Source organism: Phyllobates terribilis, unplaced genomic scaffold, assembly GCF_046119375.1.
Source record: "Phyllobates terribilis strain yellow unplaced genomic scaffold, ASM4611937v1 Scaffold_5__5_contigs__length_657084704, whole genome shotgun sequence".
Taxonomy (NCBI): domain Eukaryota; kingdom Metazoa; phylum Chordata; class Amphibia; order Anura; family Dendrobatidae; genus Phyllobates; species Phyllobates terribilis.
In genome coordinates this window covers 593,788,171-593,855,822 of record NW_027362765.1, presented here as the reverse complement: position 1 = coordinate 593,855,822, position 67,652 = coordinate 593,788,171, and the positions used below count along the sequence as shown (strand labels likewise).

At 41.8% G+C, this 67,652-nt stretch overlaps 2 protein-coding genes across 4 annotated transcripts in view; both read left to right on the top strand.

The window, feature by feature from the left end:
• Positions 1–7,495: 7,495 nt before the first annotated feature.
• On the top strand, positions 7,496–37,423 carry LOC141273716 (uncharacterized). 3 transcript variants are annotated; one of them, XM_073685986.1, is made up of 10 exons: positions 7,496–7,745; positions 9,172–9,394; positions 15,987–16,103; positions 21,641–21,802; positions 22,050–22,172; positions 23,236–23,397; positions 24,206–24,367; positions 26,661–26,804; positions 28,407–28,487; positions 35,841–37,419. In XM_073685986.1, the coding sequence occupies exons 2-10, from the start codon at positions 9,199–9,201 to the stop codon at positions 36,215–36,217; spliced, it is 1,524 nt and encodes a 507-aa protein (XP_073542087.1). In that variant the 5' UTR covers positions 7,496–7,745; positions 9,172–9,198; the 3' UTR covers positions 36,218–37,419. The 3 variants fall into 3 exon arrangements, with proteins under 3 accessions (XP_073542087.1, XP_073542086.1, XP_073542089.1); XM_073685985.1 differs by having other exon boundaries at positions 7,498–7,745; positions 9,199–9,394; positions 35,841–37,417; XM_073685988.1 differs by lacking the exons at positions 7,496–7,745; positions 9,172–9,394 and adding an exon at positions 9,871–10,051 and having other exon boundaries at positions 35,841–37,423.
• Positions 37,424–56,716: 19,293 nt separating this feature from the next.
• The window catches only part of LOC141273717 (pulmonary surfactant-associated protein A-like), a 14,504-nt gene continuing 3,568 nt past the window's right edge, over positions 56,717–67,652 (top strand). Inside the window, exons 1-3 of the mRNA XM_073685989.1 lie at positions 56,717–56,816; positions 58,212–58,390; positions 64,566–64,685. Of these exons, the coding sequence (XP_073542090.1) occupies positions 58,219–58,390; positions 64,566–64,685 (292 nt within the window). The 5' untranslated portion in view covers positions 56,717–56,816; positions 58,212–58,218. The remainder of the gene's footprint in view (positions 56,817–58,211; positions 58,391–64,565; positions 64,686–67,652) is intronic.

The window sequence follows — 67,652 nt, the reverse complement described above, 5'->3', positions numbered from 1 at the left end:
AATAACACCGCAGCAAGTGTTGACTGTGCAGACGGCACTTCCGAGCGCCAACTGGCGGTGCTGGAGCCCAGGGATAAGAATGAAAACAGAGGAGCCAGAGGTGTAATTGGAGCAACTTTAAAATCTGTAGTAGTGAGAATGTGGACAGAGCAGGAGAAATTGCCGTCCGCACAGCAGGGGAACAGCTGACGTTACTGAACCCCAATAACATGGTAGCAAGTGTTGACTGTGCAGACAGCACTTCCGAGCGCCAACTGGCGGTGCTGGAGCCCAGGGATAAGAATGAAAACAGAGGAGCCAGAGGTGTAATTGGAGCAACTTTAAAATCTGTAGTAGTGAGAATGTGGACAGAGCAGGAGAAATTGCCGTCCGCACAGCAGGGGAACAGCTGACGTTACTGAACCCCAATAACACGGCAGCAAGTGTTGACTGTGCAGACAGCACTTCCGAGCGCCAACTGGCGGTGTTGGAGCCCAGGGTAAATACTAAAAACGGAGGAGCCAGAGGTGTAATTGGAGCAACTTTAAAATCTGTAGTAGTGAGAATGTGGACAGAGCAGGAGAAATTGCCGTCCGCACAGCAGGGGAACAGCTGACGTTACTGAACCCCAATAACATGGTAGCAAGTGTTGACTGTGCAGACAGCACTTCCGAGCGCCAACTGGCGGTGCTGGAGCCCAGGGATAAGAATGAAAACAGAGGAGCCAGAGGTGTAATTGGAGCAACTTTAAAATCTGTAGTAGTGAGAATGTGGACAGAGCAGGAGAAATTGCCGTCCGCACAGCAGGGGAACAGCTGACGTTACTGAACCCCAATAACATGGTAGCAAGTGTTGACTGTGCAGACAGCACTTCCGAGCGCCAACTGGCGGTGCTGGAGCCCAGGGATAAGAATGAAAACAGAGGAGCCAGAGGAGTAATTGGAGCAACTTTAAAATGTGTAGTACAGTGGATGTGGACAAATCAGGAGAAATTGCCGTCCGCACAGCAGGAGAACAGCTGACGTTACTGAACCCCAATAACACGGCAGCAAGTGTTGACTGTGCAGACGGCACTTCCGAGTGCCAACTGGCGGTGTTGGAGCTCAGGGATTACAGTTCAGGTGGTAGAAACATGAACAGAACAGGAGACCTGGATACTGTTGCCAACCAATTATTTATTCTGGAAGAGGACTGGCAAATTCATGAGAGATCCAGGCCTTGTTCATTTTGAGAAAAGTAAGCCGGTCAACGTTATCGGAGGATAGTCGCATGCGACGGTCTGTTAGTACACCACCTGCGGCACTAAAGACGCGTTCCGATAATACACTAGCAGCAGGGCAAGCTAGCACCTCCAGTGCATACTGACTAAGCTCTGGCCATGTATCCAGCTTACAGACCCAAAACTTGAAGGGAGAAGAGCCGTCTGGGAGTACACTAAGAGGGCAAGACATGTAGTCTGTCACCATCTGACGGAAACGTTGCCTCCTGCTGACTGGAGCTGTCTGTGATGGTGTAGACATTTGTGGCGGCGGGGACACAAAACTTTGCCACATTTCGGCCATACTGGTCTTGCCTTGTGCTGAGGCGCTGCTTCTGCTCCCTCTTTGTGCAGAGCTTCCTCCACTGCCTCGACGCACTGAGCTGCTTTGTAAAGCACTAGCAGCACTGCTCTCGGTTGGAATGGAGAACATGATGGAATGCACCAGTGCGTCTTGGTACTCCCGCATTTTACGCTCCCGGTTCAATGGTGTTATGAGGCTTTGTAAGTTGTCCCGGTAGCGAGGATCTAGGAGGGTGGACACCCAATAATCAGCCGTGTTGAGAATGTGGGCGATGCGGCGGTCGTTTCTGAGGCACTGCAGCATGAAATCAACCATGTGCTGCAGACTGCCAACTGGCCAAGAAACGCTGTCCCCTGCTTGAGGCGTGATCTCTGCCTGCTCTGCATCACCCCACCCTCGCTCTAGATACTGACTACTAGAGCATTGTGTACCTCCCTCCTCTGGACAGATGTCTTCCTCATCCATTGACTCCTCCTCATCCTCCTCACAAAGTGTCCCCTGCCTAGGCCTTTGTGAGGAACCACGTTGCGCAGACTGTAGAGAAGCAGATGGCATTTGTGACTCCTCATCCTCCACCTCTTCCAAAACCTCGTCCCTTAGTGCTTGCAGTGTTTTTTCAAGCAGGCAGATAAGGGGGATAGTCATGCTGACTAGTGCATCATCTGCACTCGCCATCCGCGTGGAATAATCGAAGGCACGCAAAACGTGGCAAATGTCCTTCATAGAGGCCCACTCAGTGGTGGTGAAGTGTGAACGGCGCGCACTGCGACTTGTTTGCGCCTGCTGCAGCTGGTACTCCATTACTGCTGCCTGCTGCTCACACAACCTCTCCAACATATGTAACGTTGAATTCCACCTGGTGGGTAGGTCACATATGATGCGATGTTCCGGAAGACATAATCGGCGCTGCAGAGCTGCAATGCGTGATCTTGCATTGCTGGAACGCCGCAAGTGAGCGCACTCTATGCGGACCTTGTGAAGCAGTGCATCAAGATCCGGATAGTCCCTCAAAAAACTCTGCACGACCAAGTTGAGCACATGTGCCAGACATGGGATGTGAGTGAGGTTGCCTAGGCCCAGAGCTGCCACCAGATTTCGGCCATTGTCACACACTACCATGCCTGGCTGGAGATTCGCTGGCACAAACCACACGTCACTCTGCTGCTTGATGGCATTCCAGAGCTCCTGCGCTGTGTGGCTTCGATTCCCCAAAGAAATTAATTTTAATACGGCCTGTTGACGTTTGGCCACGGCTGTGCTCATATCGGTCATCATAACAGGTAACCGTTCACGGGTCGATGTGGAGGTAGACCGTGACGGCTCCTGCAGCGCTGATTCAGAGGAACTGGAGTATGAGGAGGAGTCAATGTGTACAGACTGGATTCCTGCAATCCTTGGAGTTGGCAGAACACGTACAGCGCCACTCTCAAGATCTGTACCCGGCTCCACAACATTTACCCAATGGGCAGTGAGGGAAAGGTATCGTCCCTGTCCATGCTTACTGGTCCACGCATCAGTGGTCAGGTGGACCTTGCTACTGACGGAGTTTTGTAGCGCATGTTTAATTTTTCCCTCCACATGATGTTGCAGGGCAGGGACGGCTTGCCTCCTGAAATAAAAGCGGCTGGGCACGTTGTATTGTGGGACTGCCAATGCCATAAAGTTACGGAATGTGTCAGTCTCCACCAGCCTGAATGATAGCATTTCAAGGGCCAGTAGTTTAGCAATGCCAGCATTCAGAGCCTGTGCTCGGGGGTGGTTTGCCGAGTATGGGCGCCTTTTCTCCCATGCCTGTGCTAACGATGGCTGTAGACTGGCCTGGGAGTGTGAGGATGACTGGGAAAGTGGTGCTGTGGGTGGAATTACACTGTGTCTCTGTACAACAGTGCCAGAGATTCTTCCATGGCGATCCTGTGAGGAAGCCGAACCAGCTGTGTGTGAGCTGGAGGAAGAGGCTACAACACGAGCTGAAGAGGTGGTAGGTGGCGCTGTAGGTTGGCCTAGGTCTTCAGTGTGTTTGTGTAACTCCACCACGTGCTTGGTCCGCACATGTTTCCACATATTTGTGGTATTGAGGTTGCTGACACTTTTCCCTCTTTTCACCTTCTGATTACACAGCTTGCATTTGACAAAGCAAATGTCATCTGCAACTGTGTCAAAAAAGGACCAGGCACTGCAAGTCTTGGGAGCGCCCGCTTTGGATTTTGGAAGAGCCATGCTCCTAATGGGTGCCGAAGTGGAGGCTACAGGCAACCAAGTCTGCCCCCTCCCTCTCCCTCCTTTTTGGGCCGTTCGGGGAATCTCTTCCTCAGAGCTGCTCCCACCACCTTCCTGTCCCTCACGCCATGATGGGTCAAGGACCTCATCATCTACACCACCCTCTTCAAACAACTGCTTCTCCTGGGTAGTCTCGACAGCACAGTACGCACCAGAAAGTGGCACCTGAGTCTCATCATCAGATGCGTACTGAGGTGTGCTGCTGACCATAGGCACTGGCCCACCCGCCTCTTCAGATTCAGAGAGACAAAACGGTTGCGCATCACTGCATACTACCTCTTCTTCAAATTCTCGAATTCTGCTTGGCTGGCCCCCTCTTTCCAAGCCAAGAGATTCAGAGAACAGAAGTAGAGATGGCTCCTGTCCAGGGCTCTCTGACTGCCTGGGCAATTTGGCAGGTGGTGAAGAGACAGATGGGTGCTCTTCAGTGCTCAGGACCTGAGAGGATCTGGAACTAATTGAAGTCGATGCGTTAGCTGCCATCCATCCGACAACGGCTTCAATTTGGTCCTCGCGCAGCAGTGGGGTACGGCTAGCTCCTACAAAGCTGCGCATAAAGGACTGTTCCCTGGTAAAACTGGGGGATGCTGAGTCACTGGTGCCCGCAGCAGGCACAGAATCCCCACGTCCTCTCCCTGCAGGCACAGAATCCTCACGTCCTCTCCCTGCAGAAACTCCACGCCCACGCCCACGACCACGACCACATGCCTTACTCCCTGCCTTCTTCATCTTGGTAGACTGATAAAGATAGGCAGAAAAGTACTAAGGGCTTAGTGTGCTTATTCCTGAACAGCTGCTAACAGGTATAAGAAACACTAATTTTATAAAGTGTGGACTAGACTTTAATATGAGCTAATGTGGCCTACACAACTGTAAAGTGGAGTGTTTGGTGAACTTTATTTAGGTTTTTTTTGTCACAAAAAGACACTGGATGTGCCTAAAGATGTAATAACGATAGTATCACAAACTTTTTGTAGCTATTACAATGTAGGAAGGTAACCTACAATGCAATAGATGAGGCTGCAAAAAATAGGCTAATACTAATCTGGCTGGGGCTGCAGGGCCCAATGCTGCAGAAAGGCTCCTCTATCTACTCCTATATAGTGTGTTTGGAATCAATTTAGCTGAATATGGATGGAACCACCACACTAATAGGAGATATCAGGAAAAATTATGAATTGGCAATAAAGGACAATGTATGAGGCAGTGACACACACTGAGTGCACTACAACCAGACGGGGTTGAAGCACACACTACAGGGTGAGCTGCACTCACACACCAGACCTTGCAGACAGCGGTGAACAGTACAGATGCAGAGCACTGTGCACTAGTGCTGCAAGACGGAAAAAAATTCTCTATCTACTCCTATATAGTGTGTTTGGAACCAATTTAGCTGAATACAGATGGAACCACCACACTAATAGGAGATATCAGGAAAAATTATGAATTGGCAATAAAGGACAATGTATGAGGCAGTGACACACACTGAGTGCACTACAACCAGACGGGGTTGAAGCACACACTACAGGGTGAGCTGCACTCACACACCAGACCTTGCAGACAGCGGTGAACAGTACAGATGCAGAGCACTGTGCACTAGTGCTGCAAGACGGAAAAAAATTTCTCTATCTACTCCTATATAGTGTGTTTGGAACCAATTTAGCTGAATACAGATGGAACCACCACACTAATAGGAGATATCAGGAAAAATTATGAATTGGCAAAAAAGGACAATGTATGAGGCAGTGACACACACTGAGTGCACTACAACCAGACTTGGCTGAAGCACACACTACAGGGTGAGCTGCACTCACACACACAGACCTTGCAGATAGCGGTGAACAGCACAGGGAACTGTGCACTAGCACTGCAAGGCACAGTGATTTAGAAAGTAGCTTGGGTAAAGCAGTATAGAGCAAATAGGTAGCTAAAACTGTCCCTCAGAACAACAGCGTCCTATCCCTAACTGAATTCACAGCAGAGTGAGCTCAAAATGGCGGCGGTGGCTTTTATAGTGCATCATGACATCATTTCAGCAGCCAATCACAGCCATGCCATTAGTTAAGATGCCTACATGCCTAACAGGATGTGCCCACACTTCTTAGGATCCTCATTGGCTGAATAAAATGAAAATGTCTCATTGCATTATGGGAACTTCCGATTCCGGTATACGATATTGCAATAGTATCGGAATTAAGTATCGGAATTCCGATACCGCGAATATCGGCCGATACCCGATATTTCAGTATCGGAATGCTCAACACTAGTTATGATACCTTTTAATGGCTAACAAAAATAAAAGAAATTATGTTACAAAGCAAGCTTTCAGGACTTCTTAGAACTTTTTAGGTAACCATGCCTGAGGAAAGGACCTAAGAAGTCCCAAAAGCTTGCTTTGTAACATCATTTATTTTCTTTTTGTTAGCCATTAAAAGGTATCATAGCTACAATATTATCTTGTTTTTCCCACTGAGAACAATCTTTTTTCAACTGGATAACACGGGTACTAAACTCTTTTTTTCTTTCCCTATTATATGTTATGTCTGTTTTATGATATTTGCTGAGGTGTTTATATACTTTTATTTATCAATCTACTCTTATTTTTTTCATAATGTATATTTATTGACTCTGCTGCTATATTTAAATTTAGACCTATAAACTTACTGTATTTATTAAGGAAAATTAAAATTATTATTATACTCGCTTTCTATATGTTTCCCTGTATTTTTTCATGATTTGATCCTTTCTGTTTATTATTCACTTTTTAAATACATCAACCACATACATAAAAATGCTAGTCCACAAGAGCCCTGACAAAGCTTCATGCGAAACACTTGTTAAAAGCGGGCTACATTGGTCAATTCCATTTTGTTACTTTTACTTCATTATTAGCTTTCATTTTTCATTGAAGGAATTGTCCATTACTTGGACAACCCCTTCTTAATTACGATATTCTCTCACTTTATCCTCACCCCCGATGCCCACCCAGTGAGAGCTCTGACTTCCCCCGAATGTCAGCTACATCTAAAGGAACTGAGAATGAAGTGATCCATTAGGGGGCCACTGATTAGATGTAGGGCTCACATAAGATAAAGTCAAGCTCTCTCCAGCACTGTTGTCACTGGAACAGCGCCGACACTAGAGGTAAGTATAAGGGGTTTTATTCTACATGATGGAAATGTTGTAATTGTGAAGGAGATGTCAAAGTAATGGACAACTCCTTTAATTCCTTGTTATATTACATATTCTTGTTATTCATTGTGTTTTGCTACTATTCACACAGTATTCTGTCAGTCTATGTTGTTGTCCTTTGTGGTTACATATTTTTTCTTCTTACTTGCTCATTTGGGCTGAATTAGTTTCCTCCTCCTTGTCTTTTATCCATCATTGTGCATTTTGTCCCTTATACGTTATTATTTTTTTCATTATGAAAGTAATGAAATAAATCTTATAGCATTTTTAATCAACTGCTTCCTTTAGATATTGTCTTTTGGTGTTCTCATAAGAGCATGTAGTAAAATAGCTTCATAACTTTTCTACTGAAAAGCTGACCCCTGACGAAACTATTGTTTAAATTTCCTGATGCTTTTCCTTCTAAAAAAAATTTGTCAATTCAGCATAAAAAGCATTACTGCTAGTTATCAGAATACCTGCTGTGACTTTCGTGAACTTTTGGCGGTTTCCTTAGTTATGCGAGGAATGATTGCAACACTGTTGTAACATCTGTGAAAGTCCAGCATTTGCAGATAGCATAATCCTAAGGATGTTTTGCAACCAAATTTTCCACAAAAAGGTTCACAAATACGTGCATTACATCTAGATATCTGCATATAAAAAGGGTCCAAGTTACAGTCCATAGTTTTCCTTAATACTGAAAGCACAAGACATCAAAATAAGGTGAATCCAATACATAGAATTCTCACTAAGGTAAGCTATTATTTTTTCTGTTAGCCTCTCATCATGAATGTATAAAAAGGCAGTGATCCAGAGATTAGCCATTTTATAGGGTTCACTTTTTTAAAAATGTGCTCTGAATTATTAGGTAACATTATGATGTTGCATTGAGGTGAATTAATCATATCGGATATGATATTATGTTGCATTGATTAAGTAATATTAAAAAGAATCTGTCAGTTAGTTAATTCCCCTCAAACCACATATATGGGCATGCCGTTATTTGAGTTATTTATTTTAAGTTCATTGACACCTTTATTTCTTTTTTTCTGTTGCTGCATTCTAAAGAAATCAGCATTGTAATTCATATACAAATGGGGAAGTAGGTGCTCTGGGCATGATAGAGTACTTAACAAGCCTCCATCTCCCGAGGTTGTTTTCCTGACCAACACAAGCCTCTTTTAAATGATTGATGGCTCACTGTCTGTGTAATGTCAGACATTAGGCAAGGAAATCAGACAATGAGCTATTAATCAAGCTAAAGAGTATAGTGCTGGATGAGGAAACAACCTAGGGAGGCAGTGGCTTGTCAAGTGTTCTGTCAAGTTCATCCATTTGCTAATTTCTCAGAAATGCAGAAACAGATAGAAGTTATAAAGATGTCAATGTATTTCCATTTCAAAGAGCTATATTCCTAGATATGTAGTTTGTGGGGGTTTATTCCTGACAGCTTTTCATTAAAGGCAAAGAAGCAAATTTGCAATATAGGGAGGAGATGTCATCTGTTCCTATTTTAAGGTATTGGTTCTTGGGACTTAAAAACAGAGTAAACTCCCTAATAATGGTGACTCTGTTAGCTCCAGATCAGCTCTACTTTTGCTATTCAACCTTAGACCCTCAAAAGTTATGCCGACAAGTTTTACCTGTTAACTCCTGCCACAATTATCAGAGGCTGAGGACCACAACAAAGAATCTCCACCTGCAGGCATAAAAGTATGAATGGTATAAAAGTGGAATAGAGCATGGTAGCAGGATCAGGGTACATGGAGTTAGGTTGTAGTCTGTAACCATGGACCCATACTAATTTGTAAAAGAGTCTTAGGCACAAAATGTTATGGCTAAGATCTCTTATTAGTACTACATGTAAAGTTGCTTAATCTTTTATTTTAACAAGAAAAAAATGGATCCAAAGGTGGGAATAGCCTATAACATAAAGAAATACATGTGAAAGTCTAGGGATACTGAGTCAGAGTGAGGGTTAAAGATCTCTTTACCACATGAAAAGACATCAGAATTAAATATTTTATGTGGTATAATGGGGGGCACTATTACCGATTTTTCGTTGAAGCCAGTAATAGGGAAAAGAGATAGAAGGGTAGATTGAAAAGTAAACCGTAGTTGCTGGCAGTCAAATGAATGGAATTAAGGATTAGAATGTCACGTAGTCTGTATCTTACAGAGATTTAACAGAAATATTCCTACACAGATGTGGGAAGTTTTCCATAAGGATATGGGGTTTTGCGTAAAAGTTACCATTCTCATGTTGACATCATTCCTCCTGGCATCATGTGAAGCTCCACAAAAACCTGTGGTATGTTCAGTTATTGAAGGATTTCAAAGTTATAATGGCAGAGATGGCAGAGACGGAAGAGATGGTCCTACTGGCAGCAAAGGTGAACCAGGTAAATTCTTTCATAAAAAAAACAATTAAATATGTAAGTGTAATCCTCCCAAATAGAAAAATAAACTGAAGCGCCTCACACTCTCTTTTATTTTATTTATTTATTTATTCCATTTTTTGCTTTTATGTCATTTAGAATGGTCATTTTAGACTGCATTGATTTAAATCAGGGCAGACTAGAGATGATCAAATTTATTGATGTGGAATTGAATTCTCCAATTTTACAAAAATCTGCATTCTCCAGAATATGGATTTTTTTACAATTTGCTTCACGTGAATTCAGCAAAATGGTAGCAGATGATTAAAAAAGATAAAAATAATAATATTTACTTGATCACTCATCTGTCCCACCGCCCCACACCTTGACGTCTGGTCCTCTGCACCTTTTCTTTTCCCCTTCCCCCATCGTATGTATCCTCTTCTGCTTCTTCACTTCAGACAGAGGCTTCCGGTTTGGGTGTCACTGTGCACTGTGCAGTTGTAATCGTGACATTATGACACATATCACCAGAGTGACAGTGATGGCGCACAGTGATGTGTGAGGTCTAGTGAGCCAGAAGCTATGGCCTGGAGTAAAGAGGCAGAATAAGATATGCAATGGGGAAAAAAAGAAGAGGCATGGATCACTAGACTGCAGGCTGCTAGTGAGTTGGGACAGGTAAGCTGTGAGGTTAATATTCTGTAAAGACGCCAGAGTTTAATCAGGGACATTCAACCTGCTTCGCATAGCTTTGAACTGAATTTAATTTTCTTGCAAAATTTGAGGGATTTGGCAGATTTGAGTCTTAGAAGATTCAATCATCTCTATTCTAAAATGTCACTGCATAGTAGATAGACTACATGATATCAAGCAGTTGCAGGATCGAGAAGCTGGCAGCCAGACTCTCTACAGAGAAGCAAGACATGGTTTGTTACAGTCCCTACCTTCTCAATACATTGCACTAAAAAAGTGCTAGTGTATGCAGTATAGGAAGAAATAACAGCGTTTCTTCCTCCATACCCAGCAGTCAAGTGATCACTGGGTGTAGGAAGGGAGCAGCAGCTGCTGGGTCATAATAGAATCATCTCTGCTATGCCGCCACATTTCCACTGTAACTGGGTCTAATATATCAGATCCAATTACAGGGAAAAATCAGATGTAAAAAAGTATTTAAATGTTGAAATGCCCACCAAAGGTCTTGTATGACCTTATAGGGAGCACAATATGGGAAATAAATGAAACAATAAATAAATGAATTTATAGATATATAAAAAGCAAGGAAATAAAATGTCCGATATATAAAAATAAATGTTAGTGAAAGGGAAACAAATTTGAAAATGTATTTCAGTGGTATTTTGCCTGATATTGGCAATGAAAATAAAACCCCTGAGTATAGAATTAACATAAAAATGAGGACCCATATAACACAAAAAAATCCCAAAAAACATTGAAAATCCAAAGAAGAAATATTTTTACAGCTCTTTAAACCACATGTATGAAACAAATCTTAAAATATGACTGGTCAGGAAAGGGGGTAAATGGTCTTGCCTTGATCTAGTTAATCTTCATGAAGTATTGTGGCATAGTGGGTTCCTTCTGACTATGGGCACTGCTGTAATGACCAAATGTTAAGTCCATACCCTCTATCGTTCAGAATGTGTTTGGCTCTTATAGCACAGATGTTGTGTTCATATAGTAGCTGGATACATTAACATCATGCCAGAATCTATCACTAGCATGCATAGCCAACTTTATCATTTATAAGCATATAGTAAAAACAAGAAAAGTGTTATTTTCACATTTTCAATCAAAATACTACTGTGCAATTACCAGCGGCATAACTAGAGTCTAATGGGTCCTGGTGCAAGATTTGTACTGGGGCCCCCCCATCCTGAATATTTATATATATACTCTGTATATACAGTATTTACAGCTCTGGCAAGAATTAAGAGACCACTGCAAAATGTTCATTTTCTCAGATTTTTCTTTTTATGGGTATATTTTTGAGTAAAATGTACATTGTTGTTTTATTCTATAAATTACTGACAACATGTCTCCGAAATTCAAAGCTAAAAATTTAGTATTTATTTGCAGCAAATGAGAAATCAGCAAAATAATAAAAAAGAAACAGTGCTTTCAGACCTCAAATAATGTAAAGAAAACAAGTTCTAATTAATTTAGAAACAACAATAGTCATGTTTTAACTCAGGAAGAGTTCAGAAATCAATATTTGGTGGAACAACCATGATTTTTAATCACAGCTTTCATCCGTCTTGGCATGCTTTCCACCAGTCTTTCACACTGTTTTTGGGTGACCTTATGCCACTCCTGGCCCAAAAATTTAATCAGTTCTTCTTTGTTTGATAGCTTGTGACTATCCATTTTCCTTTTGATTACATTCCAGAGGTTTTCAATGGGGTTCAGGTCTGGAGATTGGGTTGGCCATGACAGGGTCTTGATGTGGTACTCCTTTATCCACACATTGATTGACCTAGCTGTGTGGCATGGGGCATTGTCCTGCTGGAAAAAACAGTCCTCAGAGTTGGGGAACATTGCCTGAGCAGAAGGAAGCAAGTGTTTTTCAAGGATAAACTTGTATGCGGCTTGATTCATACGTCCTTTTCAAAGATTAACCTGCCCAATTCCAGCCTTGCTGAAGCATCCCCAGATCATCACCAATCCTCCACCAAATTTCACAGTGGGTGCAAGACACTGTGGCTTGTATGCCTCTCCAGGTCTCCGTCTAACCATTAGACAACCAGGTGTTGGCAAAGCTGAAAATTAGACTCATCAGAGAAGATTACCTTACTCCAGTCTTCTATGGTCCAATCTTTATGGCCTTTGGCAAACTTCAGCCTGGCTCTCCTTTGCTTCTCATTGATGAAAGGCTTTTTTCTAGCTTTACATGACTTGAGGCCTGCCTCTATGAGCCTGTTATGAACTGTTCTTGCCATACACTTCACCCCAGCTGCCATTTGCCATTCCTTTTGTAGGTCACTTGATGTCATCCTGCGGTTGCTGAGTGACATTCGAATAAGATGACGGTAATCCCGGTCAGTGGAGAGTCGCTTTCGCCCTCTGCCGGTCTGTAGCTTTGTTGTCCCCAATGTCTGCTGCTTGACCTTGTTGTAATATACTGCCTTCTTCGAAATTTTAAGGATGGAGGCAACATGATGCTCACTGTATCCCTCTGCTAGTAAAGCCAGGATTGAGCCCCTCTTTTCCTCACTCAGGACTTTTATTTTCAACTCCTTTGGCATGGTTAAAAGTTATTTTTCATTCAAATTACTTTTGGGCTATTCCTAGCACTTGTTTTGCCATCCAGCTTGTTCTATTGCAAGACGATTGTGAAGACCACAGCAGTGTTTTTTATACTTTCCCTCGTTGCATAAGATTTGGTTCAGGTGATCACCTAATCAGTAGCACATTAAGTAGAATGATGTGGACTTTGGTTTGAATTCAACTGACACTGGAATGGAATGGCTATCAGACAGGTAGAGATGGTGATTTTTAGAAAACTGTGCTGTAGAGCTGTATATACATACATACAAGTGTATATATATATATATATATATATATATATATATATCCTGTGACAAGACGACTCGCTCGGCTCTCCTGGAGGCTGACTCAGGACACAAGTTCCCAGGTTTCCTTTCTGATGGTTTATTATCAGCCATAAACTCATGCAGGTTTCGCAGGAAAAACAAACATGACCCCTCTGGGTTAAATGGAAAAAAACAAAACAAAGTATAACTCAGTCCATAGATGAGCGGGTTCCGCCCGCTCTCGGTAGCATAAACTGCACCGCTAAAGTCCTTGTGAAAAGCTCTGCAGCTTCCACAATACTGTCTGGAGACTTCCCTCTCCAGACCACACTCCACAGGAAAAAAAACAGGACTGAGCTTTTACACATTGCTCAGCCACACCCTGAGGGGAGGTAGGGGGAATGGCGTCCCGCCCTCTTTGCCATTCCCATAAAACCGCACACCCTTTAACAGAGTAAATCTACCAGCATATAACACGCTGGCAGAAAAATAAAGTAGGTCTTAGTTAACACAGGAGAGCATCCTGAGTGACACATACCTCCCCTCACATATAAAACCAGTGACACTGTCACATATTCCCCCCCTCTGCCCAAAGCCGGGGGTTTGGGCACCTTCTGACACCAGGTAGGGAATCCTAGAGAGGGCATCTGCATTCCCATGTAACTTCCCGGGCCTATGCTCCACATGAAAGTTAAACTCTTGAAGCCCTAGGAACCATCTAGTTACCCTGGCATTTTTACCCCTCTTCTCCCTCAACCATCTCAATGGGGCATGGTCTGATACTAATCTAAACTTCCGGCCTAGTAGGTAATATTTCAGTGTATCCACAGCCCATTTTATGGCTAAACACTCTTTCTCTACTATGGCGTAGTTCTTCTCGCAGGAGGACAGCTTTCGGCTTAGATAGAGAATGGGATGTTCTTCCCCATTTATCTCATGGGAGAGTACAGCCCCTAGACCAACCTCTGAAGCGTCCATCTGGACCACAAATTCTTTCTTGAAGTCTGGTGTGACCAGGACCGGCTGCTTGCACAGTGTAAGCTTCAACTGTTGAAACGCGGTCTCCGTTTCTTCCATCCATTTCACCATGGTTGATTTGGTGCCTTTTAGAAGATCCTTTAGTGGCGCGGCAATCATGGCGAAATTCGGGATAAACCACCGGTAGTATCCCACCATTCCTAGGAATGCTCTCACCTGCTTCTTCGAGAGTGGTTGCGGCCAGGTTTGAATTGCCTCCACTTTCTTGATTTGCGGCTTTATTTTGCCTCTCCCAACAACATAGAGAGGAGCAGCCATGAAGATTTCCCAAGAAAAGAGAAACAGCATCATCCAGCTCAGTGATAGTGGTCTCTTGGCCAAGAAAATTGCCAAATTGCATCATGTGAGAGCCATAACAGTTGGAAGAATACAAAATGAAGTCAATCCATTAATTGAAAAGCTAAAAGGTGGACGTCCAGGCAAATTATCTGAGGCAACAAATCGGCTCATCACAAGGTCTAATAGTTCTGGAGACAAACACGGCAGTGGAGGGCGCTCATATGATTCATAATAGTGAGATCACAGACATCCATACAAGCACCGTAGGATGCTCCTTGCACAAGTCTGGAATTGTGGCCTGAAAAAAAGGTGAAGAAGCCTTGACTTCAGTATTGTTATAAGAAGCGTCAGCTCGAGTTTGCACAAAAGTATGAAAAGTGGACAGTAGAAGATTGGAAACGGGTGATTTGGAGCAATGAAACGAAAGTCAATACACTAGGCTCTGATGGGTGCAAATGGGTCTGGATGAAACAAGGGAAAAAGGGGCTAATGGATCGAGAAAATGAAGGAACTGTCAAGTTCGATGGAGGAAGCCTGATGCTATGGAGTTGTTTCACAGCCAAAGGAATTGGATACTTAAAAAGGATCAATGGTAGTCTCAATGCTGAGTTATATGTGAGTATCCTACAAAACGAGCTTCTTTGTACAATCGAGTATTATGGATATGAAATGGACGAAATAGTGTTCCATCAGGACAACAACTCGAAGCATATGTCGAGATTGACGAAGAAATAGTTCAATGATAATGAAGTAGAGATGCTGAAATTGCCCTCCTTAGACCTCAACCCAATCAAACACTTAAAACTAGTTGAAGAAAAAGTGGTTTACATACCCAAGTTTAGGAACGTGTAAAGAGACCTGGGATCAGATTTCGGTCGTGAAATGCTTAAATCTAATCTTGAGCATGCTCAGAAGGACTCAGTCAGGGTTGAAAGCCAAAGGTGGATTTACAAAATACTAACAAAATAATAAAAATTAACATTTAGATTTTGAGGAGCAAAACAGTAACAATACAGTGACATGACAAGAATCTGCATAACTAATGGTATGCTAAATAGTTGCAAGTCAAATTTATGTATGAGATAGCCAAGATGATTGACTATAAAATGATGGTAGTCTCACGTTCGAAGCAGTAGTGGATGGTGACATATGTAGCCTGAAAGTCAAAAGTTTAAAACATTGTTACCCTTTTGTTAGTCATTGTATAATGCACAGCCCATAGTCCTCCATAAAGTATAATGCACAGCTCATAGTCCACCACAAAGTATAATGCACAGCCTATAGTCATTCAGAAAGTATAATGCAACTCATAGTCATCCATAAAGTATAATGCACGTCATTGTCATTCATAAAGTATAATACACAGCCCATAGTAATCCATGTAGTAGTATGGCCACCATGTCCTCACTGATTTTAAAAAAAAAATACTCACCTTCCCTCCACTCTAATGATGTGCGGCATCCCCTACTGAAGCCGGCAGCTGACTTCAGCGTGCAAGTGACAGGAACACATGACGTCAGCCGCTGGCCTCTGATTGGCCGACAGCGCGTATTGCCGCACACAGACCTAATGGTCTTTGAGCGGCAATACATTTCAACTGCATGTGCATCCGATGACACGCATCATGTTGAAGTTACTGCTGGCATCGGCGGTCCCCCACACTCACAGCCCAGTCACGACCTCTGCAACCGTGGTTATTACGCCCCTGGCAATTACTATTGTATTACTATTGTATTTTCTAATTTTAGGAATTCCTGGGGAAGAAGGGAAGCCAGGTTTAAAAGGAGATACAGGGATTCCAGGAAAAGCAGGTCCCCAAGGTTTGAAAGGAGATCGGGGTGATAAAGGGATGAATGGAACACCAGGTAATAAAAGGCACAATTGCAGAATGCTTGTCATGCAGATAGTGAAAAATATAAATACTAACTGCATGGGAAATATATGTGTAATAGGAGTAAAATGTACTAATGTCTCAGCAGTACTCAAAATTATTGTTTTCTTTTCTAAAATGTGAGTTTTCTTATGGCCCAGCATGAACTAGCATGGAACAGACATATTTTTATATATTTATGGTAAATGCATATCTCTGTGTGCAAAGTGGATCTAAAATTTACAAAATGATTGTAAAGACCCCGAACATGGACTTCTCCAGGAAAATCATGTTACTGTTTGAATTTGACACCCCGAACATCAGCTGTTTTTCACGCTGTCTTCTGTGTTACAGCGCGAGAAACACTGGCGGCTCTGATCGCCGGTAAGTTTGTTACCGCCAGTCAGAGAGCTGCGATTCCCACGCTGTCAGATGATAGCATGTGAGCCAGCAGCTGTGACCGGCAGTAAAAAGGTTACCTCCGGTCACAGGCATCCGTTGATAAGAGTACTACTTTCATAAGCGTACACTTGCTCTCTCTAATAGCAATGAGAACAGGCAAGGCTGATGACGGTATTCATCATCCGGCGTCTGTGCAATAAATAAATACATTTTTTTTTTAAAAAATGGCATGGGTTCCCCTCGATTTTTGATAACCAGTGCAGGTAAAGTTGACAGCTGCGGGCTGCAACCCCCAGCTGTCAGCTTTATATTCACTGGTTATCAAAAATAGAGAGGAACCCATTCTTTATTCTTTATTTAAACAAATAATAAAAAAAAATGCAGTGGGGTCCCCCACATTTTTGACAACCAGCCAAGCTAAAGCATACAGCTGGGGGCTGGTATTCTCAGACTGGGAAGGGGCCATGGATATTGGCCCTCCCCAGCCTAAAAATAGCAGCTCGCAGCTGCCCCAGAAAAGGCGCATGTATTAGATGCGCCAATTCTGGCACTTTGCCCGGCGCTTCCCACTTGCCCTGGTGTGGTGGCAAGTGGGGTAATTTTTGTGGGGTTGATGTCAGCTGTTTTATGGTCGCTGACATCAAGCCCACAGGTTAGTAATGAAGAGGCATCTATAATACGCCCCTATTACTAAGCCCATAGTAATATTGTAATAAAGACACAGAAAGAATAAAGTGTGTTAATTGAAAGAAAAACAGACTCCTTTATTTGAAATAAAATTCCTCTCTCTCTTTTACCCATTTATTTTCAAAAATAAAAAAACACCATATTCCTGACCTGTCCGACTAGAAGATAATCCATATCTGTCCCACGATGATCCGGATGATTTGGAGAGCAGTCACATCAATGAGGTGACTGATCTCCATGCCAGCCATCACTGCTCGCTGCATGAGAAAGTTCTTACGCAGTGAGCGGTGCCATAAGTGAAGTGACCGGGGTTTATCAGCTATGAACTCCGGTGACCTTTCTCATGTCAGCACTACACACTGCAGGAGGCTTCTCACTCTTCTGTCTCATTGTGTTCTGGCTGGCTTGTTAAGTGATCGCATCACGTCACTGCTCAACAAACCACTCAGATGTAGCAGAGCTGGAGTTTGTTCATGGGAGGAATATGGTGTTTTTTAATTTTAATTTTTTTTTTAAATAAATGGGTAAAAGAGGGTGGGGAGTTTTATTTCAAATAAAGGACTTTATTTTTGCTGTGTCTTCAATAAGACTATGGGGTTAGTAAATAAAGATGTCTGTGTCTTTCAATCAAAGACTTTATTCTGGCTGTGTCTTTATTATAATATGACTATGGGGTTAATAATGAGGCGTCTTATAGATGCCTCTCCATTACTAACCTGTGGGCTTGATGTCAGCTGACATTACAAAGCTGACATCAGCTTCACAACAATTAACCAACTTGCCACAACACCAGGGCAAGTGGGAAGAGTAAAGCTAGGCGCCAAAATTGGCACATCTAATAGATGAGCCATTTCTGGGGTGGCTGAGAGCTGATGTTTTTAGTCTGGCAGGGGGCCAATATTAATGGCTCTTTTCTAGGCTATTCATGTCAACCCGCAGCTGTCTGTTTAGCCTTTGCTAGTTATTGATTATAGGGAGACCCCACATCATTTTTTTTGGGGGGTCTCTCCTATAATAACAAGTAAAGTCCACAGGTTAGTAATGGAGAGAAGTCTCTGCTATCCATTTATTTTCAAAAATAAAAAAACACCATATTCCTCATCTGTCAGACGAGAAGATAATCCATATCTGTCCCACGACGATCCAGATGGTTTGGACAGAAGTCACATCAGTGAGGCAACCGCTCCCGACGCCAGCCAGAACACACTGAGCATAGCTTGAGACCCGCTGCGTGTGACTGGCGGTAACCTTAAGGACGTCACCTCTGGTCACAGGCAGGCAGAGCTTCTTACGCTCTGCTCAGTGTGAGCCGGCTGGCATGGAGTGCAGTAGCATCACTAAAGTGACTGCTCTCCAACCATCCGGATCATCGCGTGACAGATATGGATTATCTTCTCATCGGACAGGTGAAGAATATGGTGTTTTTTTATTTTTATATTTTTGAAAATAAATGGGTAAAAGAGGCTGGGGAGTATTATTTCAAATAAAGGAGTCTGTCTTTCTTTCCATTAAAGGGCTTTATTCTTGCTGTGTCTTTATTACAATATGACTAAGGGGTTAGAAATGGGGGCATCTTATAGATGCATCTCCATTACTAACCTGTGAGCTTGATATTAGCAGCCCGTAAAACGTCTGAAATCAACTGCAAACCTATTACCCAACTTGCCACCGCACCAAGGCAAGTGGGAAGAGCCGGGCAAAGCACCAGAATTGGCGCATCTAATAGATGTGCCTTTTCTTGAGTGGCTGCGGGCTGCTATTTTTAGGCTGGGAAGGGCCAATATCCTTGACCTCTTACCAGTCTGAGAATACCAGCCCCCAGGTGTCTGCTTTAGTTTGGCTGTATTTTTTAATTACTGTATTTATTTAAATAATTAAAAAATATGTCATCGGGACCCCTCTATTTTTGATAGCCAGCTGAATATTTTTGATATAAAGCTGACAGCTGGTTATCAAAAATAGAGGGTAAGCCACGCCATTTTTTTAAATTTATTTATTCATTGCACAGGCACCAGCTGATGAATACTCTCATCAGCCTCGCCTGCTCCTGCTGCTATCAGTGCCTGTGTTTCAGAGATCAGAGCCTGTGTTTGCCGCACTGTCACGCAGATGACAGAGTGGGAAACAACAGATGTTCGGGCCCCCCATTCATCTGAATGTGGTCTGGGTTCGGGTACCGGTCTAGTACCCAAATTTAACTTTTTTAAATGTTCGGTCGAACCCGCCCGACCCGAACATCCACTGTTCGCCCATCACTAGTTAATGGTGCGTCAACGTGGGCATGATATTCAGCAAATTTTCCTTTTGGCTTATCACAAATTTTCCTTTTTGCGTATCACCACGTAGCATTGTTGACAACAGTTTACAAAGTCTTATCCACAAACGGCAGAGAATATTTTCAGCATAAATTGAGCGACACTTCACACTGAACATCTGTAGTTTGTCAATTTAATCATTGAAGAATGAAATATGTGGTAAATCTGAAATATTTCGTCTGTAAGTTTACTGCGGAATTGCATTTAGAAAAATGTATACATATTACAGTAACAGCAAATCAAATCTCATCCATGTATTGCGGACATGCATGGATAGAGGGAGAAGAACTTACCGATGGCCGTGGGTTTTTCAGCTTTTTGTCGTCTTTTTGGACATTCTGTAAATTCTTTTTGCGACATCTTTGGCCTCCAGAATTTTTTTTACTAGTATTGTATAATCTAAGCAGCAGCTTCCAAGTGGAAGACGCCTGAAGAATGGGTCTGGTCACTTATTTTAACTGCTTCGAATCTTTGAAAACCTGAAGAGGATAAATTAAGCTCAAAATGCTAAACACATGATGAGTTGTTTTTGAAGCAGCAATTCCAAGAATTGTTTTACTCGCTAAACCTGTCTAAATATGTTTGTTGTGTAATGTAAATGCAATAAAATACTAACCAATCTTCCCTGGTTTACAGCGCTGCTCCAGTTCTCCAGACTGCAATTTCGATTACACTGGAGTTTATGTGTAAACTGGAAGTCGCTTTTACAGAGTAAACCTTTGGATGACAGTCCATATTCATACACTGTAAAAGTGACTTCCTGCTCACACATAAACCCCAGAGTGATCCGAAGACTTTTATTTTTAGTTATGTGAGTGAGAAGAGAACCCGGAGTAGTGCTGGAAATCACAGAAGACAGAGATAGGTAAGTATTTTTTTGCACTTACACTTCACAATATGTAATTGCAGCCTCAGGCTAAATTCACATGCTGCAGATTTTGGTACAGAAATTTTTACAGGTATGTCATTCATTTAAAACAACACCATTCAAATGAATAACAATTTTAACTCACAAAAATGTTTGCAACAAAATCTTTTAATCTCCAGTATGTGAATCTTTCCTTAAAGCAGATTTTGAAACAGAAATTTTACTTGTAATACTCAATGTGTGAATGGGTTTAAACATTGCACCTTCAAGGTATTTTTTTTTGTCACAGCTTTCTGAAATATTGTAAAATCCACACTTTAAGGAAATTGTCGGCGTAATGTATGATCCAACTCTAGCAGAATTTCTGGCCACTGATACCATTCATTTGTTAGACTTCCTGGACCAATTACGGTATGTGCGCACAATGTTTTTTCTGCGGCAGATTCAACCTGAGAAACTCTCAGAACAAACATAAAAGAATGAACATATGCATTTCTATGTAAAAAAAGATATGCTGTTCATATCTTCAGGCTTTTGAACCAAGCAGTTAAAAGAAGAGAGCAGATTATTCTTCAGGTGATTTCTGCTCTTAAGACACTTCATGCTGTATAATACAAGTCAATGGTTAAGCACGAAAGATGCCGGGAAGACACCTAGCCACCTTTTTTAATGTTTTGCAGCTGTTTTTGCTTGAAGCTTGCGGTTTCTTCAATGTTCATTGAAGTTATAACAACGCCCAGAAAACATCAGTAAATATACACCACAAAAAAGCTGGAAAAACACTCAAAACAACAGCCAAATCATCACCAACCTCAAAAAGTCATCACAATAACATACCCTTAGGGTGAGACCAGATGTTCAGTTGACTGTGCATATTTTGGGCTAAAATTATGGACATTGGTCTTTATAGGTGGGTAGAGTTTCTGCACCACAGCCGACTGTTAGCTTCTATTGAGTGGTATAGAAAACAAAATATGGACTGGGTTCACATACTGTGCCCATGTTTTTTTTGGAATTGATCCAATGCCTTTGGAAGTTATTGGGAAGTTTTACTGCTATTATTCTGTAAAATTGCATTGACTGCAAAGGGTTTGGAAATCAGTCAAAGAGTAAAAGTCTTGCACTATGAACTCCCAGTTACTATAATTGCTTGCCGTTAATTGATTTGGTATTAATGGTCCCTTAATTTTGTGAAAATAGATGTCAAACCTGTTTTAGATTCTAAGAATTATAAATTTTGTCTACTATTTCTAATTCAAGGTCCACAGGGTCTTAAAGGAGAAAAAGGTTCACTGGGACCTTCAGGGGCTACTGGTGCCGTTGGAGTTGCTGGTGCTAAAGGTGCTATAGGTGTAACTGGAGCAACTGGAACTCCAGGCATTAAAGGAGCTGCTGGTGCCAAAGGAGACAAAGGTGACCTAGGTAATTTACCAAATGCTTGTGTTATATTCATTATAGAAAACCTTCCTCTGTGTGTTTGTACAATGTATGGTCAATGTAGTGTCTGCAATCTGAATAATGAGAATGTAGTGAGTTTACCTGTAGATACAGCAAATCACAGAAGTTAGGCTGAGTTGTCAAATATGGCTATACTATGTTTTGCTATATATGGTTGATTTGTCTCTGTGTGTTAAACTTTGCTTAACAATTTTAATTCAATGTCCTCAAGGATTAAAAGGAGACAGAGGTGCAGCAGGGGAAAAAGGCGCCCCAGGTATTCCAGGAACTAAAGGTGCTATTGGACCTCAGGGAACAGGAGCAACTGGTGCAAAGGGGGACAAAGGGGACGGAGGTACAAAAAGAAATTCTAAGTATATGCAATATATTCAGATCTCTTTTGTTATTTTGTAAAAAAAAAATAGTTAAGACTGTGACCTAATTGAATTTAACCTTATTATAAACATTTGTTTATAATTGAAGGGGAAATATTTCTCAGAATAAATATAATTTATGGACAACCTAAGATATGAGTCCTCAAGGCTGTATTAAGGATCTGAACACTGTATCATTACTTTTAGGTCCATGCCTTTGATATGGAGGCATACAGTCTCACACTATGGGGTATTTTTAACATGCTGTCTAATATATAGGGTATGGTCACACAGGACATATCCACTTTGATTTTCCCAGTGGCAAAAAACATTGCAGATTTGGTAGAGTGTAATGTGCAGCATGAACTGACATGCTGCTGATTTCAAATCCACTTCGTCGTAAATTTATGCTTCTTATTTTCTCCCCAGCTTGTGAATTCATTTTTATGTAATACGCACCAGACTTTCCACCTGGACAGTTCAGAAAATCAACCATGTATGCAATTTATGTGGACATTTACAGAGAAAGCATACATTTTAGAGTCTAATTGAGTCTAACTTTGTTGTGGTGCATGCTGAATTATTAATTTAGTACATCATGAATTTTGATCTAATTTTACAACAACTTTGGGTTGGCTTACATTGTACCAAGAAGGTGACTTGAAATTTTGCGTCAAATATGGTGCACATTGTCACATTGTCCCCTTAAGTCAAGCTCTCTTGTTGCGCTAGAATAGAAAAACAGGTGAGCTAGGTACTGTTATTGGATTATTCTTTTGACACATTTAATTTTTAAATATGTTAAAAAGGTAATAGTCTTTACTTCATACAATCCTACTATTCCAGCAAAGTTGTACAAGCAGTCAGAACAACATCTCTTTAGTGTCGCATATAGCAGAACACGGCCTATAGACTGTCAGTGATGTCAGAATTGCCATCAGCTTTTACTGTACCTATGAGTCAGAACTTGTAGAGACAATTATTTCAAAAAATTGTAATATTCATATATATTTTTTATTTATTTTTGTTTTCTCTTCCTTAAAGGTTTACAAGGAATTAAGGGAGATAAAGGATCAGTTGGCGCAACAGGGTCAGCAGGCGCTCCTGGAGCTGCAGGTGCTAAAGGAGCTACAGGGGCAACAGGACCACAAGGGATTCAAGGGGTTAAAGGAGCTGCTGGTGCTAAAGGAGATAAGGGAGATCCAGGTGTGTTGTACTGCAGATACATTTTTGTCAAGTAACATTATAACAAAATAAGAAACATTTGTAGAACCATTGTAGATCAAATATGACTATTATACTACCATTCTGCTCATGTGAAGTCTGACAAAGTCTTACACCTAACTAGCTGCCCTACTGAATTTGACGTAGACCTGACAGAGCTATGATTCTGTCAGTGTTCTTCTTTCCCACTCCCTTCTCTTAGTGTTAGAAGTAATAGCAGGCATGGAAAGGAGGCTGAACACTTGAGTTTAGAATGGGAAGTTACTGGGTTGAGCGTATACTACAAGTTGTTGATAAGGAGAATGGCATAATGGGATTTGAATCACATAGGCTGTGTATTAGTGTACAGGGAGAGGAAAATACCCATGGCAGAACTGCAGAGTAGATGTAAGAACACACTCAGCATCAATGTCTGTCAGCAAAGGTAGAAGACATCCATCCTGGATTGTAGATTGAGAAGTCAGTACAAAAATGAAGCTAGGCTACTTCATGTGAACTACTAAAGACATACGCAATCTCAATCTACAGGACTTATGTTCAGCATCTTTTATGGAGGGGACATTCCCATTTGTGAATATTTGAAGCTAGTAGCCTTCTGCAAACTACATTTCAAAGCGTGTGAACTTGACTGAAGGAATAATGATTACAGCCTTAAACTTAGTGCAACTTATTTTAACTAATTTCCCTTGTAGTACTCACTACAGAGGTAATCTATTGTGGCCATACAAATAAATTATATTAACTAAATAATTAGTAACATTAATCTAACAGTTTACATTTCTTATTCTAGGGCCACAAGGACTCAAGGGTAATGATGGTTCTGCCGGAGCTAAAGGTTCAACTGGTGTTCCTGGAGCAGCAGGTGCAAAAGGAGAAAGAGGGTTAACAGGCCCACCTGGAACTGCAGGGGCAATGGGAACTGCTGGTGTAATAGGAGATAAAGGAAATCCAGGTACAATAAATTATTTTGACTAACTCACCAAACAATTAATGAATTGGGCCCTTAGAGTCTCCTATTCAGATACCACCACGTCTCACTCCATCTCTATTTCTGTTTCTTGATACCCTGTCCTAAGGCTCCTATTCTACTCCTCTGTGCTTTTGACCTTGTTTATTTTTTGTACTATCTGTAACACGATGACACACAAATTTACCAATCTGATTCAGATGTCACCTGTCTGCCAGCAGAATTGCAGAGTGTCTACCAGATATTTCTTCTTTGTTCAAAGCCTGCTTTCTAGAACTCAGCTTAGAGAAAACTGAATTGATCCTTTCCATAATCTCACTCAAACACATCATCAGACCTATCAATCCTGTTAAAAGATCTATTCAAAGAATAACCTTTGACTCTGCCCTGTCTTTCAGACCCTGCACACTCAAACAGTAATTAGTTTCTGCCAACTCCAACTCAAAGAGATTTCTTGAATATAGTCTTTTCTTAGCTACACACAGACAAAAATGTTAGTGGATTATGTCATTAATTCCCTCATACATTAACTGCAACATTCTTCTCTGTGGCTATACATTGTGTTCAGAGGGCACCACCTATATATCAACAGGGGATCAGCTGCTACCTATCAATTATAATATCAGGGCAAAAAAGGGAGAAAAAGGAGATATGTAGAAAATAGTGATCACCTCACATAATTTTTATTTAAGAAAAACAAGAACATGCTACAGAAAAGTTGAAAAGCATTTAAAAAGCACAAAATTGGCTATAGTGCAACAACTACCAACCTAGTCTATGTAAGAACCAGGTGTACCTATCCTGTGATTCCCAATCAGCTATCTCTTAGTATACATACATGATATGTCAGTAAATTGTAACACCATAAAGTGCACTAGATTTATACAACGTGCATAGTGCAATTATCACCCCATACATATTGATCTCAACACATGGACATGTGTGGGTATAATAAGAATAGTCCTACAGAAACAATGTATATAGATTAGACCCGTCTGCACAAAACTTGCTGTAAATAAATTATAATACAATAAAGTGCAATAGATTCATCTTAAAGTGCAATACGCGAGTATCATTATATATGCATCATTTTTGGTGTCAGTACAAAAACTATACTCATTTCATATGGTGTAGTTTCTAGGTAAGCATAATATATCAGCACGACCAATGTGTTTTGAGAAAGATATCATATTAGAATGCCATGGAAGGTGACACACAGATAGGATTATTCCCCCACACGTATCGCCGCTAGCAATGCGGCTTCATCAGGGGTAGGTTCAGCCAAGGATAGGTACACCTGGTTCTTACATAGACTAGGTAGGTTGTTGTTGTACTATTGCCAATTTTATGCTTTTTAAAAGCTTTTAAACTTTTCTGTAGCTACCCTCCCCTATTGTCTCTTTTTCTCTTACCTTCTCGATTGTGAGTTCTTGGTAGAAGGATGCTCTCTTCTCTTCTCTATGTATCACTTTGTCGCTGATCTAGCCATGTTTTTTAACTTTTTTGTCGAATGCTTACGTATTGTTATACATATGTTATCTATATTCTGAAAATCCTTTTTGTCCCTTATACAGTATTTTCTTATTTTCTCAAGGGGAATGCAGATTTTTTACCATAGTCTTTTACAGGATTATGTCAATTCTTGGGGCTGGTTCCATGCATTTGTTGACACCACATGCTGTTTTTTGTAATTAACATCCCTTGATAGCCACTCATATGTAAGGGAGTACAAACAGAAATATAACTTGTGGTTCCTAAACGCAAATGCAAAATATCTAATAAGGGCAATCTCCCAACGCACCATGAAACATTATGGACAAATAATCTAATCTGCTTTCTGGAGAATTATGGTATACTTGAAAGGGAAATGTAATTATTCAGGCAAAAAAGGGACAAAGAGATTTCAGTCCACAGTAGCTATGGAGGTATGGTGTCTACGTATCTGCTAAAGGGTCCACTAATGCCTATGAAGTACCATGGTGTGACTTCTATCTCTTCACACATTTTAGCTACACCTATGATTATATCATACCTCATGCCAGACCAGGTCTCACACATGCCAAATGTTACACTCTTTTTGCCATGATACAGTAAGTTTTGTGATGCAGATTTTAGATGAAAAGCTAATTTTTTTACACCTGACCTAGGTGCCAAAGTTGACAATGTAAGGTGCTTTAAAAATTACATTATCTGGCAAATAACTTTGTACAATTATAAAAACAATTGTATTTAGTGTATGTAATTCTTATTCAAATTCATATGTAATTTGCATTTATAGGCATTCAAGGCGTAAAGGGAGACAGAGGCCTACCAGGTCCTTCAGGGTTGGCTGGTGCTCCTGGTATTGCAGGGGCCAGAGGAGCAACGGGAGCTCCAGGTACTCCCGGTGCCAAAGGAGCAGCTGGTGCTAAAGGAGATCCAGGTAGGATTAGCTAGATTTTTGTCAATGACAGGAACTAATTATTTTTGCTATGTAGCCTATAAAATACCAAAAAAACATAGGTTCTCACAGTATAATTAAATCTATGTTGAATTCACACACTGCAGATTTTGTTGCAGACATTTAGGCAACCAAAAAACATTTTTATTCATCTGATTGGTAAGATTTCAGATGAATGGGATAGCTGCATATAACTTTCATAAAAATCCACAGCCTAAACTTCCAGCCTGAGGATGTTAACCCTTTTCCATTTATCAAAGTGCCTTAAAGGGAATCTAGAATCTGTTAGCAAGTTTTTGCTATGCAATAGAATGAGGAATCTGGTGATTCAAAATCCGTGCTCCCAAGTATGCAAAGTACGATCATAGGCAGAGATGTAGCATAGTTGCAGTTTATTGTATACAAACCTCTTAATCAATACAAAATGACAGTAAGCTACTGTGGTTTTGTCCTGATGAAGAGGTTTGTAAACCATGAAATGCATAGATACAATAAACTGCAACTATGCTACATCTCTGCCTATGATCGTACTTTGGATACTTGGCAGCGCGGATTTAAAATCACAAAATTCCCCATTCTATTTCATCAAACTCATTTGGTGATCCTGCTGCAGCCTTCACATCCTGTACAAAGGAGTTGTGACTGTCACAACCCCATCAGGTGAGCAGATTTCTTAACATTTTATACTCTTTTGCCACCAAATAAGACACTATTTTTGGCTTTGTGTCTCTCCAGTTTTTTCAATTTTTTACAGGTTTTTGTTATGTAATTCAAGAACAGCATGATGTAGAGGCTGAGACACTGATTCAAGCTGTGTGTCATTTGCTGGTGTATATACTGTCCTTTTGATAAAATCCCTGTTTTTCTCTGCAGCAGATCTACCAGTTCTTTGAATGTTCAGCTCTGTATAACCCTGCCCACATCAATGATTAAGTTGACTAGGAGGCACATGACATCTGGTCCTCTAGTGATAATCTCCTGTTGATTAAATTGATTGTACGGAAACAGCAACACAGAACGTATTAAATGACACATCCCTGGAATCAAGCTCTCTGCCTCTACATCATGCTGCTCTAAGATAATATAGCAAAAACTTATTGACAGATTTTCTTAAAGGGAATGTGTCATCCCCCTGGGCGATATCAGACCTTTACTATGGGCATACAGGTTATAGAAAAGTAAATCTATACTTACCTGTATGGCCCATAGTGGAAGTCTGATTGCAGAGAAATCTGGTTTTAGAAAGTCTGTTTACAGAGGCTTGGCATCCGGGGGACACCAAGCAAACCCCTCCAATCTGCTTACTATTCCCCTAAATCGCCGCCTCTGTGCTAAATTACCATATTAACCCCCTCCCACTTGCTGACGTTCAGGTCTCAGATCTTGAGCCTATGCTATACCCATGCTGTAAATGTATGGTACTTCTGGTTGGGGTCCACCCGCTAGTAATGTACATGAACATTGAAGAGAGGGAAGAGGTAAACATAACTGAAAGACACATTTGTATAATCAACAAGAAAAGGTATAGATTAAAACACATTCAAAACTGTTTTATGTTGATTTCTTGCAACTCTTTCATTTCAGATGCCACTCTCTCAACAAAAATTGTAAACTTAGAAAACAAAATAGCTGCTCTAGAGAAAAATGTTATTTCTCTCAAAAAAGGTAAATATTTTTCTAACTTGATTATTCTAAAATGTGTTTTCAATAATAGTACAAGAATGTCCAGCAAAGCTGAATACAATGTTTCAAGAGGGATGGAAACAAGTTCCCGCCAGACACCATTCATAACACTTATCTTCACAGAAATGTTTACACAAGAAGATCTGCTAATCATTTTCCTGACGAATGAGCGTTGTGCCTCTTTATACATTCTGTTTTCCAGGAACATTCCTCACAATGATTTTGTAGTGTAAATGTATTAGGGTTCGCTCACACAAGAGAATCACGATGATCATTCTAATCACACTCTGCAAAAACTGTGTCAGAGTTTGATCCGAGTGTCATCTGATTCTCTCACATGAAAGAATCACATCACAGGTGTGGAGAAGATGGAGAACTTAATTTCTTCATCTTCGCCATTGTCCCTATGAGCATTGTAAGGCAGCGCTAGTCATCATGCTGGGGGACACTCGCTTCACCGGGTCAATTAAAGCACACCAGGCAACACCTTTCCGGTATTTCACAATCCAGCAGTTTATTATTTATCATAAACCGCTCATAACCGAGTCCATCTCAGTGGCTCGCCGACATATTACACATATAATGTCCAAGAGCCTTTCCAGTGACAGATATGTCCACTTGGCTCCAGATACAGCCTTCAGCAAGGTAACAATATAAATGTCCACATCAATCAGTGTTTTTACCTTTGCCGGGTTTTAGCTGCTTCAGGTTTGTTCTGCCACAGCTGTGGCTTTACGGCTTCCCAGATGGGGGTCTCCAGCCCTCGTACCTTCAAAGGCTACTGGTATGTTTTCACACATAACATCCAGCCTCTGCCTTCCAGGACTCTTGTCTTTCAAGCCTCTTGCCCTCCAAGGCTACTGGCATCTCTTACACATAAGGATCCAGCCTCTGTCTTTCAGGCTTTACCAGGCTTCACTAGGCCTCACTAGGCCTCACACTCTAATGGTGTCCCACACACGGGGAACAGGCCTCACGCCTTTCACACTGTCTCAAAACTACGAGGGTTTATATATCCTCCAGTGCACACACAGGACCTGTGCTGATGTCACAGTCATGTGATCAGACCTTCTGTGTGCACAGGACCTGTGCTGATGTCACAGTCATGCGATCAGTCACCTGAGGGGGAGGTACATGGTCAGCCAAAACACACCCTGAACCATTACAGTAATGTCGCAAGCCGCTGCATTACAGCATACATCGGACTACACTCGGAACCAAGCAGCTGGTTGCTGAGTGAAAATTGGAAATCTGTCTTGTAGTGCCCATCCATTATGCCTCGTTCGTGCTTCTGGAGACATGCACCCAAAAATTAAGTGGGCTCTCATCGCTACAAAAATGCCAAACAATGTAGACGCTAAATGTGGTTTAGGCACACTGGGGCTCAGATGGAAAGGGGACATTTGGATTTGGGAGCTCAGAATTTGGCTTGTGTTTTGTGGGACAAGATGACATTTTCAGCTATAACATTTTTGTTTACATTCATTTTTTTGATCGTGATTTTTTTCCACTTTTTAGTTTTTTGCAAAGATTTTTTTTTACAGTGTTTAGTGAAGGGGTTAACTAGTGAGATAATTTTATAGGCCAGGTTGTTCTGGATATGGCGATACCAAACATGTGTACTTTTTGGTTTATTTTTGTTTATACATAAATATACGTATTTATTGTTATAATTATTTTGTTCTTTATTTTTGGATTTTTCTTAAATATTTTTATAATTTCTAAAAAAAAAAATTAAGTTTTCTCTTAGTTTCTCTATGGAATTTTTACTTGTATTACTCTGATCACTGTATATATGTATATAATGCATTGCATTGCACCAGGATTGGAATGCATTTCACCTGTCACCTGTTACACTGACAGATTGCCTTTTAGACCATGCAGCTGGCATGGTCTAAATAGGTTACCGTCACTGGCAGACCCACAGGTTGTCATTTGACCTTGGGCTGCCATGACAATGATCAGCAGCCCGCTGGGGTGCCAATTGGATGGGAGTGAACCCCCTCCCTCTTCCTGCCTTTAAATGCTGCGATAACTATTGATTGCAGTCCTCTGCAGTTCCAATGATGGGCAGTGCGCCTTTCTGAAGCTGGGAAGCTTACACCCGGCTTCAGAGGCTCAATGATGTGAGTGCACAGAAACGCTCGCATGTGTGAGATTTATATAGCGCTGGCGATGACGCCGACTGTTATAAGCCATGTTATTATGCCCACAGGGGTGTGATAGCATGCTAAGTGGCTGACTAGTCTGGGGAAACTAATGTCCCATTGACTAGTCAAATGGTTCATTTACATATCATAAACGAACTTTAGAAACACTTTTTCTAAAGATCTGTTTATGTGTCCAATGTAATAAAGGGACTGGCAGGGTATTTAGAATGGTAAACACAACTGCTGGTGGTTCTGGGAGGACGGGGCACCTGACAAGTTTACTTTAACCCCTTTACGACATAGGGCATATTAGTACGTATCTGTGCCCTGGGACTTATGGACCAGATACGTATTTATACGCCGTGGCGATTTCGCCCGCACACGGGCTATGCGGGCGCGATCGCCGCCGGGTGTCAGCTGATTGCGACAGCTGACACCCGGTGCTATGTGAAGGGAGCGGTCCCGCACCGCTCCCGGCACATTAACCCCCGCAATGTTGCGATCGAAGTCGATCGCAGCATTGCGGTGGCAAGGGGAGGTGATCACCGATACTCAACTCCTCTTCTGGCCTCCAGCACGGTCTGCCGCGGCTTCCAGGATGTTGCCATGACGACCCGATGTCGTCATGACAACATCCGGATCACCAGACAGCAGGAAGATTTTTTGGACATGCGCAGTGCATCTCCAAACTATCTTCTCCCTGTCCAGCGCTGACAGCCTGCATGGCACAGGGATGGTGCTGCATTCCTGTGCCATGCAGGCGATCAGAGAAAAAAAAGTGAAAGTCCCATAGTTTGACAAAGTAAAAAAGTGTAAAAAGTGTGATAAAGTGAAAAAAAAAAAAAAATGGTAAAAATATTAAAAAAAAATAAAAAAATAATCCACCAAAGCTAAAAATATAATGTACCCATCAATAAATATTATTGTAAAAAAAACACAAAAAAAACAATAAAAGTACACATATTTGGTATCGCCGTGTCCGGAACGACCTGACCTATAAAACTGTCCCACTAATTAACCCCTTCAGTGAACACGGTAAAAAAATATAAATAAAAAACGAAGCAAAAACACAATGCTTTATCACCATACCGCCAAACAAAAAATTGAATAACACGTGATAAAAAAGACAAACATAAATAAAAATGGTACCGCTGAAAACGTCATCTCGTCCCGCAAAAAACAAGCCACCATACAGCTCCATCAGCCAAAAAATAAAAAAGTTATAGCTCTCAGAATAAAGTGATGCTAAAAAATAATTTTTTCTATAAAATTGCTTTTATTATGTAAAAGTGCAAAACATAGAAAAACTATATAAATGTGGTACCGCTGTAAACGTACTGACCCAAAGAATAAAGCTGCCTTATCAATTTTACCACACGCGGAACAGCATAAAAAAAAAAAAAAAAAAACAATTCCTGAATTGTTGGTTTTTGTTTATTCTGCCTCCCAAAAATCGGAATAGAAAGCGATAAAAAAAGTCACGTGCCTGAAAATGGCACCAATAACAACGTCAACTCATCCCGCAAAAAACAAACCATCACATGACTGTCTGCCAAAATCTGGAAAAATTATAGCTCTCAAAATATGGCGATGCAAAAACTAGATTTTACAAAAAATGCGGCTTTTAGTGTGTGACAGCTGTCAATCATACAAACCCCATATGATTCTGGTATCGCTGTAGTCGCACCGACCCGAAGAATAAGGTCGTCTAATCACTTATACCGCACGTGGAACGGCGTAAAAAATTAACTCTCGGGTTAGGTTTGTGCTAGGTTTAGGGTTGGGCTAGGGTTAGGGCTAGGTTTGGGGCTAGGGTTCTGATGGGGCTGGGATTTTTTTCAAAAGTAAGAAAAAAAGATGACGATATGGTGACTAGTGTTGAGCGCAAGTGCTCGCTACTTGAGTTTGCATCGGGTGCTCTGGTATGCATTGAGTATCGTGGTTATTTGAGTGACATGCTCGAGTCTCCGCCCCATATGCTTCGCGGCCAAAAAATCTTTGCGGGGATTGCCTGCCATGCACGAGCGATCCCCGCATGTTTTGTTTTGGGTGTCTAATAACCGTGAAACATGCGGGGCAGGGACTCGAGCATGTCACTCGAGCACACGCAGTAAATGACGCATACCTGAGTACCCGATGCAAACTCAAGTAGCAAGCACTTGCGCTCAAGACTAATGACAACTTATTCAATATGATGACCTAATGTTATCAAATTCTGTGTCGTACCTCTGGGATCAAAATGTTCACTATACCCCTTAATAAAATCCTTGAGGGGTATAGTTTCCAAAATGGGGTCACTTGTGGGGGAGCTCCACTGTTTAGGCACATCAGGGGCTCTCCAAACACAACATGGTGTCCGCTAACAATTTGAGCCGATTTTCCATTCAATTTGTTAGCGGACACCATGTTGCATTTGGAGAGCCCCTGTGTGCCTAAACATTGGAGCTCCCCCACAAGTTACCTCATTTTGGAAACTAGACCCCCCAAGGCACCTATCTAGATGCATAGTGAGCACTTGGAACCCACAGGTGCTTCACAAATTGATTTGTAAAAATGAAAAAGTGGAAAAAAAAATACTTTTTCATTTTTACGAATCAATTTGTGAAGCACCTAGGGGTGCCAAGTGCTCACTATGCATCTAGATAGGTGCCTTGGGTGGTCTAGTTTCCAAAATGGGGTCACTTGTGGGGGAGCTCCAATGTTTAGGCACACAGGAGCTCTCCAAACGCAACATGGCGTCCGCTAATTATTCAAGCAAATTTTACAATCAAAAAGTCAAATGGCGCTCCATCCCTTCCGAGCCCTACCGTGCGCCCAAACAGTGGTTTTTCCCCACATATGGGGTATATGCGTGCCCAGGGGAAATTGCACAACAAATTTTGGGGTCCATTTTTTCTTGTTACCCCTGTGAAAATAAAAAAAATTGGGTCTAAAGTAACATTTTTGTGAAAAAAGTTAAATGTTCATTTTTTTCTTCCACATTCCAAAAATTCCTGTGAAGCACCTAAAGAGTTAATAAAGTTCTTGAATGTGGTTTTGAGCACCTTGAGTGGTGCAGTTTTTAGAATGGTGTCAGTTTTGGGTATTTTCTGTCATAAAGACCTTTCAAAGTGACTTCAAATATGATGTGGTCCCTAAAAAAATGGTTTTGTAAATTTTGTTGGAAAAATGAGAAATCGCTTGTCAACTTCTAACCCTTATAGCTCCCTAACAAGAAAAAATTTTGGTTCCAAAATTGTGCTGATATAAAGTAGACATGTGGGAAATGTTATTTATTAAGGATTTTATGTGACATATCTCTCTGATTTAAGGGCATAAAAATTCGAATTTTGAAAATTGCAAAATTTTCAACATTTTCACCAAATTTCCATTTTTTTCACAAATAAACGCAAGTGATATCGAAGAAATGTTACCACAATCATGAAGTACAATATGTCACGAAAAAACAATCTCAGAATCAGGGGGATCCGTTGAAGTGTTCCAGAGTAATTACCTCATAAAGTGACAGTAGTCAGAATTGTAAAAATTGGCCTGGTCATTAACGTGCAAACCACCCTCAGGGGTAAAGGGGTTAAAGACTGAAAACACTGCAAAATGCAATGCAAATCAATGCCTGCCCAAAGCACTGTTTTCTGTATTCAGAACAGTTTTTTTATAACTACTGCAATTTTTTCCAACATACTTTAATTTAGGATTAGTATATGTGTTTTCCTTCCTCAACATTTTCAAGTACTTCATTTTCCAATGAATGAGAACACTCTTGTCGACATTCACAGGCGATAACCTGGTACATAGCTTGTCCTTCTCTAGTCTGATCAGTAGATACTGTACAATTGTATCCAGTCCAAGAAATGCTCTGTGAGCTAAGTACTCCAGTAGCTGTATAAATCCTTCTGCTAATGTTGCTAAGGTCTTAAAAGATCAAGGGCTCAAGCCCCATGTCTTCGCACTTTTACTGCAAATAAGGCAGCAGCCTTAGATACAGCATCTTAACCCTATGTAGGGTAGTGTACCTCTAATCATAATGTTTCAGTTACTAGTTCTGCATAATGAAAATTCTATGTACAGTATAGTTAAAGGTGAATCTGTCATCATGAATATGCTGTCCAATCTGCAGGCACCATGTTATAGTGCAGGATGACCTGAGCAGATTGATATATAGTTTTGTAAGAAAACGTTCAATATAGCCTGTGATTTAGTCATTTAATCCTCTGCTCTTTCTGGGATGTTCGATGTAGTGGGTGGTCCTTGAATGGATTGACAGCTATCACTGTGTCACACTTATACAAAGGAAGTTGTCAGTAACTAATAGGACCACCAACTGGGCCAAAAATCACCGATACAGCAGAGGGTTAAATGAATATTATCAAGTTATAGTGAATATTTTATTGTAAACTATGTATCAATCTACTCCACTTCCGCTCATCTATTACATGGTGTTTGCAGATTGGGCTGAATTTTCATGGTGACAGGTTCTATGTAAAGTAAATGATTCGCTTGTGACATCTTTTTTAATTGTAGCATTCACTTTCCATTTCTTCTGTATCTCTTCACATAAACTCCCCATCCTGCTATTACCCCCATTATCCCTTCCAGTGTACTGCTCATGGTAGTAATGTCCCAATTTGTGACCTACAGATTCTTAATTCTTTTACACAGTAATACCCCCCCCCCCCCTTTGTGCACAAAATAGAGAAATCAGTTAACTTGACCCCCAAAAAATGTTTTCAGGTTCATATAGATCTAGTACATCAAGCCAAGGATCCAGGGCAATTCCTAGTGCCTTCACCGTTCTCTGCTGTAGATCGGTCTCAAGTTCAGTCCAGCTAAAAGTGGAAATATACTGTATGTCTGGCTTGCATCTTCCATGTGTATATAAGAGTATTTTTATTTATTGACCACAAACTAATATCTGTTGAGAAAATAATACTAAGTTTTTTAGAAAGTTGAATATCTTTATTTCTGCAGAGGTTTATTTACATCCAACCTGGCCACTGCTTTAAGTCTTAATTTGTCTTGAAACTAAAATAATAACCCAGTTTTCTGCAGCCCCATATGCTTGTATACAACTGACATGAAAATAGAATTGCAAATAAACTGAACATAAGGGTTGCTCTGCTTTATTGTTCTTATGTAACGTGTTACAAAACATATACAGGAAACTCAAACTTCCCTTCTTTCACAGTGTGCTATTTCCAAAGTGGAGTTGTGACATCTGGAAACAAAATATATGTCACAAATGGAAAGGAAGGTAATTACGAAACAGCTAAAGATACCTGTAAAGGAGCCCAAGGAACGATGCCCACGCCACTCAACAGTGCTGAAAATGCTGCCATATTACAGATTGTCAAGGCTAAAAACAGAAGAATTTTTCTTGGCATGAATGACCAAAAAGAAGAAGGCAATTATATATATTCTAATGGCAACCGACTTTCCTACAAAAACTGGAATGCCAACGAACCTAATGGGGGCCAAAAGGAAAATTGTGTGGAAATGATTGAACAAGGACAATGGAATGATCAACCTTGCGATGCTAAGAACTTGATTGTGTGTGAATTTTAAAAAGGCTAGTTTGAGGAATGAATTATTGATTGCCAGATTTGTGGAAGACAGTGAAAGCTATACTATTGATTGTAATAGACGTACTACCAGTAAATGCATAGGGAAATGGAAATGAGGTGAGGACAAAGAGGAAAGTTGGGTATATGCCTGGGTTTTGTATCCTGTTTTAAAGGTTCTTTTTTTGTAATTGCGTAAGAAATTCAAAAGGATGCAAACATGTGGTGGAAACGGAGCCTGAGCCATTCAGGTACATTTCCCATATGCCAGTGACTTCACAATGTAAGACTTGACCCATATACTGCATGCAATATTCCAAGTTAAGGGGGCTTAAAAAATTTATGGTCATGCACCCTATTAGAAAAATGTCAGTTATATAGGGGAATCCTTTGTTCTGAATCCTCGTCATCATCCACTTTGGAAGATCCATTTGGTTCTGTCTTACACAGACAACCCATTCATTTGAATGGGCAGTATGTAGTGCTTTACTTCCCTTCTGGCAGGTCAGTTCACTGTCAGTAGACCCTTCTAAGAAGTTAAAATTGGCTAAAGCGGAGATCTTATTTTCAAAGAATATACTAAAATCTATTTCTACTTTAGTAAACAACCCTTTACTTCCTCACATCAAAAGAATGTGTGTTAGTAAATACTTGCATTTCTGAAGTATTTTAGAATGCTGCATTTTCCAATTCACATTAGATGGCTTGGCCAATCATTCAAGTTGGCTTTCCTACACATACTTCAGGTGGAAGCGTTCCTACTGTACAGTATGTTCTCTATGAGTATCCATCGACAGACGGGTCTGGATGCGGCTTATCAGCTGGAGTCAATAAGATTGTAAGTGTGAAATCAGACACGCCAGAGTCATATTTTCCCCTACAGAAAGACTGTCGGCCTAACCCATCAATATCAGCGGGTTTGACTGGTATTGGTCTAATATGTATAGTGGGGCTGTAGACTAGACTGTCTTAAAATATGCCAGATTTATCAAAGTGAATCATGCTGTCTGATAAATGTGGCATATTTTAAGTTTGACTAGTTTAAGTTTACAGAATTTATTAGTTGGATTACTTTGGCTCAAATTGTGGCCACCAGAGTTATTATCTTAGATTCTGGTGCCAAATTACAGTAGAGTTGACAGTCTCCTGATGTGCCCACTAGTGATGCGTGAACGTGCTCGGATAAGTGATTATCAGAGCACGCTCGAGTCCTAACCGAGTATCTTCGGAGTGCTTGGAAAACATGTTTGCGTCGCCGCGACTGCATGATTCACGGCTGTTTGACAGAAGCGAGACATGCAGAGATTGCCTGACAAACAGGCATTCCCTGCATGTGTTGCGACTGTCTAACAGACCCGAAACGTGCAACCGCGGCGATGCATACATGTTTTCAGAGCACGCCGAAGATACTCGGTTAGGACTCGAGCGTGCTCTGATAACCCCTTATACGGGTACATTGGTGTATCACTAGTGCCCATCAATAATAGTGTGGACAAAATGTGTTGAAATTTACAATGACAAGGCTAACTAGAGACTAGTAATGATGTCAGCAATAGTTAGCTTTATTAAGTAACAATAAGTGTAAACAGATGTCACACAAGTATTCGAGAAATAGCAGCTTATCACAATATTGAAGCTGCTATAAGTTGTTTGATAGGAGATTGAATGTAATATTAGTAATACTCTCCGATGACACATAGAAAGTGATGGTCACCCCAGTTCCTTAGTAAAAAGCAGCCAGCTGCAATTTTGAAGCTGCTATAAGTTGCTGGATAGGAGATTGTATTTAATGTGAGCAGCATTCTCTGAAGATACTGAGAAAGTCACATTGTGTGGTTACTAATTTATTGTTACACTAGTATCTATAGTATCCAGCGTTGATGATGAAATGAAGAGATTGTAACTTTCTTTTAGACAGGCTATATCCTAATCAGAACTGCAACATTACACTCTAAAGTCTGCTGGATAGATGGCTGCTAGCACTATGGAAATGTAAATAAATATATCTTAAGATTTGATAATAAAGGTTATATTTTATATTGAATATTCACTTTGTTCTTTGATATCAGCTTAGCTATGCAAGAAACTTTTGCTATAATTTGGCACATTTTTTTGGTGCACATTGTTGCTTTTTCTTCCACACTCTCTTGTCGGACAAGGTACAGAAAATGTCTAAGACAAATTATAAATATCAAGGAAGTCATAAAAGACTGTATTTTTGCAATATGTCAGCATTCTAATGTATTTGGATTGATAATTCTCTTTCGTTGCATTTATTTTCCATTTGTTATATGCTTGCAGAGTCAGACACTGTAAGAACTGAATGTGTTGTGGAGCGTTGCACTCACCTTTTACTTTGAAAAATATATAGTAATGATGAAACTTCTAGGTGAAAATATTTTAGTGCCATTTAAAGGGGTTGTCTCTGATGCCATAATCATTAGCTGTCAATATCAGATTGGTGGTAGTCTGAAGCGTGGCGCCTCCTGATCTGCTCCAGCAGTGTCCAGACGTAAAAGGTATATGTATATGGGTAGGAATGCAGCAGTCCTGTACAGGGTATAGTGACCACTTTCAAGTATTGCAACTCATTTGTTGTTCAAATGAACAGGACCTAAGCTGCCCTATCTGGGAATGGCCACAAACCTGTCGAATGGTCATCAGCTATTTAGTCCTGGACAACCTTTTTAAGTTAGAGAAAAGTGAGGTATAATGCTTAAAAGAAAGCAAGATTTCAGTGCAGATATTGTACCTTTTATAGTGTCTGTATGTATGTGTATTGTTTGACTGTTTGGGATGTTTTGATGCTCACTAAATGTTTTGTATTGCGGAGACAGACACTGCAATAATCTCTGTAGAAAATGGTGGAAATCTCTTTTTGTTAGAGGGGTCCCCCATCAATGTACTGATCACATGGTGTACCATTTTGCTATTAATTTTGCATCCAATAATGCCCTTGATAGCCAGGCAACAGTCAACTGGCATTTCTACACAGATAGCAGTCTCCCTTACATGCTAAGATCACACCTACAAGGAAGGAGAGATGTGGTCCACATGTGCAAGATTTCCCACATAGAAGAGATGACGTGGCCACTCCGGGGACATTGATCACGCACACTGTGTGGTTATGTGGCACCCCTGTGGGTACAGTCGCCACAGAGGTACTGCATCTCACCCATAGGTGTGGTATCTCACTCTCAGGTAAGGATAGAGTGCTGCCCAGGACCCACACACCTACATCCAACACTACACTGCTCCAGACCAGCTGGAAAGGCAAGATGTGTCGCTCTTCATGATGAGCCCTGATCCTGGTTGGAGTGGGGGGAACCAAAGTAGGGGGAACCATGTAGTGGGTGTGGGTGGAGGACGTAGATCAGGGGAGTACTTGTTAGAAGTAATATAAAAGAGGGAACCATCTTGAAAGAACAGTTCAGTCTGAGAGGAGAAGTAGAGGGAGCAGAAGCTCTGTAGGAGCTCTGCTCAGGAGGAGGAGGGCCTAGCCAGAGAGACCCAGGACAGACTGAGGAGAAGAGGAGAAGGAGAAAGGCTCCAGGAACGAAGAAGGGATCCCAGGGGTACGGTCAGTGCTGGAGGCCACCAGTACGCCCGAATCTACCAGGCGGTGGAGGGATCGGGTTGCAGAGATTACCGGCCCCTAACTAGTGAGAATTGCAATATTCAACTAGGTAACCGGAGGGTGCAGCATTTCAGGTGCTGCAGCCCAAAATCCACATCTAACTCACCAAAAAGGTGGCCATAGAGGACAAAGGGGACAGAGAAGACGTCGCCCGACAAGGTCCGCGGTCACTGGATTGGAACACTGGGTGTGAGGTGCAGGGAGACGGCCAAAAGGAGCACACAGAAGGGGGTCCCGTTATGTACTCTGGAGGTACCTGAGGGTTGGCTGAACCCCTGTCTGGTGAACGCAGCGCGACGTGGGAAGTCGTAGTCCGGACAGTATAACCCGAGGAACTTAACAACTGTGAGTAAACCCTGAGGACTGCACCCCACTGTCTCTGTGAAATCATTTCTGCGCCATCACCCCCTGCACTACACTGCACCACGAGCGCTACCTCAATATCAACAACATCTACACTGCCCTGGAGCTAAGCTCTATTTGTGGAGAGCTAAACCAACTTTGCTGCATTTACACCAGCTCCAGAGGACCTGTTCCGCAGCGGCGGCTCCCTTTAGCCGCATACCACAGGTGGCGTCACAAACTGTATATAAGAACTTTAAATTCCCTGTAAATAAATATTTCCTTCTATTGACCACCCTGGGTCACAGACCGGGTCACAGCCACTGTGACATCTCCCCTAGCAACGACCGGCCCGGCACCGAGTACCCCACGGCCCAGGGGGTGCGTCTCAGTGCACAGAGTGTCTGGGGATATTACATATGCTGAGGATTATATTAAACATTCATTTTTGCCATCATACTATGATCTGAACTATCAGATGTATTATTGGGATGCAGAATTAATTTTCTCAATGGAACTGTGGGTTTTTTTTTTGAATCTTTGGAGACCTGAAAGGTTCACTTTAATTTCCATGAATAGATACAGATGCCACTTAGGCATAACACAGTTACAGTACAATGAACTCTACAGACTGCAGGAATAATGTATGAAGGTGCTGCATTCCTCAGGGAAGAATTCATTTAGAATTTTCTAATAGATTTCCCTGTGCTGCCGGTGATTTGCAAACATTTATTTTACGTAAGTTAGTTGCACACTTTCTGATGTCAGGGCTGGATTACAGGAAGGTTATAGAAGGGTAGATCCAAAGGTGCCTCCACCACCCATCTGCTGTTCTCAACCCTTTTCAGACACTCCTGGTAAAAATCATGGCAGTCCAAAAAATTAGAAGCTAGTAGCTAGAAAAAGGCAATGGGCTTTAAGGCAAATTTGGACGAAACACAAGTCAGTTGTCCAAAGTCCGCTACATGTCACTGCTACATCACAGGGCAATACAAGTGAATGTGGTCGCATTGTGACCCTGATGGTACTGAATTACTTTGTAATTTTTGCGACTTGCTTGCTGCAGTAGCCTAAGGGTCCACATTCATTGTGTCACAGCCAAAGTCAATATATAGCCCCAGTCTAAATGCTATGGTCTATGATTTATACTCATTGCCAACTGGAGAAAAAGATAAACCCATGCCATACATCCCTGGCTTTGGATAATTTCGATTTAAACAATGGGACATTCTTGATAAAGGATCAAATGCAGAAGAAATGTGACTTCTACTGTGCATGAGAAGAAATTACATATTTTACTCTTGGTAGAGTGGTTCAAGCAGATAAAGCAGTGCATTAAAAGGGCTCACTATTTGTAGATAAACCATTATATAAGCTAAAAGAATAACCACAGTGTTTAATTACCATTACTGCTTTAGATTTCTAACTTAAATTAAAAATCAGTCTTCACATTAGTTTCCATAATATAAAAAGTCATAACTAGAGAAGAGCGATCCTCTCAAGGTTCGATTTGTTTCTGATCGGCGAACTTCCCGATGTTCTCCGAACAGTTCGTCAAACAGTTAGTTGAACATATCCGAATTCCATTACATTCAATGGGTGGCAAAACTAAATGCATACACATCACCTTCAAAGGGGCCCAAAAGCTGCCCAAACAGCTCAAATTAGGGGCAGACACCGGGAAAATTTTCAGCAATTGACCCACAGTACAAATTTTATGTGGCACAGCAGCAGTCAGCCATGGGCCATGCGTGCGGTATCCGGGTCTGAGCCTGCATTTACAGCTTTGAATTTAACTTCAAATTAAGACGAGGTGGGTGAGGGATCAGTGTAGGCCTGCTGTGCTGGGAGCCCTGATACCACATACAACAGCTCAAGCTACTTTTCTGCTCAGGCACACTCAGGTGGCACACATATCAGCTTTGTAGACTACTATTTCTAGAAAAATGTAAGGATAGTAAAACAAATAATTTACTGAAAGTGCTGGCCTGCCAGTCTAGGAGCCCTACTGCTGCAGGCAAACACATGAATGAGACCCAATTAGGAGTCTCCAAATTAAAAAAAATAGGGGCACTGACAAACCTTCCACTACAGCCAACCCACCAAATGTAGATCCAATTAGGAGTCTCCACATGTACAAAAATTAGGGCCAGACACCACCAAAGTGGAATCAATTTCACCAGAGTAGAACTAGTATAATGGGGACTGACACCCCTTCCACTACAGTCAACCCAGCAGATGGAGACCCAATCAGGAGTCTCCACATTTCTAAAAATTTGGGGCAGACACAACCAAAGTAGCATCAATTTCGCCAGAGTAGAACTAGTATAATGGGACACTGACACACATTCTACTAAAGTCAACCCACCAGATGGAGATCCAATCAGGAGACTCCACATTTTCAAAAATTAGGGCCAGACACCACCAAAGTGGCGTCAATTTCACTAGAGAAAAAATAGTAGAATGAGGACCGACACCTCTTCCACTACAGCTAACCCATCAAATGGAGACCCAATCAGGAGTCTCCTCATTTCCAAAACTTAGGGGCAGACACCACCAAAGTGGCATCAATTTCACCAGAGTAGAACTAGTATAATGGGGCACTGACATCTCTTCCACTACATCAAATCCACCAGATGGAGATCCAATCAGAAGTCTCCACATTTCCAAAAATTATTGTTAACATCAGCAGCAGCAACAGCAGACACAGAAGCCGCGAGAAAGATGTCACAGACTGCAATAATGCAAGATCAATGCAGCACACTAAAAACTACACCATTGCCTAGTCTGTACAGTCTGCGATTGGGGTAAAAAAAGTCCTTGGAGATCCATGACTTGTTCATCTTTATGAAATTTAGGCAGTCTACACTTTCAGGGGACAGCTTATCCGTCAGGACACGACCTGCAGCGCTGAAGACACGTTCTGAGAGATTGCTGGCTGCCAGGCATGATAAAACCTCCAAGGTGTGAAGGCGAACTCAGGCCACTCTTCCATTTTTGAAGACCAAAATGTAAAAGGGTCCAAACTCTCCCATATGGTATTGATATTGAGCTTGAGATACTGCCGCTTCATCCTCTCCAGTCGTTTACCACGTGTCAGACTTGTACTCTGTTGTGCCGGTGCATGAGTTTTTCTAAAAAATGTGTGAAAGGACTCAAAGAAATTGCTCCTGGCACTTACACTGCTGCTGCTGCTAATGTTTTTGCATTGACATATAGATGTTCCTAAGGTTGGAAGTCTAGAGCTGCGACGCACACTGTGTGCCTCACTGCTGTCTTGGGGAAAACCTCTCTTAAGGTTGTGTAAAAGCATATTTCGAAACTCCAGCATGCGTGGGTCCTTTCCAGGATGGGAAGCATCTGCCAAAATTTACTCTTGTAACGTGGATCTAACAGAGTGACAACCCAGTAGTCAGCACTATTTTAAATCCTAACTACATGGGTATCATGATGCAGATGCAAAAAGGCGCTCATGTGTCGGGCTCTTCCATGCATTCCAAGCCGATGGTGTGCTGGTGGCTGGGTAACACTGATGGTTGCTTCCTGTGTCCCCTCCAACCAACCACGAACAACAGAGAGTTGATGATTATCCTCTTCATCTCGTGACTGTTGCTCGCACATCAGCTCTTTTCCTCATCCTCCATTTGTTCCTAGGCTCCTTCACCTTCACTAACAGTTTGTCTGGTAACACCAGCCCCGTCGATCGCTGTAATACACCCTGCCTTGACACCCGCCTGTGTGACGACAGTGTGAAACTTAGAAACCTTGTTATCCCTTCTGCATCCTCCTCTGCTTCCTCCTCTCCCTCTGGGACCACCACCTCCTCCCGTAGGCTATTTAAAGTCTGACCAGAATAGTGATGCTGATGATGGCATCATCAGCGCTAACCATCTTAGTAGCCATTTCAAAACTGTGCAGAAGTGTGCAGAGGTCCTTAATCTGTACCCACTCCGCAAACGTAATTTCCACCACGTCTGTACTATGTTGGCCCAGGCCATACAACATGAGATATTGTGTCAGGGCTCGTCGCTGCTGCCACAGTCACTGCAACATGTGAGGAATGGAATTCCACCTTGTCAGCACATCGCATATCAACCATTTCACTGACATGGACAAAGATCTCTGTATCAGGGTGCAAATGGCGGAAGTGAGCACACAGCGACCGTGCTTTCTGCAGTAGCGCACCCAGGCTGGGATAGTGGCGGAGAAATTGCTTTACCCCCCGGTTGAGGACGTGAGCCATGTAAGGCACATGTGTAACGTTACCCCGGCACAGGGCCCCCACCAGGTTGGCACCATTATCGCACATTGCCTTCTCTGGCTCCAGGTTCAGTGGAGACAGTCATTGCTCTAATTCAGCCTGGATAGCTGTCCACAACTCTTGACCTGTATGACTGTGATCTACAAGGCATATTAATTTTAAGACTGCCTGATTGCGGTGAGCCCTGGCTACGCAGTATGGAGGTGGTAGGGATCACCTCTGCACTGTTGGAACGCATGTCTCATTAAGGTAGAGGTTGAGGGTGCAGGTAGAGGCCCTAGAGAAGGTGGAGGAGGCAGAAGCAGCGGAGTAAGTGTTACATACAGAGGTTTGTCCCGCAAGCCTCGGGGATTCCAAGAGTTTTGGAGCAGCCCCTTCCCCTGCCTGCCCCCACAGCCACCAGAGTCACCCAGTGCCTAGTCAGCGAGATGTAACGCCCCTGGCCATGCTTATGCAGCGCCCCGAGGGCTCGGTTGCTACAGGAGTATTGCACCTCACCCAGAGGTGTAATATTCCACTCCCAGGTAAGGATGGAGTGTGGACCAGGGCTCAGTTAGCTGCACACACACACACCCCTTCCGGGGGACAGCTCGACGGTGCTCCCAGCTGCGGGCACAACTGACCATGTCCCTGGCTGGAGTGGGGAGGGGGGAAGAGAACCCAGTGGTGTAGGAGCAGAAAGGGGACAGTTTCTGGAGCACAGGAAGGAGCTCATTGGGTGCAGGTCACCTGAGCTCAGGCACAGAGAAGCCGATAAAAGGTGGGAGCGATCTTAAGTCGGAGAGCAGAGCAGTAGTTGAGTCAGAGCAGAAGGGAGAGAGAGCTGACAGGAAGCAGCGGCTCAGGCTGAGCTCAGCTCCACGAGGCAGGCCTAGAGAAAAGGCCGGGGCCAGAGAGGAGAAGAGAAGAAGGAGAAGGAAGGAAGGAAAAGAGACAGAGGAGTGGAAGGGCTCCAGAAACAAGAAGGCAGAAGGGACCCTAAGAGTGCAGAACGGCCAGCAACCATTGCATACCCCATTATATCGGGTGGAAGGGTCAGGCTGTGGAAAGGTACCGGATCCCTAAGTTGGTGGAGGCGAATCTACCCTCAGCCAAGAACCGGAGGTTGTGACCATTTATTGGTGCGACCCCCTGCTAAACCTGCTAGGAAGGCACCATATAGGATAGCGGGAAGTGAAGGCCAACGCTTACCCGACACGGTCCGCGGTAGCCGGACAGAAGTCAGGACACTGGTGGGGCACGAGAGGCCAGAGAAAGGACAGAAAGGGGTCCTGTGACATACTCCTGAATTGCCTGGGGGTTGACCGAGCTCCTCACATGATGGACGCAGCAGGGCTCGGGCAGTCCTTGCTGACAGAAGTGACTTGGATAACAACTGTGAGTAAAAGACCCTGGACTGCATCATTGGACCCTGTGTGATTTCTGCTGCGCCTGAACCATCACCCCCAGCATCCACTTACACTGCCCTGAGGCTACACTCTTCCCGTGGGGAGTTATCCTACCCCTGTGCTGCACACCAACACCAGCCTCAGCGGTCTGCCTCGCAGCGGCGGTTATCTCTGACCGCAATCCACGGGTGGCGTAGTCGGACATTAACAAATCTATAAATAGACTGCCACAACATTGGTCTGACCGCCCTGAGCCACGGGACCGGGTTGCCACTACTACCCCCATCAGCACCGTACACCAGAAGGCCCGGTTCCGGGTACCCCACGGCCCAGGGGGCGAGTCACTTACTCATCCAGGTGTCTGTGGTGAAATGCACCCTGGCAGACATAGATTTAGTCAAGAAACGGGTAATGTTGTCTGTGACATGCTGATGTAACGCAGGCACAGCTTTCTTAGAGAAGCAATGGCGAATGGGCAACTGGTACTGGGGGACTGCGATGGCCATTAGCTTTCGGAAACCATCTGTATCAACCAGGCGTAAAGGCTGTATTTCTGTGGCCAACATATTGGAGATGGTGGAGTTCAACCTCTTAGCTTTGTCATGTGTAGGATGAAACAGTCTTTTTCATGATCACAACTGCGGGACCGAGGGCCGGCTGCAGTGCTGAGAGAGGGTGGAGTACAGTGAACCGGACAAACTGCTGGACCGTGAGTGAGGTTCAGGCGGAGATGTTACAGTGGATTGAGAAAGATGTGGTGTGCTTGATGAAGCAAAAACAGCAAGCATGTCTACTTCTGTTACAGCTGACGGGCTCTCACTCAGCCTGACTGGAGCGAGTAAACAGATGGTTTGTAAGGCCCACCGGTCCACATTTTATCAGAGTGAGATTGCCAGATTAATGCATGTTGATCGCACATTTGACAGTTCATGCATGTAGTAGTCAAATTATTGCAAATTTTCCCTGTCCTGAGTCTTTTTTTGCAAAGTTGGCAGATAACGTGAGTCAGCTCATTCTTTGCGGTCTCAAAAAAGGCCCAGGCTAGGCAACCCTTGCTGCCCCTGCGAGCTACAGACCCATGACCGTTACTGGCCACAGCCACAGTTGTGGCTGAAAATGGAGTGCTGTATCACATTAGTAACAGAAAAAATTAGTTTTTTTTACTGTGGATGAGCTCTGTATACAGCTGAATATCACCACCAGAAAATTACAAGCTGACATGTGGCCTGCTGTATCACATTAGTAACAGAAAAAAATAGATTTTTTACTGTGGACGAGTTCTGGATACAGCTGAATTTCACCGCCAGAAAATTACAAGCTGAGATGTGGCCTGCTGTATCATGTAAGTAACAGAAGAAGTTAGATTTTTTACTGTGGAAGAGGCCTGTATACAGCAGAATACACGCAGCAAAAAAAATTAAGCTGAGATGTGGCCTGCTGTATCCCGTTAGTAACAGAAAAAATTGAATTTCTATACTGTGGACGAGCTTTTCATACTGCTTAATTTGACCTCCAAAAAATTACAAGTTGAGATGTGACCTCCTGTATCACGTTAGTAGCAGAAAAAAATTAGATTTATTTTACTGTGGACGAGCTCTGCATACAGCTGAATTTCACCGCCCGAAAATTTCAAGTTGAGATGTGGGCTTCTGCATCACGTTAGTAGCAGAAAAAATTAGATTCAAATTTCTGTATTATCCTGCTTTTGGCATTTTTTCCATGAAAAAAACAGTAATAGTGTCTCCCTGACTGTTCAGACACAAATATATCTGTTTAAAAGAGTCTGGTGTAGGCCAGAGATCTAGAACTGTGGTTTTCCTCTTCCACGGTTCAAATCTCTGTATTATCCTGCTTTTGGCATTTTTTCCCAAAAAAAAATAAGTAATAGTGTATCCCTGACTGTTCATACTCAAATATGTCTGTTTAAAAGAGTCTGGTGTAGGACAGATAACTGGAACTGTAGTTTTGCAGTTCCACGGTTCAAATCACTGTATTATCCTGCTTTTGGCATTTTTTCCGTAAAAAAAGACAGTAATAGTGTCTCCCTGACTGTTCAGACACAAATATATCTGATTAAAAGAGTCTGGTGTAGGCCAGAGAAATAGAACTGTGGTTTTCCTCTTCCAAGGTTCAAATCTCTGTAATATCCTGCTTTTGGCATTTTTTCCGTAAAAAAACAGCAATAGTGTCTCCCTGACTGTTCAGAAACAAATATATCTATTTAAAAGAGTCTGGTGTAGGCCAGAGAATAAGAACTGTGGTTTACCTCTTCCACGGTTCAAACCTCTGTATTATCCTGCTTTTGCCATTTTTTCCATAAAAAAAAACAGTAATAGTGTCTCCCTGACTGTGCAGACACAAATATATCTGTTTAAAAGAGTCTGGTGTAGGCCAGAAAATAGAACTGTGGATTTGCAGTTCCACGGTTCAAACCTCAGTATTATCCTGCTTTTGGCATTTTTTCCATAAAAAAACAGTAATAGTGTCTCCCTGACTGTTCAGACGCAAATATATCTGTTTAAAAGAGTCTGGTGTAGGCCAGAGAACTAGAACTGTGGTTTTCCTCTTCCACGGTTCAAATCTCTGTATTATCCTGCTTTTGGCATTTTTTCCGTAAAAAAAAAACAGTAATAGTGTCTCCCTGACTGTTCAGACACAAATATATCTGTTTAAAAGAGTCTGGTGTAGGCCAGAGAACTAGAACTGTGGTTTTCCTCTTCCACGGTTCAAATCTCTGTATTATCCTGCTTTTGCCATTTTTTCCATAAAAAAAAAACAGTAATAGTGTCTCCCTGAGTGTTCAGACACAAATATATCTGTTTAAAAGAGTCCATTGATAGTGCGAGTGTAAGCTATTTTACTTCATTTACAATTGGCAAGGCGCGTGGCAAGGGACTTGGAACTGGACGTTCTGGTGATGGTGCGTGTAGAGGTCGGGGCCGTGGCCAAGGTGAAAATGTGCCACAACCAACAGTCACATCTTCTCGCTCCCACTTCTTGACCGAATTACTAGGGAAGCACACTACAACACCAGTATTGTGAACTGATCAGTGTGAACAGGTTATTAATTGGATAGCAGATAATACATCCAGTTACCTGGGCACCACCACCTCCGGTCTGTCTTCCACATGGTCAAGTTTTAGTAGCCGTGAGTCTCGACCGCATACTCCTCCTCACCCTGATGCTCCTTCCTCGCACCATGCCGAGTGTCGTCAGACAGCAACTGATCCCACACTTGGACACTCTGAAGAGCTGTTCACTGGTCCATTTCCATATTTGTGCCCCTCGCCTGCTCCGCTTGAAGTGGTGGAAGAGGAGATCCCATGTAGCGATGCCCAAATATTTGAACAGCCACGGCCACAGGAAGTCTACGCTGGCAATTTGTCACAAGAGGTGGACGATGACGAGACAAAATTGCCACAAAATGAGGAGGAGGATCTTTGTGCGGAAGTGGTAGAGGAGGAGGGCGTGGATGATCTAGTAACTGACCCAACGCGGAAGGAGGACATGCAGAGCGAGGCCAGCAGCACACAGGGGGAGGGAGGCAGAGTACCCCAACAGGCAGGAAGAAGCAGTGTGGTGGCCGCTCACAGAAGGCGGGCAAAAGTTTTCCGTAACACCAACATGAGGGACGTTGCCAGTACAACCGGTAGGTCTTCCAGAGTCTGGAATTTTTTTAAAGACTCTGCTGATAACCCCAAAAAGGCCATTTTTACCACCTGCCATGACAGCATCAGCAGGGGTGACAAAACTACCAGCCTGACCACCACCAATAAGATCAGGCACATGTCAGCAAAGCACCCGACTTTGTGGGGCGAACCCCAGGGTCCACGACCAGTGTCAGCGGGTGTCACCACTGCCTCTTCCGCTGTTGTGCGTGTAAGAGAACCCCCTCTTGTGCATGCAAAGCAATCCCCTGTCCATACCGCATGCAAAGATGCCCCCTCCACTCAGTCTTCACTTTTTATGGCAGTTTCTCAAGAAACAGCATCAGCATCCATGTCCACGTCCCACCGCAGCGTTCAATTGTCCATATCCCAGACTTTTGAACGAAAGCGCAAATTCACAGCCAACGCCCCACAGGCCACAGTCCTAAATTCGCAAAATTCACGACTGCTTGCGTTGTAAATGCTGCCTTTTAGGCTGGTTGAGATGGAACTCTTCCGCAACCTTATGGCGGTGGCCGTCCCTTGGTACTCGGTCCCTAGCCGACACTATTTTGACCGGTGTGCCATCCCCGCACTACACAAGCACGTGTCCCAAAACTTCTGCCGTGCCCTCAACAAAGCAGTTACTGGGAGAGTCCACCTGACAATGGACACGTGGACAAGTGCTTGTGGCCAGGGACGGTACATCTCCCTGACGGCACACTGGGTAAACATAGTGGAAGCCGGGAACTAGTCGGACCTTGGGACGGAACACATCCTCCCCACCCCGAGGATTGCGGGCCCTATGTCAGTCAGAGTTGCCCCCACAGTGTACAGCTTCTGAGCATCATCCTCCTCCTCCTCCTCCTCCTCATGTTCAGCCTCCATCTCAGATATCACCACATGAGTTACAAGCTGGAAGCACTGCAGTACTGCCTCAGCCAAGCCTTAACAGGCTGTGCTGAAATTCATAAGCTTAGGTGATAAACCTCACACTGCTTGTGAATTGTGGACAGCTGTGAAAGAGCAGGAAGATCTGTGGCTGAGACCGCTGAATCTACATCCAGGCATGGTCGTGTGTGATCATGGCCGTAACCTGTTGGCGGCTCTGAGGCGAGGCGAGATCACACACGTACCATGCCTGGCTCATGTGCTTAACCTCGTGGTTCAGCAGTTTCTTAAATCGTACCCCGAGTTGCCAGATCTGCTCGTCAACTTACGCCGCCTGTCAACTCATTTTCGGAAGTCGGCTACAGCTTCCGCTGCCCTTGCTGTGTTGCAGCAGTGTTTGAAGCTACCAGCACACCAACTGGTGTGTGATGTCCCCACACGTTGGAACTCTACCCTCCACATGTTGCAAAGGATTTGTGACCAGGAGAGAGCAGTTGTGGAGTACCAGCTGCAAAAAGGCCGTCAATATTCAGGTCAGACTCCACATCTAAGACCTCAGGAGTGGACCTGGATGTCTGACATATGTACCATCTTGACAAATTTTGAGAATTCCACCAAGATGGTGAGTGGCGATGACGCCATCATTAGCATCAGCATCCCACTTGTCTGTCTTTTGTAACACTCTCTGAAGAGAATTAAAGAGGAGGCATTGCAGCCAGAGTATGATGAGATGGATCAAGAAGCCGTAGCGGGCGATTACACACAGCCCAGCCTCATCTCATCCCAACATGCATTGGGGGACAATGAGGGAGAGGAGGAGGAGGAGGAGGAAGAACAGGAGTTGGTATCATGCTCTGTAGACGGTAGTATCTGTACAACTGTCATATCGTCGGTTCAGCGTGGGTGGCCTGAGGACAGGGGGGAGGAGGAGGAGGAGAGCATGGTCAGTAGTCATCTTGATGAGGACACGGAATTCTTGCCTATTACCAGTCTGGCACACATGGCTGACTTTATGTTACGCTGCCTTAACCGTGACCCTCGCGATGTCAAAATGTTGGGTGACAGTCATTACTGGTTGGTGACACTTTTAGACCCCCGCTACAAGGAGAACTTTCACTCTCTTATTCCTGAGGTGGAGAGGTCTTCAAAAATGTGGCAGTACCAGAAGGCCCTTGCTGCAGAACTGTTAAAAAAATTCCCATCTGAACACGTTAGCGGCAGAGGTCACAGTTCGTTGACCAACCAAGGCGTACAGGCGAGAGAGACGCAACTCCAATCCAAGGGGCATTAATACTGTCTTGTTAAGCTACTGTGACCTCCACCGCTATTCCAAGGGGCATTAAAACCGTCTTGTTAAGCTACTGTGACCTCCACGTCTCTTCCAAGGGGCATTAAAATTGTCTTGTTAAGCTACTGTGACCTCCACGTCTCTTCCAAGGGGCATTAAAACGATCTTGTTAAGCTACTGTGACCTCCACCACTTCTCCAAGGGGCATTAAAACCATCTTGTTAGGCTACTGCGACCTCCACCGCTCTTCCAAGGGGCATGGAAACCATCTTGTTAAGCTACTGCGAACTCGACGTCTCTTCCAAGGGGCATTGGTATTGTCTTTTTATTCCACTGTGACCTCCACGTCTCTTCCAAGGGGCATTAAAACCATCTTGTTAAGCTATTGCGACCTCCACGTCTCTTCCAAGGGACATTAAAACTGTCTTGTTAAGCTGCTGCGAGCTAAACCACTCTTCCAAGGGGCATTAAAACCATCTTGTTAAACTACTGCGACCTCCACCACTTCTCCAAGGGGCATTAAAACCGTCTTGTTAAGCTACTGCAACCTCCATGTCTCTTCCAAGGGGCATTAAAACCGTCTTGTTAAGCTACTGCGACCTCCACCGCTCTTCCAAAGGGCATTAAAACCATCTTCTTAAGCTACTGAGACCTCCACCACTTCTCCAAGGGGCATTAAAACCATCTTGTTAAGCTACTGCGACCTCCACGTCTCTTCCATGGGGCATTGATATTGTCTTTTTATTCCACTGTAACCTCCACCACTCTTCCAAGGGGCAATAAAACCGTCTTGTTAAACCACTCTGACCTCCACGTCTCTTCCAAGGGGCATTAAAACTGTCTTTTAAGCTACTGCGACCTCCACCAATCTTCCAAGGGGCATTGATATTGTCTTTTTATTCCACTGCGACCTCCTCCACTCTTCCAAGGGGCATTGATATTGTCTTTTTTTTCCCACTGTGACCTCCACGTCTCTTCTAAGGGGCATTTAAACTGTCTTGTTAAGCTACTGTGACCTCCACGTCTCTTCCAAGGGGCATTAAAACCGTCTTGTTAAGCTACTGTGACCTCCACGTCTCTTCCAAGGGGCATTAAAACCGTCTTGTTAAACCACTCTGAACTCCACAGCTCTTCCAAGGGGCATTGAAATGTTGTTTTTAATAACCTCTAACCTCCACGACTCTTCCAACGGGCATTGCATTTCCTCCTAATTTTAGTCAGCTTTTGCTTTTCAATGCATAGGTGAACAATAAGGGAGACCCACTCCCCAATAATGGGTATAAGGTTTTTAGTATGCTGTAATCCACGTCTGTTTCAAGGGGCATTGCAGTTCCTCATAATTTTTGGAAAGTCTTCCATTCACTGCTTAGGCCAACAGTGTACAGGAGACATAGTTGATATAAATGGAAAAAACGGTTTAGTTAAGGCCCTCTGACCTTCATGTCACTTCCAAGGGGAATTGGAGTGCCTCAAATTTTTCGTAGGCATTGCACTCACTGTATGCCCTATAACTGTGTAGCCGAACCGCTCCTTTTGGTACAGAAACATATCCAACAAGACATGTGTGGTTGACTGGCCTGATATGGATGTGAGTGGTCCCTGTTCCAACTTTTCTTTCTCCTTTGCCACCACCTCATCCATCATTCATCACCTGAAGCTTTGTTTTAACGGGAGTCATAGAACTGGGATTGTAGCAGGAAAACATCGAGCAATCCTCAGAGGGGGTAGGATATGCGCCAAAACGCTGACCACCTCAGGCCCAGCTGCTACTGCATACATGCGCTTGCATTCCAAGGAACAGAAAGCTAAGGAGATGGATGGCCTCATGATCATGAATAATTTACTCGTTGTATAGGAGGCCCACCACTGCTGCTATCTACCTTCTGAACTTTGTGTTGAAGCCTGATTGACTCATGACCCGCAATCCTCTATGTGTGGAGGACGTGTTGCATCCCAATGTCCAACTGTGTCTCGGCTTACACAATATTAACCCAGTGTGAAGGTGTCAGTCAGATGGACCATTCCTGGCCACATTCACTTGTCTACATGTTTGTGGATAGGCTGTCCTTCAAATAGGGGCGGCTGGGGACCGTTTATGGACACCCGGCCGCCCCCTGGCGACTAATGACCGAGCGTGGACACCCGGCCGCCGGGCGGCTGGGGACTGATCATGGATACCAGGCCGCCGATGCAGCCATGACATGGTGGCCGGCGTCTGCCTCCACATGCCTAAAAGGCCCAATTTCAAGGGCAAGCAAGCAAGCAGTATGGTATTGCAGCCTGGGGGTTGGTGGGTGGCAGGCTGCATACTTGCGCTTGCATTGCAAGGAATGGGTGAGGTACAACTGAACACTGCCCTGGGACAAGGACTTGCATGGGGATAGTTGCAAGTCTGCATGTTCTGATGCGGCAAGGATCACTTCTGATGAGCACACTTTTAGGCAGTGACCTAGGTATCATAAATGCTTCCAGGGGTCTTCCCCATGCTGTTCCCATGTCTTTTCAGCACTGTATGCATGTGTCACACAGTACATGGCCAGATAAGGTTGTAAAATGTTAAAATGACATTTCCCGGTAAATGCATTTGTCACGGTTGAAAGCAATACAAAATTGCAAAAACGCATAAAAAATGCTACTTGTGAAAATTGCCCAAAGTGTGGAGGAGTATTTTTGTTTTCGGTTATTTATTTTACCTTATACACAAGTCTTTACCCTGGAAAGTAAGTTCCTTAACATATTTCACAGGAAAACCGTTTCAGTTTCGTTTTTGAACCTTTTATTGTGAGCCCGTAAAAGTGGCTTAATACCTCTGACCACGTTGTTGACAGCAGTGACCTGGGGGTCAGAAATGCTGTCCCCATGTCTTTTGAGCACTGTCACTATCGTTTTGGGCACTTTTTAGGCTTTCTACAGACTGCCGGGGGTGCCGCCGCAAAAATGTTCGGGTCTCTCATAGACTAACATTGGGCTCGTTGCTCGGGTCGAGCACCCGAGTATCACGGTGAGCTCGGCCCGAGCATTTTAGTGCTCGCTCAACACTACTAAAGACTCTCATGAACAGGTTGAATAATTCTGATACTGAAGTAATTAAAAGTGGCATTATGTGTTGAATTTGTAAAGACCACTTATTATTTTTGTTTCAGTGGGGGTTGAATAATTTTGATTGCAACTCTGTACATGGATGAATAATAAAATCTAGAAATATGCAGGAGATGTGAATAATTATCATTACTATACAGTGAAGGAAATAATTATTTGATCCCTTGCTGTTTTTGTAAGTTTTCCCACTGACAAAGACATGAACAGTCTATAATTTTAAGGGTAGGTTAATTTTAACATTGAGAGATAGAATATCCCAAAAAAATCAAGAAAATCATATTGTATAAATTTTATAATTTTTTTTGCATTTTGCAGTGAGAAATAAGTATTTGCTCCCCTACAAATCATTATGATTTTTGGCTCCTACAGATCAGTTAGATGCTCCTAATCAACTCCCTACCTGCATTTTACCAGCTGTCTTACATAGTCGCCTGTATAAAAGACTCCTGTCCACAGACTCAATTAATCAGTCAGACTCTAACCTCTACAACATGGGCAAGACCAAAGAGCTTTCTAAGGATGTCAGGGACATGATCATAGACCTGCACAAAGCTGGAATGGGCTACAAAACCATAAGTAAGACGCTCGGTGAGAAGAAGACAACTGTTGGTGCAATAGTAAAAAAATTGAAGAAATACAAAATGACTGTCAATCGACATTGATCTGGGGCACCATGCAAAATCTCACTTTGTGGGGTATCCTTGATCATGAGGAAGGTGAGAGATCAACCTAAAACTACACGGGGGAATCTTGTTAATGATCTGAAGGCAGCTGGGACCACAGTCACCAAGAAAACCATTGGTAACACATTACGCCTTAAGGGTTTAAAATCCTGCAGTGCCCGCAAGGTCCTCCTGCTCAAGAAGGCACATGTGCAGGCCCGTCTGAAGTTTGCAAATGAACACCTGGATGATTCTGTGAGTTATTGAGAGAAGGTGCTGTGGTCAGATGAGACAAAACTCATTTTGACTCGTTGTGTTTGGAGGAAGAAGAAGGATGAGTACAACCCTAAGAACATCGTCCCAACCGTGAAGCATGGTGGAGGAAACATTATATTTTGGGGGTGCTTTTCTGCAAAGGGGACATGAAAACTGCACCATACTGAAGGGAAGATGGATGGGGTCATGTAGCGTGAGATTTTGGCCAACAACCTCCTTCCCTCAGTAAGAGCATTGAAGATGGGTCGTGGCTTGGTTTTCCAGCAAGACAATGACCAAAAGCATACAGCTAAGACAACAAAGGAGTGACTCAAACAGAAGCACAGTGAGGTCATGGAGTGGCCTAGCCAGTCTCCAGACCTTAATCCCATAGAAAACTTATTAAGAGAGTTGAAGCTCCAAGTTGCCAAGCAACAGCCTCAAAATCTTAATGATTTAGAGATGATATGCAAAGAGAAGTGGACCAAAATTCCTCCTGACATGTGCGCAATCCTCATCATCAACTACAATCAACGTCTGACTGCTGTGCTTGCCAACAAGGGTTTTGCCACCAAGTATTAAGTGTTTTATGCCAGAGGAATCAAATACTTATTTCTCACTGCAAAATGACAATATATTTATCTAATTTATACAATGTGATTTTCTTGACTTTTATTTGGATATTCTATCTCTCAATGTTAAAATTAACCTACCCTTAAAATTATAGACTGTTCATGTCTTTGTCTGTGGGAAAACTTACAAAAACAGCAAGAGATCAAATAATTATTTCCTTCACTGTATATGGAAATAATGTATAAAATATTTGACAGTGAAGAGAATTCCTAATTTTTTTTATATTGAGTATTTAAATAATGCAATATTTTGCTACCAAATACCATTCATATTAGCTGTCCCTTCTTAAGAAAACTGTCAATTTATAGAGAAATTTCATATTGCATAAGACACTTGTGGTTAAGTGGAACCATGGAAATGACTGATAACAAAGCTATGAAGTGTCTACTTCTCCACAATTAGGTCCTTATTCACTATAAAAATGGGGACCGCCATTGCCATCTCATTCGTCATTCAAAGTGACAGCAATTATAATCTTATTCATCATTCATTTTAACAAGGTATGCTATTTATTTTATTCCATGTAACCTACAAAAGTAATATATGTGATGGTTAATTGAATGTTGTATTTTACTTCTACAATAAGTCATTTTAATTTAATAACATTATTTTTTTTATAAAAATATATAGATTTTTTTCACTTTTGACGCTATGAAAATCAAATAGATAATAAAAATATTATTAAAATAGTTGTAGCAATGTAAAACTAGTAGCTGAATGTATAAAATAGGTAGCATTCTTGAATTATTGTGAAAAATAAAGTCAAATTCTTCAGCATGATTTATATATTTCTTTGTTCATTAACGTTTCAAGTTTTACATTTACAGTGTTTTTCCATTTTAAAGCCTGTTTAACACTATATTTTTGGGATTCTGTTTTTTGGGACTGTTTAAGCATATTCCTGAGACATGTGCAACTGTGTGCATATTCATAGCCTATGGCGTATCAGAAGTATACTCTAGGTAGAAGTAATAAGCTAAGCAGAGAGCACTGGTGCGGGAACCTGGCTCTCGGCTTTTGTATAATTTATCATGAAGCAACCCCTTATGTCTCTTTAACACTTCACCAGTAATTGTTACATCACAATAAATTAGTTCAGTCCCTTACTAGAAATCTAACGGACAATATGAAGCTGTTTTTAGACGTAGGGTTTGCTCACCTTAGCGTATAAATCGGATGAGTGCAATCTGATAAAAAATTAGATTGCACTTGGAAAAATGTTATTCATTGAGGGAGTGCAGAGCTGAGTATTTTTTCTCAGCAGTTTTCGCCATGAGAAAAAAATAGCATCATGATGGGATTTTTCTCCGCATTCGGTAAAGTGAGAGGAAAAATTCAGATTCCATAGGGATCATCAGAGTGGCATATAATTTTTAAGGATGCATTACAATTCTGTACCATAGGAAGCTTTAAATGGTCCTGTAACAGATCAGGAGCTGCTGAGTAAAAAAAAATGGATTGATACTGACTGTACACGGATAACAAGTAAGAAAAAAATCGTCCTCCTCTCCTGGATAAGAATGGGACAGATTTGTTATATGCTAGCGTGAATACACTCTAAGGCCACGTTCACGTATTCTGTATTTGGTCAGTAATTTACATCAGTATTTGTAAGCCAAAGTCCGGAGTGGAACAATCAGAGGAAAAGTATAATAGAAACACGTCACCACTTCTGTATTTATCACCCAGTCCTGGTTTTAGCTTACAAATACTGATCTCAAATACTGAACGTGTGTACGTGGTCTAACAGTGTGATCACTTATCTACACTGTCGTAGGCAATGTTAAACATATGGTATAGTTCCTGGCATTTCCATCCACAGAGTTTTCAAACAAGTTTGTCAATAATGTGCCATGAAACTATCAGATTTATATGAAGTGACATTTACATTCCAGGTAGCCCATGAAAATGTATTTCCAGCTGTCACTATTTGTCACAATTATGCTAGTGACATGTTATGCTCAGTCATCGGATAAATGTGCAGGAGCACCTGGGATTCCAGGCACACCAGGACAGAATGGTCTTCCAGGAAGAGATGGCAGGGATGGCATGAAAGGAGATACAGGTGTACCTGGTAAGAACCATTCATTATTGTTTTTTTTTTGTTTTTTTTAGAGCATTCTTTCTAAGAGCATAAATGTTATCCCTAACCTTTTCTAAATATGTATGCAGTTTGGTGTAGTGGTAGTAAAATACTTACTGATCACAGTCTTCCCCAGTATCTAGCACTGCTCCAGTCTTCTTCTGAGTCATGTAATTTCACCTCCAACTCACCAGTGGTTTATGTGTGGATCAGATGTCACTTTTATAATATAAGCCTATGGAGTCTCAGAACGATCGTGGCGGTAGTAGCTCGAGGCTCCACATTTAGAGATGAGTGGATAAATTGTACTCAAATTGGCATTTGCCAACATGAGGATTTCTTGTAATTCACATGCACACAGATTCAGCAAAATGGTGGCCGGTGATCAGTGAAAGGCCATCCAAATGTTAAAATATAATAAAAATTCCTTACACTCACCTCACCATTCACCTCTCTGGACTCTCCGAAGTGTAAAATCGACTTCCATTTCAATCTATAACCAGTTAGTGTGTTCCAGTTAGTGGGAGCTGAATTCTCATGAATCAGAAGACAAATGGAGCAGCGCTGGAAACTGGGGAAGATGGCTATCTCATAGTAGGTTAAACCTTTCACAGCTAAGCCAGTTTTCACCTCTGTGACCAGGTCAAATTTCTCAAATCCTATCTATGTCACTTTATGCGATAATATCTCTGGAATACTTCCACAAATCTCAGTGATTCTGAGACTATTTATTTCAGATCACATTGTACTTTATGCTAGTGGTAAATTTAGGTCATTATGATTTGTGTCTATTTATGAAAATATCAAAAATTTGGGAAAAATTCAGAAAGATTTGCACATTGTTGAACATTGAGTTTGCATGCCCTAACATTTACCACATGTGCATTACATCAGCATAATTTTATAAAAGATTATTTCTTTGTTGAGCTGTTACAAGGATTAAAGTTTTAACAGAAATTCCTAATTCTTTCAATAAATTTTGCAAATCTATATTCTAAGGGACCACTTCAATTTTAAAGTGACTTTGAGTGCTTATATGTCAGAAAATCCACAAAGAAGACCCCATTTTAAAAACTGCACCCCACAAAGTATTTATAACCGAATTTAAAAAGCTTGTTAACCCTTCACAAGCATCACAAGATTTAATGTGAACAAGAAGAAGAAAACTGAAAAATTAGATTAATTGCTTTAGCCTCAAATTTTTAATTTTCATAAGGTTAAAAGGTTTATTTTGTCATTTCTCCTGACTACGCCAATACCCTATATGTGGCCAGAAACTATTGTATGGGCACACAGCAGGGCTCAGGATGTAAGGAGCGCTGTTTGATTTTTGCAACTCAAATTTGGCTGGAAAGGATTGTGGATGCCATATCACATTTGTAGAGCTCCCAAGGTGCCAAGTGTCAGAAATCCCTAACAAGTCACCCCATTTTGGAAACTACACATATCAAGGAATTTATCTAGTGATGTTTTGAGCATCTTGAACCCACTGGTGCTTCACAAAATGATATAATACTGGACCATGAAAATTAAGGGAAATAGGCTAGCCCCAAAGTTTGTCACACCATTTCTCCTGATGATGACGACAATACCCCAAATGTGGCTGCCCAGTACTGTTTGGCCACACAACAGGTTTTAATATGAAGGAGCGCAATTTTTTTCTTTTGGGGCCCAGATTTTTCTAGAATAGTTTGCAGAACCCCTAAGTATCTTAACAGCAGAAACCCACACCCCATAAATTAAGTGGGCTTTCCTTGCTATAGTACTGGCAAACATGTGGATGCTATCTGCGGTTATGCACACTGTGGGGCTCAGAAGAGAGGGGGGCATTTGAATTTGACAGTACAGATTTCCCTGCATTTCTTTTAGGGGGCAGCAATGTCACTTTTTCATAGCCTTTTTTCTGCCAGAAATGTTTGAACCTGCACTCTTATATTTTTGTTAACAGTTGACGGACCTGAGTGGTATCTTATCTTTTGTGAGTTGAGTTAAAACTGTTATCGGTAGCATTTTGAGTACATAATATTTTGGATTGGTTCACATTTATCCTGTGATGAGCATGTACATCGGGGATTCCATCTAAATATCAAAAATACGTTATTCAGACAGAATTCCTGATGGATCTATTCATTATAATGAGGCAGTAGAGTTACCCTGGACTCTGCCTGGCCGCTGTTCAGTGGTGTCCATCTTTTCAGAAGTGCACAAAACTGTGGTCAACTGAGTTTTTGTGTATGTCTAAAATGACGGACATTGCCGGATCATAGGCCAAAGTGACTCCATCTGACTCATTACAGTGAATCTTTCGTCAGTGGTTTTGTCAGAATCACGAGCCTTTTTGAGATCTTTGTCAGGCAAAATAAACAAATCAACAGCAGTGCAAGAATTGCTTTTATTTATTTTTTTATGCCATTCTCCGTGCAGTATAAGTGATATGATGTCTTTATTTTTCAATCAGTACAATTACAGCGATACTAGATTTATATGTTTGTTTGTTTTTTGCTACTTTAACCCCTTCATAATCTTAGATGTATCCATACGTCCAGGTTGGGAAGGACTTCCCAACTTTGGACATATGGATATGTCTTGTCGATTTTGTATGCACAGGACATAGCTGACACCCGGCTCTCACTGCCAGGAGCAGGGCTCCCTCTCCCCTCATGTTGGCACCCCCATGACGTCATTGCCAGGGGCTGATCATTACGATGGTGACCCGACATCATCATGACGACTACCGGGTCACAAGGGCTAGCAAGCTTGCTAGATCATGCACAGTACATGGTCGAACAACTTGTGTCATATTAGTCATCAGACTGCAAAAAGTCAAAGTCCGATAGAGGGACTAAGTAAAAAAGTAAAAAAAGTAAAAAGAAATTGTAAAAATATAAAAAATAAATCACAAAATAATATTAAAAATATATATATTGTGCCCTTAAAAAAATATTTTTATTAAAACAAAGTAAATGAAAAAAGTAAACATATTTGATATCGCCATGTCCGGAATGACCCAACCTATAAAATTGTCACACTAGTTAACCCCTTTAGTGAACACTGTTAAAAAAATGAGGCAAAAAACAATTTCATCATACCGCCGAACAAAAAGTGGAATAAAGGGCGATCAAAAGATAAATGTAAATAAAAAAGGGCATAGCTGAAAACGACATCTTGTCCCACAAAAAACAAGCCACCACACAGCTCCATCAGCGGAAAAATGAAAAAGATATAGCTCTCAGAATAAAGCGATGCAAAAATAATTATTTTTTTCTATAAAATAGTTTTTAATGTGTGAAAGCGCCAAAATATATATATTTTTTATAAATGTGGTATTGTTGTAATCGTACAGACCCAAAGAATAAAGCTGCCTTATCAATTTTACCACAGGTGGAAAGGCATAAAATAATTTCCTAAATTGCTGGGTTTTGTTTTTTCTGTCTCCCAAAAATAGAATAGAAAGCAATCAAAAAACGTTATGTGCCCAAAAATGGTACCAGTAAAAACGTCAACTCATCTCGCAAAAAACAAACACTATCATGACTCTGCCTGTAGAAATATAGAAAAATTATAGTTCTCAAAATATGGCAATGCAAAAACTAGTTTTTCAAAAACAAAGATTTAGTGTGTGACAGCAGCCAAACATAAAAAAAATATAAATCTTGTATCGCTATAATCGTACTGACCTGAAGAATAAAGTCGTCTAATCACTTAAACTGCACAAACGGCATAAAAAATAAATAAAACCAATTTTTGACCTACTATTGATTTGTTCCTTCCGCCTCCCAAAAGATTGCAGTAAGGCTCAGCTCACATCTATCTTGCGCTCTTTGCTGAGCACTTACACCGGGGTTCCTTGTAAATCTCTGAAATACGTGATTCAGATGGAACCCCCTGGGAAAGATTCCCTATAATAAGGCAGATGGAGACACTGTGGAGGCTGCCTGGCCTATGTTCCGGTGGTATCCGTCTTTTTAGACGTGCAGAAAAGCGCAGTAGGTCACGGTTTTGTGCACCTCTGAAAATAAGAACATTGCGTAACAGAGGCCAGATGGAATCCAGAGTAACTCTGCTTCCTCATTATATTGAATGAATCCCTTGGGGGTTTCATCTGAATCAGATCACTTGAAGATTAAGATAAAAACCTCTATGCATGTGCTCAGCGTAGAGAGCTGGAAAAATGTGATCCAAAATGTTATGTTATGTAAAATATTCCCAATAAAAGCTTCAACTCAATCCACAAAAAAGGCTAGTACTCACTCAGGTTTGCCATCTGATAATGGAAATATAGGGGGCTTCCACGTTACTGGTAGTACAAAGACTCTGAAAAAGCAGTAGAATTACAGAGATACCACATTTATATTGTTTTATGTTTTACTGCTTTTACTTAATAAAAAAATTTTGCAGAATAAATCATTCAATTTTTGCATCACTATAGGCTGAGAACTAGCGTTTTTTTTTTCCACCAATGGAGCCAAGTGGAAACTTGATTTTTACGGGACAAGACAATGTTTTCAGGGATACCATTTCTGTTCACTTGACTTTTTGATTGCGTGTTATTCCACTTTTTGTTTGGCAGTATGATGAAAAAAGATAATATGTGCCACCTTTTTAAGTTTTTTAAGGTGTTCACTGTAGGGATGAAAAACTGTGAATATTTAATATATCAGGTTGTTGCAAACTTCCAAATGTGTGTCATTTTTTGTTTATTTTTGTTTTACATCAGACCACAGAGTACTGATTAGAAATAAAGGGTAATAGCCTACTGTCTAACAAGAAAAAACCCTTCAAAATATAAATATAAAAGATAATCTTTAATAATTACAAATATCAATATGACACATACAACACAAAGACAAATAAAGTGCAAATTAAAAAAGTGACTGAGTGCAAATAGGTATATAGGTATAGGTCCTATGAAGCCTCACCCCCACAACAGGAGGAATATCAATTGCTACTGGGTATTCACTAAGATGTGATAATGTGAACAGTAAATCCAAACCCACCTAACAGGCACCAAGTCACTGCTATTTAAAGCAGCAGGAGAAAATAGTTGGAGGGTATATGTTCATATACCCTCCAACTATTTTCTCATATAGACCCAGCCCCCATACTATATTTGAATAGACACATAAATAACAAGGGTACAAGCCGCAAGGTAGGTCATAAATAGATAACAGTACTTATTTTCAACTGTATTCCCTATATATATAGAACTACTGTGATACTCTATTAAATCAGTATTCCTGAAGTGCTAAATCCACAGATTTATCTCCTGCACATCCTGTCACATTTGATGACATAACATATAGGAAAAAACAGTATAGGACTTATCTTGCAAAGATGCTAGGGTGCCCCTCATACTCCTCCATGCGTTTCCCTGTTGATGCTTAGTTCATCAGGAGAAGATTCGGTCATCCTGCAGAGAACTACTGTGCTACTTCACCTATAGGAAGTAGCAATCCTAAAAGACAATATCGACTCTTCAACGAGTCATGTCAAAAGTCGATATTGACTTTTAGGATTGCTACTTCCTATAAGTGGCGCTAAATTTCTAGTTCTCTTACTCTCTAAAGAGACAATTTGCATATTTCCCAGAGGAGCATTGCGGCTTAAAAGTCTCCTCGCCCTGACTTGCTTAACATGTCACTCTCCGCAAGGAGAAACGTTACCCCTTGGATACCTTATTAGAAAATTTTCTGGATGCATAAGTGTCACAGGATTATTTACTACTACTGAACTTGTATGTTTCTTTTCTAGTTTTGTTTCTTTAATGTCACTTTTTACTTTTTAAACCTACATAAGCTTATCTAAATGTCGATGTGACTAGGTCAGTATCTATGCACAAGCATGTCTGCCATAATGACTGTGGTTTTAACCATGGATAAATTAAAATATAATTTATTTGATTAAAATATTAAGTTTATGATATTTTTCATTTAATAGAAAATTACAATTGCTTGAATTTTATAACATCTATGATAAAGTTCTCATATCTCATGGAAGACATATTTTATAACATTGACTAAAAACAGAAATATTAAATAATTCCTCCTGAAATTTTAGTATATTTTAGGAGCCCTGTAAATACATACTGCAGCAGAAGTTTTGGAGATCATAACACTTGCTTGGTTGCTGTTCAGAAGTAAATGAAAAATTGTCTTTCCCATTGCAGGTCCAATGGGTCCACCAGGTGGAAACACAGGACCACCAGGAAGAGATGGACTTACAGGAAAAGCAGGAGCACCAGGTGTACAAGGGATACAAGGCATGAAGGGCGATATTGGACCCCCGGGTAAACTAATATGTGAACTTTGTACTTTAATTTGTTTTATCTTATAAATAATTATAAGCACCATTTTCAAACATTTCCTTACATTCAAGAAACATTGAGATTTTTTTTCTTTTCTTCTTTGATTATCTTGAACTGACCCTCTTAAGGTCCCAATATACTGCCAATAGGTATATATATATATATATATATATATATATATATATATACAGTACAGACCAAAAGTTTGGACACACCTTCTCATTTAAAGATTTTTCTGTATTTTCATGACTATGAAAATTGTACATTCACACTGAAGGCATCAAAACTATGAATTAACACATGTGGAATTATATACTTAACAAAAAAGTGTGAAACAACTGAAAATATGTCTTATATTCTAGGTTCTTCAAAGTAGCCACCTTTTGCTTTGATGACTGCTTTGCACACTCTTGGCATTCTCTTGATGAGCTTCAAGAGGTAGTCACCGGAAATGGTTTTCACTTCACAGGTGTGCCCTGTCAGGTTTAATAAGTTGGATTTCTTGCCTTATAAATGGGATTGGGACCATCAGTTGTGTTGTACAGAAGTCTGGTGGATAGACAGCTGATAGTTCTACTGAATAGACTGTTAGAATTTTTATTATGGCAAGAAAAAAGCAGCTAAGTAAAGAAAAACAAGTGGCCATCATTACTTTAAGAAATGAAGGTCAGTCAGTCCAAAAAATTGGGCAAACTTTGAAAGTGTCATCAAGTGCAGTTGCAAAAAACATCAAGCGCTGAAAAGAAACTGGCTCACATGAGGACCGCCCCAAGAAAGGAAGACCAAGAGTCACCTCTGCTTCTGAGAATAAGTTTATCCGAGTCACCAGCCTCAGAAATCGCAGGTTAACAGCAGCTCAAATTAGAGACCAGGTCAATGCCACACAGAGTTCTAGCAGCAGACACATCTCTTCAACAACTGTTAAGAGGAGACTTTGTGCAGCTGGCCTTCATGGTAAAATAGCTGCTAGGAAACCACTGCTAAGGACAGGCGACAAGCAGAAGAGACTTGTTTGGGCTAAAGAACACAAGGAATGGACATTAGACCAGTGGAAATCTGTGCTTTGGTCTGATGAGTCCAAATTTGAGATCTTTGGTTCCAACCACCGTGTCTTTGTGCGACGCAGAAAAGGTGAACGGATGAACTCTACATGCCTGGTTCCCACCGTGAAGCATGGAGGAGGAGGTGTGATGGTGTGGGGGTGCTTTGCTGGTGACACTGTTGGGGATTTATTCAAAATTGAAGGCATACTGAACCAGCATGGCTACCACAGCATCTTGCAGCGTCATGCTATTCCATCCCGTTTGCGTTTAGTTGGACCATCATTTATTTTTGAACAGGACAATGACCCCAAACACACCTCCAGACTATGTAAGGGCTATTTGACCAAGAAGGAGAGTGATGGGGTGCTACACCAGATGACCTGGCCTCCACCGTCACCAGACCTGAACCCAATCGAGATGGTTTTGGGTGAGCTGGACCGCAGAGTGAAGGCAAAAGGGCCAACAAGTGCTAAGCATCTCTGGGAACTCCTTCAAGATTGTTGGAAGACCATTTCCGGTGACTACCTCTTGAAGCTCATCAAGAAAATGCCAATAGTGTGCAAAGCAGTCATCAAAGCAAAAGGAGGCTACTTTGAAGAACCTAGAATATAAGACATTTTTTCAGTTGTTTCACACTTTTTTGTTAAGTATATAATTCCACATGTGTTAATTCATAGTTTTGATGCCTTCAGTGTGAATGTACAATTTTCATAGTCATGAAAATACAGAAAAATCTTTAAATGAGGAGGCGTGTCCAAACTTTTGTATATATACAGTTATATGAAAAAGTTTGGGCACCCCTATTAATCTTAAGCTTAATGTTTTATAAAAATTGGTGTTTTTGTAACAGCTATTTCAGTTTGATATATGTAATAACTGTTGGACACAGTAATGTTTCTGCCTTGAAATGAGGTTTATTGTACTAACAGAAAATGTGCAATCTGCATTCAAACAAAATTTGACAGGTGCATAAGTATGGACACCCTTATCATTTTCTCGTTTTAAATACTCCTACCTACTTTTTACTGTCTTACTAAAACACTTTTTTTGGTTTTGCAACCTCATTGAGCTTTGAACTTCATAGCCAGGTGTATGCAATCATGAGAAAAGCTACTTAAAGTGGCCACTTGCAAGTTGTTCTCCTGTTTGAATCTCCTCTGAAGAGTGGCATCATGGGCTCCTCAAAGCAACTGTCAAATGATTTGAAAACAAAGATTATTCAACATAGTTATTCAGGGGAAGGATACAAAAAGCTGTCTCAGAGATTTAACCTGTCAGTTTCCACTGTGAGGAACATAGTAAGGAAATGAAAGAACACAGGGACAGTTCTTGTTAAGGCCAGAAGTGGCAGGCCAAGAAAAACATCAGAAAGGCAGAGAAGAAGAATGGTGAGATCAGTCAAGGACAATCCTCAGACCACCTCCAGAGAGCTGCAGCATCAACTTGCTGCAGATGGTGTCACTGTGCATCGGTCAACTATACAACGCACTTTGCACAAGGAGAAGCTGTATGGGAGAGTGATGCAAAAGAAGTCGTTTCTGCAAGCACGCCACAAACAGAGTCGGCTGAGGTATGAAAAAGCACATTTGGAGAAGCCAATTTCTTTTTGGAAGAAGGTCCTGTGGACTGATGAAACCAAGATTGAGTTGTTTGGTCATACAAAAAGGCGTTATGCATGGCAGCAAAAAAACACAGCATTCCAAGAAAAACACTTGCTACCCACAGTAAAATTTGGTGGAGGTTCCATCAGGCTTTGGGGCTGTGTGGCCAATGCCGGCACCGGGAATGTTGTTAAAGTTGAGGGACGCATGGATTCCACTCAGTATCAGCAGATTCTTGACAATAATGTTCAAGAATCAGTGATAAAGTTGAAGTTACGCAGGGGATGGATCTTTCAGCAAGACAA

Coding starts and splice junctions, on each gene's coding strand:
- LOC141273716 (XM_073685986.1), top strand. CDS start 9,199: ATGTGGGAAGTTTTCCATAAGGATATGGGGTTTTGCGTAAAAGTTACC. Junction 9,395..15,986: donor TGGCAGCAAAGGTGAACCAG/GTAAATTCTTTC, acceptor TTCTAATTTTAG/GAATTCCTGGGGAAGAAGGG. Junction 21,803..22,049: donor AGGAGACAAAGGTGACCTAG/GTAATTTACCAA, acceptor AATGTCCTCAAG/GATTAAAAGGAGACAGAGGT.